Source organism: Hordeum vulgare, chromosome 4H (genome assembly GCF_904849725.1).
Source record: "Hordeum vulgare subsp. vulgare chromosome 4H, MorexV3_pseudomolecules_assembly, whole genome shotgun sequence".
In the NCBI taxonomy this organism is placed as follows: Eukaryota; Viridiplantae; Streptophyta; class Magnoliopsida; order Poales; family Poaceae; genus Hordeum; species Hordeum vulgare.
This window is the reverse complement of record NC_058521.1, coordinates 482,640,801-482,712,889: the sequence shown is the minus strand read 5'-3', so window position 1 is coordinate 482,712,889 and position 72,089 is coordinate 482,640,801. Positions and strand designations below refer to the sequence as shown.

At 44.0% G+C, this 72,089-nt stretch overlaps 2 protein-coding genes across 2 annotated transcripts; one reads left to right on the top strand and one right to left on the bottom strand.

Moving 5' to 3' along the window:
* The first annotated feature begins 24,023 nt into the window (after positions 1-24,023).
* LOC123449053 (mitochondrial substrate carrier family protein V-like) lies at positions 24,024-27,737 on the top strand. The gene is made up of 7 exons (XM_045126131.1): positions 24,024-24,433; positions 24,906-25,082; positions 25,171-25,317; positions 25,788-25,889; positions 25,978-26,048; positions 26,131-26,198; positions 27,120-27,737. The coding sequence occupies exons 1-7, from the start codon at positions 24,212-24,214 to the stop codon at positions 27,359-27,361; spliced, it is 1,029 nt and encodes a 342-aa protein (XP_044982066.1). The 5' UTR covers positions 24,024-24,211; the 3' UTR covers positions 27,362-27,737.
* An 846-nt stretch (positions 27,738-28,583) lies between these two features.
* LOC123449052 (protein DA1-related 2-like) lies at positions 28,584-33,030 on the bottom strand. The gene is given in 14 exon segments (XM_045126130.1): positions 28,584-29,175; positions 29,258-29,316; positions 29,424-29,539; positions 29,631-29,693; positions 29,771-29,925; positions 29,928-29,983; positions 30,154-30,194; positions 30,196-30,273; positions 30,371-30,454; positions 30,548-30,668; positions 30,753-30,891; positions 30,984-31,068; positions 31,253-31,392; positions 32,591-33,030. Coding segments are annotated over 14 exon segments (1,524 nt in total). The 5' UTR covers positions 32,637-33,030; the 3' UTR covers positions 28,584-28,834.
* Between the last annotated feature and the right edge of the window lie 39,059 nt (positions 33,031-72,089).

Here is a 72,089-nt window from a genome sequence, read left to right as displayed (position 1 = left end):
ATAACTACAGCGTCCGGGTCTTCTGCTGTTGTCAATGGACTCGGCGGGTTAGGCGCTTCCATGGTTTCCTTAGGCGAGCTGGGGAGATCCACTTGATCTTCAGGTTTGTCTTGGTCTGGGTTATCCTGGATCGGCGCCGATTTTTTGATAGGCTCCGAAATTGTAATGGGAGTTGACCTGCCAATTTTTCTTTTCTTCGCGTGTGCCCTAAAAGGAGAAGGGGGTGCGTTTAAAGGAATGGATATTATCACCATCAGACTAAAGGTAAATATTATCAAAGGCTTACCCAGGGACACGGATCATTGGTGGAAGTGCCGACATCACTAAGTCGCCAGATGTGGGAGGAGAACTCTGCAAAAAAAATATACTTCGAAGATATGAGCGAGTTACAAACGCGATCCGAAAGGACCTCAAGAAGTGTTATTAAAAGATACCTCATTTTGCCTTTTCTTGCTTCTTGTTGGTAATCCGGACACCAGGTCTCCAGAATGACTTCGAGTTTTCCGATTTGAGGCGTGTTGTGCTTTCTTTAGAAGAAAATTTGGATCCAAACAAGCATTCAGGTGTGAGAAGGGAACTTTCCCACAAATTCGCCTGGACGACTTAGGTGGATAAGGAGATGAGTCGGAGGAAACAGAAATTACCTCTATAGAATCCTCCTGGCTTTCATTGTCTTCATTCTACACAAGAGATACAGAGGTGTAAACACAAAATTATCAGTAATGGATGGCGAGTTAAAAAGGATGGATTTTTTACCTCTGAAGGTACGTCGCCGACTTGGGATTCATCGGCTTCAGATGGCTCGGTAACGGCAGCTTTGCCCTTGCCCTTGGATTTCTTCTTTGGAGGCGGCCTAGCTTGCTTCATGGCTGACCTTTTTGGCCTCTTGGACCAAAATTTATCACCTTTCTGAAATGACATATTTTATAAGAGGTCATAGTTCAAGTAAGACGTAAGGAATAAAAAACAAAAGGCGGGTTAAGTTATTTACCTTTGGTGTCGGGTTAATCTTGCAGAAAGGTTTAAGACCTATTTGGCCGCATTTTGCCGCGGGTTCGCCTGTCAGCTTCTTGATGATGGTTACAATATCATTTTCCGTCAGAGCTGTGTGGAAGTAGCACTGAGGATGGTCTAGGGTGTCGTCGAATTCACACATTAACCCAGCGACTTAAAGGGAGGATACACCATTCGACCCAGCAGCGGATCAAGTCAACTCCAGTAAGGCCGTTGTTTGTCAAAGATATTAACTCGGACAATACTCAGATAAAGTCTGACTCCTCCTCTTCAGTGAGCTTGTCTGGGAGTTTGAAATTTGTTGGAAGGCGATCTTCCCTATAACCTAGAAGCTTGTTCTCGCCTTCAGGCGAAGTCTCCTGGTAGTAAAACCAAGACTCGCCCCAGCCTTTGGGATGGCTTGGCATGGCGAGTGACGGGAATGAGCTATGCCTGCGGCGCTGAACATTGACACCACCATGCTCGAGGCTGGGGCCATTGTGAAATTTTGTTTGGCGATTCAAGTGGAAGAAGTACCAGAATAAGGGAACTGAGGGTTCCATCCGCAAGTAAGCCTCACAAAATACCTGGAACTGGCATAGATTGCTTATCGAGTTGGGCCCTAGATCTTGGAGGCGGACATTCATAAAAGTCATGGCGTCTCTGAGGAATTTCGATCCGGGCGGCTTAAAGCCCCGCTCAAGGTGTTCAACGAAAACAACTATCTCCCCTTCCTTGGGATTGGGGACTTCTTCTCCTAACCCGGTGCGCCAACCAATAACCTCTTGAGGGTCCAGATTCCCCGTTTTCACATAATCATTAAGTATAGCGTCATTAACCTTGGTTGGGAGCCAGTCACTTTTGAAAACAGCGCCCATGCTACAAAGGGATAAAATTACGGGTGAATTGACATGCCAAGCATCTACTGAAAATGGTGAAACAAGTTCATTTGACTCGCCAAACAATTTGCCTGATGGCTGAGGGAGTTTTTTGACTGGCCAACGAAGGTCCGGGTCAGGTTGCCAGGGCGACTTATGAAACTCTTGCTACTTAAAGGAGAGGTGTTTCAGAGCATTAGTGGTATTTGTCAAAATGGTGAAGTATGAGACTACAAACAGATTTCACTTGACAAGCGATAGATTATGGATCTACCAGGCAGACGGAAATGAATTTAAAAAAATGTCTGGATAGAACAAACTGCGACTAAGGTGGGGACAATACTGTTGATCTTGGTGAAGCCCTTTTCTAAGTATACAAGTCAAGGCCGAACAAATAAAGGTATGAAAAACGTTGTTGTACTCGCTATAATCACCGCCGACTAATCAGGAACAAATAAAGCCATTCGGGAGATGCCAAGAACACAGTAGGTATGAACCTTGAAAAAACTTGGATTTGCCCTTAAATGGCGGGAAGCTAACTTGGTGGATACGGCTGGAGACGTCCGAAGAAGGGTTCGCCGCGAGCGTTGCGCGGACGGCGACGAAGGTCTCGGAAGGATGCGAAAACCTCGGGTGGCGATGAGGTGTTCGACGGCGACAAGGTGCTCGACGGCGGCAAGGCGTTCGGCGGCGACGAACTGCTCGGCCACGATGAGGTGTTCGGCAACGACGAAGTGTTCGGGCGGCACCGAAGCTTTCAGCTGGCGACGAGGTCTTCGGGTGGCGGCGGAGCTCTCGGGTGGCGATGAGATTTTCGCTGCGATAGTGGGGAAGGGAAAGGCAACAAGACAGGTAGGTGAAATGCGCCCAGTCCCTTCCTCCCGCCTATTTATCAGGTCGGGCGCTAGGATCGAGGCGCCGCGAGCGGGAACTGCCAAAAGATAAAGATTCGCCATGATGGCGCCCCGAAATTTTTGGGATAACGATATCGAAGGATCCATTGGGGATTATGTCATTATACTTTCCAGGATTCAAGGGATGAGGAGGTGCCAACAAGAAATGGTTTGGCGACTCAAAGATTTTCCGCAACAGATGGCGGTTTAAGTGCATGGTGCATAAGAGGAGTGAAGATGAATCGCCCCTAATTGAGTAAGGATTTTGGCATGAAGGAAATTCAAGTCAATCTGGGGCCTAATGTTGGGGATATTATCTGTTGATAACCTGCCCTAGTTGGGTCGGGTCACCAAAGCTGGCGACTCATCTAAAATGTGTTTCGGGTCTTGGCCTGGTAAGGCCGAAAGTTGTATGGCGGTTTACGACTTTCAGAAGGAGTCCATAATAGAGAAGGTCTCCAAGCCTTGGAAAGATGGCGACTTAGAGATCGCAAGAGTCACGATTTGTGTAAAGGAAAGGATCCTTGTAAACCCTAAGGACTTGACCTGTATATAAAGGCGAGTCCCAGGGAAGAAGAGGGCTGGTTAGAAATCATCGAGTGCTAGGTCAGGCGAGTTACACCCTCCTTGTAATCGAAACTCCATCAATACAACACAAAGCAGGACGTAGGCTTTTACCTCCTCACGAGGGGCCGAACCTGGGTAAATCTCTGTCTCGCTCCCGTTCAACCCCTTTGAGTCGCCACCAAGGTGTGATGGCTCCAACACTAAGTCCTTTCACGAGGACATCTGACGTGACAAAACCACGACACCTTTGAAGATCGCTAAGCGGAAGCGTTACTAGAACGCGGTTGATGGAGTCGTACTCGCAACAATTCAGATCGCGGCGTGATTCCGATCTATGTGCCGAATCACGGCACCTCCGCGTTCAACACACGTGCAACCCGGTGACGTCTCCAACACCTTGAACCAGCAAGGATGGAGGAGAGGTTGAGGGAAAGCTCCGGCAGGACGACGACGTGGTGGCGGTGGAGCTACGTGGAACTCCGGCAGGGCTTCGCCAAGCACCGCGAAGGACGAGGAAGGAGAGAGGTAGGGCTGCGCCGAGAGAGAAAGAGAGATTCGTGTGTCTCAAAACAGCCCCAAACCTCAACTATATATAGGGGGAGGGAGGGGACGCAACCCTTAGGGTTCCCACCCCCAAGGGCGCATGAGCCCCTCTGCGCCAGGAGGTGGCGGTGAGGAGGGGTGTGGTCCACCCGTGGTGGGCCTTAGGCCCACCTGGCTTAGGGTTTGCCCCCCTTCCCTCTCCCTGCGCCTTGGGCCCCTGGTGGGAGGTGCACCAGCCCATTTTGGGCTGGTTCCCTTCCACCTTTTGGCCCATGTCACCTTTTGGGGCTGGTGACCCCTCCCGGTGGACCTCCGGAACCCTTTCCGATGGTCCCGGTACGCTACCGATGACACCCGAAACATTTCGGGTGTCCAAAACCTTTCATCCTACATATAAATCTTTACCTCCAAACCATTCCGGAACTCCTCATGATGTCCGAGATCTGATCCGGGACTCCAGACAACCTTCGGTAACCACGTACACTATTTCCCCATAACCCTAGCGTCATCAACCTTAAGTGTGTAGACCCTACGGGTTCGGGAGGCATGCACACATGACCGAGACACCTCTCCGGCCAATAACAAACATCGGGGTCTGGATATCCATGTTGGCTCCCACACGTTCCACGATGATCTCATCGGATGAACCACGATTAAAAGGATTCAATCAATCCCGTATACAATTCCCTTTGTCTATCGGTATGATACTTGCCCGAGATTCGATCGTCGGTATCCCTATACCTGGTTCAATCTCGTTACCGGCAAGTCTCTTTACTCATTCCGTAGCACATCATCCCGTGATTAACTCCTTAGTCACATTGAGCTCATTATGATGATGTTCTATCGAGTGGACCCAGAGATACATCTCCGTCACACGGAGTGACAAATCCCGGTCTCTATTCGTACCAACTCAGCAGACACTTTCGGAGATACCCGTAGTGCATCTTTATAGTCACCCAGTTACGCTGTGACGTTTGATACACCCAAAGCACTTCTACGGTATCCGGGAGTTGCACAATCTCACGGTCCAAGGAAATGATACTTGACATTAGAAAAGCTTTAGTAGACGAACAACACGATCTCGTGCTATGCTTAGGATTGGGTCTTGTCCATCACATCATTCTCCTAATGATGTGATTCCATTATCAACGACATCCAATGTCCATGATCAGGAAACCATGATCATATGTTGATCAACGAGCTAGCCAACTAGAGGCTTAATAGGGACATATTGTGATCTATATATTCACACATGTATTAATGTTTCCGGTTAATACAATTATAGCATGAACAATAGACAATTATCATGAAGAAGGAAATATAATAATAACCACTTTATTATTGCCTCTAGGGCATATTACCATGTATTGCATGCCAATTAGGTCGACAGCCTCGCCTCTCCTTCCCCTCCTCTACTAGCCGAACCTATTCACCGTTTGAGTTAATCCATTTTGATCTTTGGACATCTCCCGTTGTAAGTTTTTCGGGCTACAAATACTACTTGATTGTATTGGATGATTACTCTCATTTCTCCTGGTCGTTTCCCCTACGCAACAAATCTGACACCTCTCTCACCCTCGAACGCTTCTTCTCGTTCACACGCACTCAATACAATGTGATCATCAAGGCTCTCCAATGTGACAATGGCACGGAGTTCATCAGCACCCACCTTCGATCATTCTTCTCCCTCAATGGCATTGCCTACCGGTTCTCCTGCCCTCACACCTCCCCCCAAAACGGCAAGGACGAACGCCTTCTCCGCACCACGAACGATGTCATCCGCACTCTCCTCATCCAAGCCAACCTCCCTCCTCCGTTTTGGGTCGAGGCTCTACACACCGTGACATACCTCCTCAACCGGCGACCATCCCGTGCCATCGATGGCACACACCTTACCTACGTCTTCACGACATCCCTCCTACATAGGATCACCTCCGCGTATTCGGTTGCATAGGATTTCCCAATCTTTACACCACAGCAGATCACAAGCCCTCCCCTCGCTCCACACATTGTGTGTTCCTCGGCTACCATCTGGAGCACAAGGGCTACCGTTGCTACGATCTCTCCTCGCGTCGAGTCATTGTCTCCCATCACGTAATCTTTGATGAATAAATGTTCCCGTATTCTCCAGCCACACCCTCGGCCACACCGATACCAGCCACACCCCATCCACCACACCATATCCGCTACCTGCCACCACTACCAACCCACTCGCCCCACCTACCTTGTACCGCAACGAACCGACTGGTTTTGTCGCTCCCATCCAATCCCACCCACCCAACACAATCATCGCACCAACAGTTCCCTCTCCGAGCCCCACACCTGGTACCCCCACGACGGCATCTTCTTCGACCGCCGTGCCCCACTCACCTGCTCTCGTCGAACCCACCGGATCCCCCTTCTGACGCGCCACTACCCGCCTTTGTCGCACTTGCCACACCATCTTCCTCGGATCCCGCACCTGCCTCGCCTGCCGCGCACATTCCCTCCACCAGATCCTCCTTAGTTTCCGCGCCGGCCAATCGAACACCTCCACGCGTCCCTCCACATGCAATACCGACCGCACCACCCCTGAACTCCCATCCCATGCGGACCCGATCCAAAGCTGGTTTTTGCCAACCCAAGCGCCTCTTCCTGACTACCACGTCTACCACCACCACTTCTCCCATTCCACCTACCTATCGTTCCGCTCTAAAGGATCCCCATTGGCTTACCGCAATGCAAGATGAATATAATGCTTTAATTCAGAATTCGACTTGGTCTTTGGTTCCCAAACCTGCAGGTGTCAATGTGGTGATTGGCAAGTGGATATTTCGCCACAAATTCAATCCCGATGGGTCCTCGGCAAGGTACAAAGCACGGTGGGTCGTCCGTGGTTTTACACAACAAGAAGGGGTCGATTACAACAAGACGTTCAGCCCTGTGGTGAAGCCAGCCACCATTCGCGTCGTCTTGAGCATTGCCACCTCCAGCAGCTGGCCGATACACTACCTCGACGTCAAGAACGCTTTTCTCAATGGTGATCTAAAGGAGACAATCTACTGTGCCCAACCATCAGGTTTCATTGACCCAACTTCTCCAAACCACGTATGTCTCCTTCGAAAATCCCTTACCGGTCTCAAACAGGCACCACACACCTGATTCCACCGCTTCCGCTCCTTTCTTATTTCCCTTGGTTTCACCGCGTCCAAAAGAGACACCTCCCTCTTCATTCCTCGTCGAGGATCCTCCATCGCCTACCTACTGGTCTATGTCGATGATATAATCCTCACAGCCAGCTCCACTCATACCTTACACCACATCATCCATTCCCTCAAACAGGAATTCTCCATGACTGATCTCGGGGAACTTCATCACTTCCTCGGCATCAATGTCACACCAAACCCCTCCGGCCTGTTCTTGTGCCAACAACAATATGCACTTGAGATCCTTGATCGCGCTGACATGCTGAACTGTAAACCAGTTCCCACACCCGTCGACACCTCCTCTAAGCTATCTGCTACCGCTGGTCGCCCACTGTCCAACCCCACGCATTACAGAAGTCTTGCTGGCGCTCTCCAATACCTAACCCTCATGCGCCCAAACATCTCATATGCAGTCCAACAGATCTGCTTGTTTATGCATCAACCTCGCGACACTCACATGCAGCTCATCAAACGAGTTCTCCGCTATATCAAGGGCACCACTCACTTCGTCATACAGTTCTAAAAAGCCTCTTCACCGCATCTCCTCTCCTACACAGACGCTGATTGGGTTGGGTGCCCGGATACAAGTCGATCCACTTTTGGCTTTTGCGTCTTCCTTGGACAGAACCTGGTTTCCTGGTCGTCGAAGGGACATGTCACGGTCATTCGATCGAGTGCAGAGGTTGAATACAGAGGCATCGCCAACTGCGTCGCCGAAACATGCTGGGTTCGTCAGCTTCTTCACGAGCTCATGTGTCCACCGACTCGAGCAACAATTGTATACCGTAACAATGTCAGCGCCTCCTACCTTGCCAGCAATTCGGTGCAACACCAACGAACTAAACACATCGAGATTGATCTACATTTTGTTCGTGACAAGGTAGCTCTCGGCGACACTCGCGTTCTCCATGTTCCATCAAGCTCGCAATTCACCGATCTGTTCACAAAGGGCTTACCAACACCGGTGTTCACCGAGTTTCGATCCAGCCTCAACGTCCATCCCAATGGTGTCCCGGCTGAGGGGGGTGTTAACATACATGTACTTAGTCCTCCTTGTATATAGGATCTGGACCGGCTCCATGGCATGTGTGCCACCTCTTTCGGATGCCACTCTCCCTCTCTGTAACGCCCAAGATGCAATCCTATTCTCAATTTGGCATGAGGGCCTCGTCAGGGATAGAAGCGCATCTCTTCGTTTCGCAAGAATGGATAGCGTTACAAGTACATGTACTGAAAAGATGAGATATATAGAATTGGCTTACACTCGCCACAAGCTACATCAGAGTCACATCAGTACAATACATAAATAACATGAAGAAGAGCAGGGTCCGACTACGGACGAAAACAAACGAGAAAAGAAAACGACGTCCATCCTTGCTATCCCAGGCTGCCGGCCTGGAACCCATCCTAGATCGATGAAGAAGAGGAAGAAGAAGCAACTCCAAATGAACAATCAAGGCGCTCGCGTCAAGTGACCTTTACCTGTACCTGCAACTAGTGTTGTAGTAATCTGTGAGCCACATGGGACTCAACAATCTCATTTCCAAAGGTATCAAGACTAGCAAAGCTTATTAGGTGAGGTATGGTTAAGTGGCGAGGCTGTAGCAAGCGACTAAGCAATATATGATGTGGCTAACTTACGTGTACAAGAAATAAGAGGGGGAAATCTACGCATAACGGACGTGAACTACTGATGATCAAATGAATGATCCTGAACACCTACTTACGTCAAACATAACCCCACCGTGTCCTCGATCGGATAAGGAGCTCACGAAAGAGACAACCACGGTTATGCACTCAGTTGGCATATTTTAATTAAGTTAACTTCAATTTGTCTAGAACCAGTGTTAAACAAAGTTTCCATGTTACCACATAACCGCGGGCATGACTTTCCGAAAAGATTTAACCATGCAGGGGTGCTCCAACTAGTGAAAAGACCTCGATGACGCCTAGAGGGGGGGGGGTGAATAGGCTATTTAAAAACTTCTTCGGATTTGGCTTAAACCTAATGCGGAAATAAACTAAGAGGATACTTTTCAAGCACAAATCCTAAATTCAATAGGCACTGCAACATGTATCAACAACACGATCTACCAAGATGGACACGATACAGTTACTAACAAGCACAAGCAAGTTACACAAACTTACTTGAGCTATATCACCTGACAAGTAGGTGAACAACACAAAATACTAGATCACACTATAGCACACGATATATCAAAAGCTGCAAGTGTGAACATGTGGATATAGAGGGTATGCTTGAACGATTAATCTTGTACAAAGAAATAGCCAACACAATATAATGAGCATAAACAATATGCAATGTATGTATGCTCAAGTAACACAAGTAAACCACAAGTAAGGAGTTAGGGTTAAGGATAACCAAGGTCACTAAGAGAAAGATGTATCCCGATGTTCACTTCCTTGGAGGAAAGCTAGTCGCCGTTAGAGAGGTGGATGTTACCACGAAGGCACACCAACGCCACGAAGGCTCGCCCTATTCTCCCTTTTAGATAACACCACAAAGGCGTTTCTCAACCACTAGTGGTAAGCCTTTGAGGTGGCTTGCAAACCCTCACAAACTTTTCCGGGGGAAATCACACGAATTGATTCCTCTCCGAAGAACTCCTACCGCCTAGGAGTCTCCAACCTCCAAGAGTAACAAGATCACAAGGAATGCTCAAAACTTGCTCAAATCTCAAATAGCTTGGGTTGAGAGGAGGAGAGGGAGACGATCTATCTTTTGATTGGAACAACTCTCAAAGGGGCTCCCAAATGCTCTTGGGATCTAAGATTTGGTGTGAGCAAATGTGTGTGAGGTAGAAATGTGTTCTTATGAGGATATGGCTGTGTTGGGCACCCTCTCACGAAGTGGGAGGGGGTATTTATAGTGGAGAAGGGAAAGTGACCGTTGGGGTCACTTAAGTCCGACAATGGTCGGACATCCGGCAGTTCTCGAATGTCCGGACTCCCACAAGGGGTCGGACGTCCGACAGGGGTCGGTCGTCCGAGGGATGTATATATATCAGGAACCACTGTGTAGTCGAACAGGGACCGGACGTCCGGAGGAAGCCGGACGTCCGGCCCTCGGACGTCCGAAGAGAGCCGAACGTCCGACCCTCGGACGTCAGGAGGAGGCCGGAAGTCTGAGTTATTTGACTCAAATTTCTCTGGTGCAAGGTTCCGGTTTTCTGAAGGGGGCGGACGTCCGGGCCTAGGACATCCAGATAGAGCCGGACGTCCGAGATATTTGACTCTGGATTTCTCTGGTATAAGGTTCCGGATTTCCGAAGTGGTCGGGCGTCCGTCCCTCGGGCGTCCGGAGGAAGCCGGATGTCCGAGGCATTGGTTTTGTTTTCAGATAACAGCAGAGCAGTGGAGATGTGGTTTGAGCAGAAAAGTAGAGATGTAGTTTGAGCAAGTTCATCGCAAAACTTGTGATCCCCTCTTAATAGTGCGGGATCCCTAAAGACTCAAGAATCATAAAAGGGGTACTGATGATCCATACTTGAGTGTATACTTTTATTTGCTGATCATCACTCCGCACCACTAACGTCAAAGGAACTGATACCTTTGAGTTAGCCCTTTCACTTGAGCTTGATGTTGTTGTTCCTTCTTGGCTCAAGTTGAAAGCAAGACATGATGAAGTCCTCAAGCAGCTCTCCCATACACAATGTGGAAAGCCTAGCTTATGTATTCATCTTCATTTGTCCACCATGTGAACATCCACAAGAATCAAGCATGTAGTGTTGAGGAATGCTTATCTTGATCTTGTCCTTGTTAGCACATGAGCTTGTCCTTATCAACACATGATCATTAACAATAGTTTCAATGATATATTCGTGCTGATCCACTTGAACTTGCCCACCACAATCTTGATGACGATCACCACTTGACGTCATCCTTCATGGGTTGTATGAGATCTTCCTTTTGACGCAAGCCCATGGAAGCACACCTAACCCCCACATAGGACTCTCACAAAGACCATGAGTTAGTACACAAACATGTAATGGACAATGCTTACCATACCATGGGATCACTTGATCCCTCTCGGTACATCTTATACGCTTTGTGTATTGATCATCTTGATTTACTCTTTGTCTGAGATCTTGATCAACCTAGTGTATCTATGACCATTCTTTGGATAATACCTTGAATACCATCTTGGTCATCATATAAACTCCTTGAACCCAACAGATGGACTTCAAGAAGTGCCTATGGACAAATCCTATAAATATAACTTAAGGCAACCATTAGTCCATAGGAATTGTCATCAATTACCAAAACCACATATGGAGATATATGCTCTAACAATCTCCCCCATTTTGGTAATTGAAGACAACCACTTCAAGAGAGTTTATATAAGGAAATAAGCATAACCAAGCGCACACATACAAGGTAATAGTGCATGCGTGAAAGATGTAAATGCTTACGCAATAAAAGCAAAACCCTCTAAACATATCCAAAGTAAAACTCTCTAAACTTCTCCCCCATTGGCATCGATTGCCAAAATGGACGAAAAGTTTAGAAAGCCAATATAGTAGGTGGTCCTCCAAAAAGTATGTACTTCTCAGCAAATGAGTGCAGAGAAATACACAAATACAATGATAAGTAGTTGGAGGAAAACAAACTATATTGAGGACCCAAAGATTGCAAATAAAAGGATCGTATGCCACAAAGACATACAAAAATAGAGGCAAGCTATCAAAAGATTCCAGATGGGACAAACAATCATATGGTCCTTCGAACCACATGAATAAAAGATATTATGATAAAGGCAACAGAGTGTTTTATCAAAAACTAGAGAAGCTCCCCATGATTTGTGCACTAATATGAGATTTTTGTATTTGATACAGGTGCACAAAATAGGATGGTTGCTCCCCCAAAATTAATAAAAACACACAACGAGTGCAAAAGAGATAGATGAGACAATAAGCATATCAATTGCACAAAACAAATGGTTGAGCAACATGTAAAAGAAGCAACTTAAGAATAGGCTCAACCAAAGTAATGTGTGTGAGTCATGGCAAAGCACTTGAGAAGACTAAGACAAGGATGAGCATTACTCATCAACATAGTCTTGATGAAATGATATACAAAGTGCAAGACATATCATTCCCACACACACATACTAGAAAATGGGTTCACAAGCTTACTAATAAACAAAATAAGAACCAACGCTTGTGACAACCCATTGTGAAGATAGGAAGTAAGAACCTTGTCAAGAGGAGGAGGGATACTAATTGAAATGGCAAAACCCTCATCAAGACAAGCATGACGAAAAATAATCTTCACGGCCAAAGAGTGCATCAAGGTGTAGGAAAATAAGATACGCACTCAAAACAAATCCTTTCACGAAGCCACCAAAAACTGAAAAAGGAAATGCAACGATGGACGTGAGAGAAAAGAGGATATCAATTAGAGATGTAACTTCTCTCATGTGTAAAAGATTCTAAGTTGAAGACAATCATGATGATATATATCCACAAAGAAGGATGTACACACGAAATGGTTACAAGAAGGAACAAACTAGATATCCAAAAGGAAGTCATAAATATATCAATGAGATCTTTTGCTTGGAAACATAGCACATGGCCTAATATTTTCTTATTGTACAATATGAACTTCCAACATACGAACATCAAAGACATCCCAACTAGTAGTAAAACATCATCGTTTGGATGATTTGAGAAAGCAAACAAGTACTACAAGAACGAATCAAGAGATTCATGCCATGATGCAACATGGTCTCAACACCTTCCTTATAGGTGAGCCGAGCATCCAATGCATCTCCAGTTGTTCCTGAAACAGCAAAACAAATAAAATGGTGCCCAAACTCATTGGGACCAAAGAGTTAGAAAACCAGCAATACATAGGACAAACTCCACATACATATGTGCATATAGATATGAATTTGAATTTCATGCACACTTTAGCCAGTTTATGACAAGGTGGAGTTTCCCCTATATATTGGGTCAAAGAAGGAAAGCAAGCAAAAGAAGTTGTATATAGTAGATATGCATGCTCAAGACTCTCAAGAATCAACTCAACACAAAGTTGATAAGTCACCAAAAGACAAGGTATCAAGTGATAATAAGATCCGAAACAAAAAAGAACTATCACTTGAAGGAAAACAAACACGAGGTATCTAATTTCCAAAAGAGAGCTAGGTTCCAACAAACCAAGCCCTCGACAAATTTTCATGATGGCACAAAGCATCATAAAGATCAAGACTTGCCTCCCATCAACACACACTTGATGGGGATCAAAAGATTTTATGATGGGTGAATAAAGAGAGTGTTCTAAAGAAAATAGGATAGCTCCCCCAAGGGACGTGCATTATATAGAATTTGCATTTAAATACAAAATGCACACAATGGGATCATCACTTTCTCTATATCTATAAAAACACTAGACATGTTAAAATATATCCATAAGAGGCAAGGAAGACAAACGAAACACAAAATCCAATGTAAAGACGATTAGCAATTCCTATCACATGATGGGAATACCAATTGTCAAGGACAAGAAGTATTTTGGAAGTGATACTCATTGGTAGATCACAAATATATCCAATATCATCTTTACCCATAAAACGCAAGCAAATGACACTTGTAGAGCTAACATGCCACCTAGGAACAAGATAATTTACAATATCAACACTAAGTGGCAACACCTCAAATGTACACATTTTCTAGGTTTGTAATATGCACATAGCATATTACTCCCCCATAATGTGATAAACCAACAATATTAACAAGTGTCAAATTAAAACCAACAAGAGATACTTAATGGACCATATAGAATTTGAATTTCTCATGAGTAAGACATACCACATAGAAACTAGATAATCTTGAAATATCAAAACTAGGTGGTATTCCCCATGTATACACATTTATAGGATTGTGAGGTGTGCAAAGCACATCACTCCCCCACAATGGGATAATCCACTAATCTCTCACAAGAGCCAACAAAAATACAAACAAGATGCAAAAAGGCTCAATACAAGACTCACATGTACATGATATGCAAACCAACATACACATACTCGATTACTCAAGATAAGCAAGTTGGAAGCACAACATATACAAACGCATGCAAGGTACAAAACCACAACATGCAAAGGGGCAAGCACCTAACAATGTAAATAGTTTAAGTATAAGTTACCGTAAGGAGGCACATTGGATATAAGATAGAAACTCGATAATCCAAATGACTTGGCTTGAGATAATATGAATGATGAAGACCCCTTAATTCTTCATTATGTATCCAAGTCTCTAATGTCCTCCATAGTCACCTATTGATCAAGTTTGAGCTTGTTGGTCCCCAACTACGTTGGGTCCTAAGAGGTTAATCACAATAGGCTTGGCAACCCAAATGGTTCTTTTCTTGACACCATTTTGAGTACCAACAAACTTGGCAAACACATTGCCAACCTTATCCTTTCCAAGGGAATAGATATCATCAATAGTGATTGGGTTGGATAAGTTACCTCTTGTGCAAGACGAAGCGACGTGACCCTTCTCATGACATAAGTAGCAACATCTACCCTTTGCTTTCTTCCCAGTTGATTTCTCACCTCGGGGAGTGTTGGCTTGGGTCTTATTGGGAAGATGCCTTCCTTCAACTTGTAGCTGAATATGTGATTGAGTTTGTGGCCGCTTCCCTTGTTGCTTGTGACTTTGAGACTTCCTCTTCAGAGGGCAAGATCTAACATGGTGCCCTTTAACTTTGCACTTGAAGCAAATGATTTTGGCCGAATTCTTAACTTGTTCTAGGCCCCTCTTGTTCTTGTTTGAGTTTACTCCAACATCATTTTTGTCATTCGGAGATGTTTGCTCACACAGGACGTTGTTGAGTGTGGACATCCCTTCATGACACTGTTCCAAGTCTTTCTTCACTTGGGCCTTGAGCTCTTCGATTTCCTCTGCATGGTTAGTATCAATGCAAGTACTAGATGAAGTGTAAGCTTCAATGTTAGAGCAACAAGGCAAGGAAAGTAATTCATCACACGAGGTAGCAACATTATGAGTAGACGAATTACGAGGACTAGCACATGGAAATATAGTACTTTGACTAGAAGTAGTGCCATTGTCCATATGAGTATCACTTGATGTTACCTTGGTGATGATAGCCTCATGAGCTAACTTTTGCACATTATAGGATGTTAGAAGATCGGCATGAGAGCTTGTGAGCATTACATGGTTTTCTTCCAACTTCCCATAATTGCTAGTTAGTAAATCAAGTTGAGCACGTAGCTCAATATTCTCCTTCAATGTTGATACTTCAAATGAGGTAGAGTTAGATGTACAAGTATCATCAACAATATGAGAGGAGTAAGTAGCAAATAGAGACTTCTCATGAGTAGATTGAAGCTCCTCATAGATCTTAGAGGTTTTGATGAGCTCTCCCTTGACATTATTGCATTCAAGGAGAAGGACCTCAAAATCCTTTTTAAGTTTATCATGAGCAACTTCAATCTCTCCTTTTGAAGATCTTAAGTCTCTACATGCTTGATGACTCTTCTCAAGTTCATGTTCAAGTTGTTCACTTTTAGATTGTTCATGATTAAGTGAATCATTACAATTTTCAAAGTAAGCAAGAACATCTTGGAATCTTTGAAGAGCGTTATTTTTAGCTTTATGAAGAATTTTACCGATCACATAGATATTTTCAGTCAAGTCATCATCATCATCCTCATCGCAAATATCATCGTTATTGCACATGGAAGATGATACCTCATTATTACCTCTTGCCATGAGGCACATGTGAACTGGAGGAGTTGATGATGATTCTTTTGGTGAATCAGATTCTTCATTAGTAAAAAGTACTTCATATTTCTTGATTTCCCCTAAATGATTAGTCATAGAGCAACTAGGGAGAAATAAGATATTTTGATCAAGAGGCACGGGAAAGCAGGCATATCACCACAGACATTTGTCGAGGGATCTTTAGGTGAAATGCATGACCTATCAGCACAATAATTTACACTATGTGTGATGCTAGATATGCTCGTGTCCATAGAGGCTATGCCATTTTCATCAACATATATTTCTTCACTCACCATGTCATTACCTTGTGAGATTGAAGATGCTGAGGTGTGCAAGCAATCGGATATGGAAGTAGTGGTGGACTCTTTATGATCGAAAAGAGTGAAGAGCTCATGCACCAACTCCTTCATCATAATATCGTCTTCATCAAGATTGGACCCACCATATATATCTTCAAGTTTAGTACAAACTTCATGAGCTGACTTGCAAGTCGAGATAGACTTAAACACTTCAGGACTTATGGTTCGATGAATGGCAAGAAAAGCCTCACAATCAAGATACATTTCATTAGTAGATGAAGATGCATGATCCTTTTTGTCGGCAATCCCTACAAGAACAATTCGTAAAGTATTTGGGCCCATGGCCCGAAAGTGATGAAGCATACGAATTCTCCATAGGGTATAATTTGTGCCATCAAAGTCAAAGGTGTCATTGTGCACTAATCCAATAATCGACATCGATACTCTCTAGGTCGTGAAACCTAATTAAAGAGAGACCTTGCTCTGATACCAATTGAAAAGACCTCGATGACGCCTAGAGGGGGGGGGTTGAATAGGCTATTTAAAAACTTCTTCGGATTTGGCTTAAACCTAATGCGGAAATAAACTAAGAGGATACTTTTCAAGCACAAATCCTAAATGCAATAGGCACTGCAACGTGTATCAACAACACGATCTACCAAGATAGACACAATACAGTTACTAACAAGCACAAGCAAGTTACACAAACTTACTTGAGCTATATCACCCGACAAGTAGGTGAACGACACAAAATACTAGATCACACTATAGCACACGATATATCAAAAGCTGCAAGTGTGAATGTGTGGATATAGAGGGTATGCTTGAACGATTAATCTTGTACAAAGAAATAGCCAACACAATATAATGAGCATAAACAATATGCAATGTATGTATGCTCAAGTAACACAAGTAAACCACAAGTAAGGAGTTAGGGTTAAGGATAACCAAGGTCACTGAGAGAAAGATGTATCCCGGTGTTCACTTCCTTGGAGGGAAGCTAGTCACTATTAGAGAGGTGGATGTTACCACGAAGGCACACCAACGCCACGAAGGCTCACCCTATTCTCCCTTTTAGATAACACCACGAAGGCATTTCTCAACCACTAGTGGTAAGCCTTTGAGGTGGCTTCCAAACCCTCACAAACTTTTCCGGGGGAAATCACACAGATTGATTCCTCTCCGAAGAACTCCTACCGCCTAGGAGTCTCCAACCTCCAAGAGTAACAAGATCACAGGGAATGCTCAAAACTTGCTCAAATCTCAAATAGCTTGGATTGAGAGGAGGAGAGGGAGACGATCTATCTTTTGATTGGAACAACTCTCAAAGGGGCTCACAAATGCTCTTGGGATCTAAGATTTGGTGTGAGCAAATGTGTGTGAGGTAGAAATGTGTTCTTATGAGGATATGGCTGTGTTGGGCACCCTCTCACGAAGTGGGAGGGGGCTATTTATAGTGGAGAAGGGAAAGTGACCGTTGGGGTCACTTAAGTCTGACAGTAGTCGGACATCCGGGAGTTCTCGGATGTCCGGACTCCCACAAGGGGTCGGACGTCCGACAGGGGTCGGTCGTCCGAGGGATGTATATATATCAGAAACCACTGTGTAGTCGAACAGGGACCGGACGTCCGGAGGAAGCCGGACGTCCGGCCCTCGGACGTCTGGAGGAGGCCGGACGTCCGACCCTCGGACGTCAGGAGGAGGCCGGAAGTCCGAGTTATTTGACTCAAATTTCTCTGGTGCAAGGTTCCGGTTTTCCGAAGGGGGCGGACGTCTCGGCCTCGAACGTCCGGATAGAGCCGGACCTCCGGGCCTCGGACGTCCGGAGAGACCCGGACGTCTGGGCCACGGACGTCCGGAGAGAGCCGGACGTCCGAGTTATTTGACTCTGGATTTCTCTGGTATAAGGTTCCGGATTTCCGAAGTGGTCGGGCGTCCGTCCCTCGGACGTCCGGAGGAAGCCGGATGTCCGAGGCATTGGTTTTGTTTTCAGATAACAGCAGAGCAGTGGAGATGTGCTTTGAGCAGAAAAGTAGAGATGTAGTTTGAGCAAGTTCATCGCAAAACCTGTGATCCCCTCTTAATAGTGCGGGATCCCTAAAGACTCAAGAATCATAAAAGGGGTACTGATGATCCATACTTGAGTGTATACTTTTATTTGCTGATCATCACTCCGCACCACTAACGTCAAAGGAACTGATACCTTTGAGTTAGCCCTTTCACTTGAGCTTGATGTTGTTGTTCCTTCTTGGCTCAAGTTGAAAGCAAGACATGATGAAGTCCTCAAGCAGCTCTCCCATACACAATGTGGAAAGCCTAGCTTATGTATTCATCTTCATTTGTCCACCATGTGAACATCCACAAGAATCAAGCATGTAGTGCTGAGGAATGCTTATCTTGATCTTGTCCTTGTTAGCACATGAGCTTGTCCTTATCAACACATGATCATTAACAATAGTTTCAATGATATATTCATGCTGATCCACTTGAACTTGCACACCACAATCTTGATGACGATCACCACTTGACGTCATCCTTCATGGGTTGTATGAGATCTTCCTTTTGACGCAAGCCCATGGAAGCACACCTAACCCCCACATAGGACTCTCACAAAGACCATGGGTTAGTACACAAACACGTAATGGACAATGCTTACCATACCATGGGATCACTTGATCCCTCTCGGTACATCTTATACGCTTTGTGTGTTGATCATCTTGCTTTACTCTTTGTCTGAGATCTTGATCAACCTAGTGTCTCTATGACCATTCTTTGGATAATACCTTGAATACCATCTTGGTCATCATATAAACTCCTTGAACCCAACAGATGGACTTCAAGAAGTGCCTATGGACAAATCCTATAAATATAACTTAAGGCAACCATTAGTCCATAGGAATTGTCATCAATTACCAAAACCACATATGGAGATATATGTTCTAACAACTAGTCCATCACAAATTACCACAAGCCTCATAGAAATCCTCGATCACGAAGCTCGCGATCTCGCCGGACTCCTTAGTGGAAAACCTCAACTCTGAGATTACCCAAAGCATCACCGGAATCCCGATGCACAAGATATCTCGTAAAAGGTAAAACTAATCCAGCAAGTCCACCCGGTGTGTCGACGAACCCAATAGGAGCCGCGTATCTCGTTCTCAGGACACACCGTCTATGCATAGTGGATGGTAGCCAAACGCTCGACTTGCCTCGAGGTGGCACCGCCGACTGCTAGGTGGGTGGACCAACACTCATGTGGAGCACTGGCCCGGGGGTTGATTAATTATCCTGAGGGTCCGGAAAGTCCCTATGCAATTTTATTAGATTAGGCAAATGTAAAACCAATGTTGGGCCTTGCGAGACCAGCTTTAGTCTAAAACGAATTATCAAGGGGGTCCCTCTAACAACCCCGATCGTGTTAGGAGCGCTCAATTATGGAACATAACACCGGTAGCCGAAACTAAAGGGGGGGGCAAAGGTGGAACAAAACACCAGGCTAGAAAGGCCGAGCCTTCCACCTTTTACCAAGTATATATGTGCATTAAATTAATTAAAATTTAATAGGGTGATATAACAAAGAACCCATGTTGTCACATGGAAGCAATTGCACCTGCAACTAGCAACGCTAACACATGGTTAAGCAAGCGGTAACATAGCCAATCAGTGGTTTGCTAGGTGGTGATCAGGTTGAAGGTTTTCATGGCAATGTTGGGAGGCTGATATTTAACAGATGGTAGGCAATGAGACAATAACGATAGAATCGAAATAACTAGCATGGCAATGATAGTAATGGTATCTTGGTAAATGGTCATGTTGCCTGAGATCCCGCTTGGAAGAAGAATGACTCCGTGAAGCGGACGAACCGATGTAGTCGAACGGGTCCTCACGTTCCGACACGCTTGCGGAACTCTATCGAGACGAGGGAAATCGGAAACAAGCATCAACACAAATATTCACCACGACACATGCACGACAAGATGCAATCCACATATGATGCATGATCAGATAATATATGCAAGACAAGGCATGGCAATTCCGACTATCAAACACTACACATTAAGTGAAGTTCAATATGCAACGAGTTGCATATTGACGAAACTCCACATACGAGTTATTTAGTTCTATATCGATTAGGTACACGGCAATATTTAAATGTGGTTAAACATGGAAAGAGGTGAAGCGTAATTAATCTACCTATCTAGGCATATTAAATGAGGTCGGAAATGACATATAGCATCTCCGAGATGACCTCATGCGTTAATTTACAATTCTGTCCAGATCTGAATTAACACGTTTAAATGTTTGTTAACCGCAAAATAAATAGGTTCACTTGGTTCTACGCGTCGTTACAATCAATTTACACATAGAGAACATCTGCAACGGAGCTACGGTTCAAAAGTTACGAACACCGCAAGATATGATGGCATGAATGCAATATGTGTGCAACGACAGTCACAGGCATTTCAAAACACACAACCGGCAAGATAATATGAAACTACACGAGATTCTAAGCAAGTTTCATATAAGACACAATCAAAATGGAGCAATGGTTCAACAACTACGAGCTAAACAAGAAATCACTACAAACTGCCAAAATCAGCCACATAGCATTTTCTACACCCCACAACTACGAGGTACACAAATCCAAAAGGCTCAAACAAGGCATGAGACAGTAGAGGTCAAGATGCACTACAACATACAACTAATAACACCTAGCATGTAAGCATGGGTCACTAGGAAAAGAAGTCACAAAATGGCATCTCACACACTGTTTCAGACTTAGTGAAAACCACAGTTTATGAAAGTGCAGTTTTTGATCTGAAGGCATATTGACAGAAGCAAAACCATAAGCTATAGGACTCCAAATGGCATGAAAATTGACAGCATGCTAGAGAATCCTAAAGCCTACAACTAACTCCATTGCACCAACCTCAAAAGAGCTACAGATCACCACATAAACTCATGACAAGACAACAACAAAATATAACATATTTCAGACTTAGAAATATTTCAACATCTCCAAATCAGCACCATTGTCTAGCAACTTTAGGACAAGCAAACCACACCTAAACATGGATTTCTATTGCAACCAAAATTACCAGGGGCTAGTCTACACATCCAAGAACAAATCTCTAGTTGACAACTCATTCAAATCATGCATGGATTAAATCCCACAAAATAAACAAAAGGGCAACATGGCAAAATGGCAAAATATCACGTGCACTAACTTGCTCAAAAGCTAAAACTAAATGCACAGTTAAATTCTATGGATTTTTCTATCCGAAAACATATATAACATGTGGGGTTGCACAACAATAATATCGCCACACATATATGCGCGATTATGTCCTAAACGTGATATAATAAACTAGCTACGGAATTCTACATGCAAAAATACCAATAACTACTCTAAAATACATGGCAAAAGGTTCCTAAAAACATGAGCATTTTATCTACGGGGTTTGAGCAATCCGGACACGCACGAAAAATAAATACGGAACAATCCCCTATTGGGACAACACGCAAATCTAGGCATATATATATATATATATATATATATATATATATATATATATATATATATATACTACCGGGCCTAATCTGTTGCGCAATTTAACTATACAACGCCTCGGTGAAGGATAGGGGTGATTCTCACCTTGGGCTTCGACCCAAAAGAGGAGGAGCTGGGGGGCCGGCGGACCTGGGGGAGGCCGACCTGGCCTGGGATGCTGCGGCGCTAACGTGGGCCGGCTGGAGGCGCTCTGGGCCTGCTGGCACTGTAGCTGGCCGACCTGGAACGCGGCGCAGAGGGGAGGCCTGCTGGGCGCGGCGACGCGTTGGGCCTGGCTAGCTGGCCGAGCTGTTGGTGAGCGCTGGCGCCCACGCGCGATGCGGCACTGGTCAACGCGAGCGGTTGCCTCGTCCAGATCGGGACCGATGGGAAAAAGGCAGCGGCGATGGGAACTCACGCAACGACCTGCCACCGACGGCACGATGCGGGCCAAGGGCGGCGAGCACTGCGGGGGGAGAGGCGAGGCACATCGCATGCGACCGGATCCGGCGGCGGCTGGCCGGATATGGCCTCGGGGCACGGGGCCGGCAGCGAAGGTGCCCGGTGGCGGGGAGAGGCGGCGCTAGGGGTGCGGGAGGCAGGCGGCCTGGAGAGGATGCGGGAGCAGAGGAGCTCGGGACTCCTCCCTTTGCCCTGTGGACGCCGGACGTGTCCGGTTTGACCACGAAAATGTCCGGTAGGTGGGAAAACTGGCGAATCTGGGTTTGTGGATGGAAATCCAATGGTCCAGATCTGACTTGGGGTGAGATTTCGGGGGAGAGAGGAGATGGGGCTAGCAGGTGGTTTTTTTAGGGTGGGTGGGTGCAAAAATGACTAGGGGAAACCCTAGTGAAGTGAGAGGGGTCTCTCCATGGGGTGGTTCTTATATAGGGTTGGTCTCTGGTGGGGTGGACCTCGTCCGCCCGATCGGGATCCGACGACCACGAATGGAGGAAGTGGCTAGATGTGTTTGATGGGCTGTGTAGAGTAGGTTAGCCGGAGATGAGAGGGAAAATGGGCACCCGACAACTAATTTAAAACATCGATAAAACGTCCGACGATAGACCGAATACGGTGCCGCTACGGTTGATCGTTCGGGTACCAGACGGACTCCGATTGCGACGAAATTTGACAGGCGGCCTAGCTACAACTAATTAAGACCGCACGTCATGTTTAACCCAATCAGAGAAAGTTTTATACACAATTTTAAAAACAGGTTTTGACGATGCCGCGGGCGCGTGCGAGTGTGATCGGGCTAAGAACAGGCAACAACGAATACGAAGAGAACCGACAACTAATAACAGATGCAAGTTTTGAAAACTAGCGGCAACGGGATGCCGATGCAATGCAGATGTTGCGAATGATGCGATGATGATGTGACAGATAAAATAAATCACACGACGAAAAGGGAATAAAAGGAAAATCTTCTTGAACATCGGCGTCGGACTGTCACACTCTCTGTGCTATATATATGTAACACACATGTACATGATGATTTAGTGAAGGAAATCAATCTCTATCTCTAAGAAGGCTGTAGCGATTTCGTTAAATTTAAAATAATGTGTTGATTCAGTTTTTTGGAATGCTCATAGAACGTAATTATATGCGTTTATAAAAATAAGTATATGCTCATGTACAACAATTTTAATTGTATTCTGTTCAATGCTTTTTCATAAACAAAAAATATAAAACACGGAATATTCATGGTTACCAGTAAAAAATATATATTCATGTTTTTTATTTAACATATATTGATATAATTATTCAATGCCCCAAAAAGAGATATTTATTTCATTAAAAAGGACATTATCATCATCATCCTAAGACTGCCCGTAACGGGAATATCATAGATAGTATCATGCATGCCAACTAAGCAATTTCGATGAGATGACATAGAATTAAATGAAGAAAGGGAGGGTTGAGTATCATATTAAATGATGTTTTACTATGTGTCTTGCATGACAATAAATAACTTACACTATAGTACTAACATATGATACTATGCATTACGGATGTGGTATCGTACACAGTATTATACTCCCTCCGTTCCTAAATATAAGTCTTTCTAAGAGTTTCACTAATGGACTACATACTGATGTATATAGACATATTTTAGAATATAGATTCACTCATTTTGCTCCGTATATAGACACCTAGTGAAATATCTTAAAAGACTTATATTTAGGTACGGAGGGAGTATGATACTACCCATTACAACCAGCCAAAAAAAGATCTTATCAACCAGATGCTAAGTATATACCGTTACTGGTGGGAGCGTCTCTTTCTCTCCAAGTCGGTCTCGGCTTTCACCACGCCGCTCCCTCCCCTGCGTCTTTATTCGCGCCCGCCGACCCACGCCGGAAACGGAAAATTAAAAAAACACCCCCAAACCCTAAAGCCCTGCGCCCACAGTCCGCCCCAAACTCTAGGGTTTAGTGACGACCGCCTTCTCTTCGCGCGATCCGGTCACCCGCGTTAGTGTCCACGCCCCAGAGGCGGCGGTGGGCTGGCGACGAGGGAGGGGGCGGCGGATGCAGACGGAGGCGAGCGTGGGGATGGCCGCCGCGACCGTGGACGGCGCCGCCGCCGTCGCCGCGCGGAGGTACTCGACGCAACAGCCGCAGCCGCAGCCGCAGCAGCACCACAACCAGCCCAAGCTTGGGACGACGCTCCACCTCCTCGCCGGCGGCGTCGCCGGCGCCGTCAGCAAGACCTGCACTGCGCCGCTCGCCCGCCTCACCATCCTATTTCAGGTGCGCCTCTTATCCAGAGTGCCCAATCGTCCTTACCCCAGAGTGCCCGTATCAATTTTTTTTCACCAGATTGCTCTAGCCTCTAGTGCTAACTGTTGGCCTGTATATTAGTATAAGCAACCGAGTGACATCTTTTACTTAATTGAGCTTCTTGGGAATGACTCTGCTTTGGGATACCGGAGAAATGGGAATTTTGATGCATTTTTGGACCAATTCTAGCACTAAGGCAAAAGAAAAAACAAACTGTAAAGACAAACCAAATCCTAATGCACATATATATATATATGACTTGTGCTGCGGTACGATGGCGTGTATGCACGGCACACTCCATGCCGTACACCTCAGCCGGATGTTATCATGACCTTGTGTGCACATGGACGTGGCTCCGGACAGTGCTGAACCCCGTTTGCGCTCATGCCAGAGTTAGTGATAGTATGCTTGCCATTGAGATTTGTATCATTTCTATGCGCAGGTACAAGGAATGCACTCAGATGTGGCTACCATGCGCAACACTAGTATATGGCGTGAAGCGTCGCGCATTGTCTATGAAGAAGGGCTACGAGCCTTCTGGAAAGGAAATCTTGTAACTATTGCACATCGGTTACCTTACTCCTCAATTAGTTTCTATACTTATGAGAGATATAAGAATGTAAGTACAAGTGTTTTTGTATAAAATTCACATGCAATTCTTTGTCACTTATGATATGTGCTTAATTTGATTAATGTTGAGTGTGCAGTGGCTTCAGATGATACCTGGTCTCGACAACAGTGGTGGATTAGGTGCCGATGTTGGTGTCAGAATGGTAGGCGGTGGCTTGTCTGGGATAACTGCAGCTTCTTTGACATATCCACTGGACTTGGTACGGACACGTCTGGCTGCTCAGGTAAGCTGCTATCACTAACTGTAGAAATTCAAAGAAACTGTTTTGAAATTTTCACTCGAAACATGAAATGCATGTGATCAAATTAATATCTGTTTGGAGAAGACTACAGTTCCAATAACATGGTTGATGATTCTCATTTTTTATTGGAGAGAAGTAACACTTTGGTCACCTCTTGTCATGCCCTGCAAAAATTATTAGTAAACAAACTGTTTGATGTTAGCGTTCTTGACATACTGCTGGATGAGGACAGATAACTGCCAGCAATAAAACCTGGTGATGCCCATGCCAAACGCTAACATACACATCCTGCATATTCTTCCCCCTCCCCCCTCATCTTCCCTTTTATTGCCTTGCGGTCTGGATAGGAAGTTATTTGCTTTGAGCATACTTGAAGACTGTTTCCAACATTGTCTTACAGTGTTCAGCTAGGCATCTGAACCAATTTTTCTTTTTCAATTGAATGATTGCAGACGAACACAGCCTACTACAGGGGCATATCTCATGCTCTTTTTGCGATCTGCAGAGATGAGGGTCCCAGAGGGTTGTACAAGGGTCTTGGTCCCACTTTACTGGTATGAACATTTGGCACTTATTTGATTTTCCAGTTTATTGAGCTTTTCTATTGTAAAATCTCATTTTTGGTGATTCTTTGAAATACAGGGAGTAGGCCCCAGTATAGCAATAAGCTTCTCAGTTTATGAAACTCTACGTTCGCATTGGCTACTAGAGAGGTAAGTTGTACAGGATACGTGTTGGGTCATATTCATGCAACTTCGTATCAATTTAATTTGTGTTACCTGGAATTCTTTTCAGGCCATATGATTCCCCTATCTTTATCAGTTTGGCTTGTGGAAGTCTTTCAGGAGTTGCATCATCAACTAGTAAGTGATCTATAAATAAACTGCCCTTGTTACCATAAACTCATTGATAATCTAGTGGGCTCGATCAGATTCTCAGAAACTGACTGGGCCAGTTCCATGCTGGAAAATACTTAGTTTTCAAAGAAAAGGCTAAATGCCTATATTTCTGTATGTAAAAATTCCCACCAAGTCTCTAGATCGTCAATGGTATGTGTACCTTGTAATGTTGTTAAACTAGAAATGAGGAATAATATCATCTGTATTGCTAAGACTGAGTTTGTGGTTGCTAAACTGTGATGTGCTCAACATATTTTATGGTCTGCTGTGGGATTGTAACCGTGGAGATAGGAAAAAGCTTGTTAGCCAAACGATAGATAGGACAAAGCTTGTTAGCCAAAAGGGATTATCATAATTGTATGCAAATGTTAAACAATAAACATAGCCTATCAATGCAAATTTTCTGAAAAAGAGTTGACACGATTAAAATGTTTACCTGCATATGAAATTATATGCAAGTGAGACAGATACTTGTCTTGTTAACAAATTGTCATGTAGTCCCTCTGTCCCATAATATAAAAACGACCTGCATATGAAATTATATGCAAGTGAGACAGATACTTGTCTTGTTAACAAATTGTCATGTAGTCCCTCCGTCCCATAATATAAAAACGTTTTGCAAAGCTAAAACAGCTTGCAAAACGTTCTTATATTATGGGACGGAGAGAGTAAATGATATTAGTATTTTTTGTTTGTTACTTGACAATTGCCTATTCCTTTTAATTTGGTCTCAAGTAATTTTGTATGTAAACTTCAAACAAGAAAGGCGTTCTTATTTGAATTACCATAGAAACAGTACCTTATTCTTTGTTATTATTATACTGAACATGGTCCTGTCAAACTTAATGAACATTGTTTTGATCATTTACGTTTATTATATTCCAGTTACCTTTCCATTGGATCTTGTAAGACGCCGCAAGCAGTTGGAAGGTGCAGCTGGGAGGGCCAATGTTTACAAGACAGGACTTGTTGGAACGTTTGGGCATATTATTCAGACAGAAGGTTATAGAGGGTTGTATAGAGGGATCTTGCCTGAGTACTGCAAAGTGGTTCCAAGCGTTGGCCTCATTTTTATGACATACGAGACACTGAAGTCCATGTTCGCAGGAGGGGCATCAGATGAATAGATCTCCAAAGTCCGATCATGCTTGACAGTTTTGACACCTGGGCCAGAGTAGCATTGGAGGTTATTAGGGAGGGAGGGGGAGGAAGAGATGTGTTTGTAGCATATGGTAGGATTTAGGTGGTGCTAAATTTTGGAGTTCATTACGTAGCAGTATCATCAGACAATATTTATATGGCTATAGGTTTTCTTGTAGTGCACCCAAGAAGATCAGTAAGTGCCATAGGTCTACCAAAATTTTGCTGTCCACCCTTGTTTTGTGTATGTTCACGTTTTCAGTTGGTAATGTACTGGCTACCATCTTCAGCCTGACAATTTCATACCTCTGGAGCACGGCCTCTGATATAATTTATGTTGTTATACAGTGAGGTTATGACTTATGACCCGTGATTTTGGTTGTAACATTGCAATTAGTCTTGTCATTCAGTCATCTTGATATGGATCTTGGATCTGTTTGGTTTATGCCTGTAATGTACCTCAATTGTACAATGCCAATGCTCATTTGATTTATATATGTTGGGTTATCTTCTCTTTTGTTAAACTTTTTGATGTATGGATCCTCTTCTCTTATGTTAAATTGTCTGGTGTACCAATGTTCCAAATTACTGGGTCGGCATTGTAAAAGAGTTCAACTTCCTCGTACCTCATCCTCGCATGGTCATTATGTACTTGTACCAGAGTATTGGAAATTCTAGAATTACTTTAGCTGTTCATACACCAGGACTGATTTATTGCATTTCTGTTTCTTATCCTGAATGAGCTGGTGGCCCTTTACATAAAACAACAACCAAGCAACTCATGGTGATGACAAAATCGAGACTTTGTTGAAATATATGCTAATGTGTTATATGCTGCAGAGGCAGCCCAGCATCAGTCCTGGTGTGTGAACTGCAAGAACTGATCCACAGAAGACGGTAACTGTCTCCTCTTCTCAAAAGGTAAACTTAGTTTGATGTTTCATTCTCCCTATGAATGATGTCATTTGGTTCCATTTCTGACTTACACTTAGTTAAGAACTGTCTAACTAATGTGAAGCCACTGATTGGGGCTAATGGATAGGTTAGTTAAGTCTTCTTAAGATGTGTTGGATTCGAGGTTAATGTTTTTTCTATAGGTAAGCTTATTAATTAGGTTACTTCAGATTTTTTTTCCATTGCACTTCGCCTTATTGGTGCTCATGCTTATGTGCACATCAATAATAGACAACTTGACTTTACACATATACATACATAAATACCTCAATACATTAGCATTGGCAATGCTGCTAGTTACATTGGTGTTTCTTATCTCATCTTATTACACCTTCCATCCTGTTACTTCGAGTAAATGCAGTTCCTTTCCTGATTCACTCTGAATGACCCCTCTGAAAAGGCAAGGTCACTGAAATCTGAACCCTTCTTCTGTAGCACATCCATCTCCTTATGTATGTGCATATGATCTCTGCATTTCTCCGATATGGACATGGTGTTTCCTTGTGTTACACAGGAAAACCTCCAGTTAAACGTATATGGTTCAGTGTTTGGCGAAGGCCATACTTGTTGACAGCTTTATAGGCAGTTCTGAATCCGTCACCATATGCTGTTGAGGTGTCATTGGCAATCTGATGCATGAAGAACTCGCCGAGCTTCTTCTCAGTGTGAGATATGCCACCCTTCTTGGATGATGGTGGTCGATACGAGGAAGACGACGACGATGAAGCGTAAGAGGTTGAAGGTTGGGCGTGTCTTGTAGAAGCTGGAAGAATCTCTGACTCTAGCCACAAGTAAGACATGACTTGGCATATACCCTCCTCAACCTCTGGGCTTAGGTTTCGGTAACCTGAAGGTGCCATGTATTCAGATCAAATTATAGAAATACGGCCATGGAATGTTCAGTCAGCACAGGTTGTTCATACACGTACCTTTGAGGCGCAACCACCCGTGCATCAATTCATGGGCAAGGATGGAGCCAGTTAGTAGCCTGCAATCATGTGGGGAATATTTTGATTTTATACGAATGACGCACCAGTCATAGAATGACAAAGAACTCCAGCATTTGGTTCTCATCTCAGTGAAGAATGAACTGACCTGGGGAGTCCATACAAGACAAGAATTGCAGTGACTTCACATCGCCGAGTCAGCTTTTGTGGCTGGGTTCTCATATCTAGTAACCTATGTCCACCAATCCTGGGTCTTCTAAGTATCTGAGTAGCCAAGCCGCAGAGGGTCAAAAAGAATCATCTACTGGATAATTTGACCCCTAAAAGTCAATTTGGGCTGAGAGGTTGTACTCACACTGCTCACAGTCTGCTCCTCCGACAGACACAAGCCTCTTGTTTCAGGCATGTGGTGAGGACCCTGCAGAAGTGAATATGATCATTAACATTTGCAACGCTTCGATTTGCTTCGACGATCAAAGGAACATAAGAACTCACTTTGCACTCTCCTTCCATTGCCTCGTTGAGGGCTTGCCGTTCAACCAGGAGCATGGGTATCTGCTGGTCGAGTTTCATGTTCATCCCTTCGTAGTAGTCTCTGATGGAATGGTACAGGGGCTGGCATTCACCGGTGTCCATGACCGCAGAATCCAGGCATTCCATGCACAAACTGCGGCCGTCTCCCAGCGACATATACTTTGTGTTCCTTGGCTGTAGCATTTGCAAAAGAAAGTTTCGTGGTTGGAGAGGCGATTCGAGGAATTAAAATGCAGGACTATCACCCTAAAGGTTGTGGATGTTTGGCAACGCACTTATATAACTGGCAGTTCAAGCATTCATCTCCTGAAAATTGAAGGAAAAGCAGAAGGGAAGATTTTTACCTCCATTTTCTCACAGCTACAGCAACGAGGTGTGCGGTCAAGCTCATGTGAGGGGCAATACTTCTGGCCCCAGAATGGATGGGCTCTGTACTCTATCAAGCCTGTCCTGTTCGTTGCGATCTGCAGAAATGCACGCACAAAGAAATCAAGTTACATGCTAATCCAAACATCAGCTCTAGCTCTTGTCAAACGGAGTTCATTCATAGAAGAGTCTTACAAATTGAAGGCAGACATCACATTTCGGGTGGTGTAGCTCCTTGTAGCACAACTTGTGGTATGGCTCTGCGCCTAGCAAGGTGAACTGGAAACACAAAGATAGAGAAAACGGGTGACGGTCACTTTCTATTTCAATGGATCTGTAGCTCAAGGCTTAAAGGGAGTGTAGGATGGTCACCTCAGTCTCACGGATAGGGTGGGTGCAGGAAGAGCAACGGAAGCACTGAGGATGCCAGTACATCCCCATGCAGCTCAAGTAATGGCCATGTCCAACCTCATGCTTGCAGCCACCACAGACCCTGCAGGATGTACATAGCTTCTTCACACACTAGCTCTTTCAAGGACAGTGGAGGAAAGGCAACGAATAAAGTTATGCAGCTAACCTTTGCCCTCTAGGCAAGGCCTGGGAGGGGGCGGGGGCGGGGGCATAGGGGTTGTGTGGCATGTAAGGATTCATGTTCAGACTATCCTGCATTGCCTTGGCGAGGTCTTCATCGTTCTCTCCCTTGTTATGGTTTCGCTCTGTATCGGAATTCAACCGAAATCACACACTCTTACGAGATTGTTAACCAGAAATGCGTGACGGACAGGGTTACATTGCTGTATATGTGTACCTTTAGGACGTTTGGCTTCCTCTGCAAGAGAGAGTGCAATCTGACGGTCCAATTCTTCATTGTCATGTCTAGGTGGATCTTCCCTCTGGAAACAGTGAAAAAAAAAGGTTTAAGCAGCCAGTTGTTCCATGATCGCACAAAATAGGTTAATATGAAGTGCTTGAATAAATGTGGGGGTGAATTGAATGTGACTCATGCATTGTAATTTCAGGAAGATATGGGCAACTGAAGAAAAATGGCAGACTCTGGCAAGGAGAGGGTATCAGCACCTTTGGCCTGACTGGTTCATGTTGCCAGAGCGAGCTCTCTTCTCCCGCCGTCACCCGAGGCCGCCGCCGGTGGTTTGACTCCACGGGCTTCGTTCCCTTGAGGAAATTGCAGAGCCACTTCATGAAGCTGGATCTCCTTTCTGTGTACAGCAACGTTACATTAACATCAAATAGGCCCAAGCGAAATGTCAGCAGGATTTCAAGCAAGTGGCTCAACTGAATAGTGGAGAGCAACGCCCTACCAACTAATCCCTGTAAGGCGAAAGTTTGGAGTGACTATTGTCAGATAGAAGCTTTAGAACTCTCATGAGCAGCTCTGAACCTTCACGAGCCGACACTCTGACAGTTATATGTATATTGAATTTCAGTCACTACTATATGCCATGCGCAGACTACAGGAACTGTTCTTGTTTGCATCATGGAAATCCACTCGAATGAAATCAGCTCTTAACTACAGTTTTTTCTACTTTTTATTATTGTTTTTTATATGGGGCGTTTAATGGGAACATTATTGAAAAAAGGCCAGATGACGAATACGGAATACCTGCATTGAACAGGATCAAGTAACACATACGGAAATTGCTTGGGTTGCTAACATGGCCGCCTCTACGCCGTGCTAATCACAGTTATATATCTTCCTTTTCTTTTCAGTGCTACCACCGATTCATCCACCGACAGCAACGCAGGCGCGGCCAGGGTCAGGGTCAGTCACCATCTTGGTGGACCTTGGTTTATCCTGGATTGTAAGAGTCAGTTTCAGTCTAACTCCCCCTCTTGCATGACTGTCAGAAAATGTTGATTCAAAGCCTTTGCTACATTGATTGATTGCAACACAGTTTTCTCCACGCTATTAGCATGGGCTAGTGACTGTACATGATGTGACCGGCCTAATGGATATCAGTCTCAAAATACAGTAAGTGCATAAGAAAAAATGGTTCGTTAGCCCACACGTGGATCGACCGGTAAAATAATCGAAGTTTGCTATGAAAGGGATAGAGCAAAACACAGCAGACAGAGACTAAACTGATTGTCGTCTTACGTTTCACAGAAAAGATAGCTGAAAACTCATCTCGCCTTTTCTCAGCTCGCTTCCTTTTGTCCTGCACCTATGTATGTTGTTAAATGGATCGCCGACGGTTTACTCTGCGTTCTCTAATCTAAAAGTTGAAACGAACCCACGATTCAAATCGAAAGGCAGCAAACAGAAGCTCAACCTCTAGCGAGGGAAAACAAGGACAAGGAGAACGACGGCTGGTGGCGCCGAAGTACGTGCGTAAAATCTAGGAGCAACCATGCACGTACGGTAGTGAAAATAGAAGAGCAGAGAGTTGTGATTACCGTGGCCGCCGCACTGGTTATAAGCCCTGGAGGGGTGGTAGGCCATCTACTGAGGAAGCACCGGTGTCCGAACCCGGCATATATATACACGACGCACCGCGCTGACAGCCGTCGAGGAATAACAGCGGTGGCAAGAAGAACGGCGGCGATCACGATGTTTGCGGGGAGGATGCAGGGGAGGGGGGAGGAGGATCGAGAGGCAAGAGGAGCTGGAATGGACGGAGGAGGAGGAGGGAGGGGGAGAGGGGGGGCTTAAGTTCTTGGAGAATAAAGCTATGTGGTGGTGGAGTTGGCGGCGACAGAAAGGAAAGGATTGAGGGTGAAGCGAAGGGCGGCCGGCCGCCCACACCTCACGGACGGCATCTCGGCTTCCCGGCGTAAAAGCAACCAAGGGCGAGAGATTAGCGCGATCCCGGCCGTCGGCTTTAGGAAATTCTCTTCGCCGCTGGCTGGCTGGCGCCAGTTGATGGCGCATTAGCGGTGGGCGAACGCACGGCCCAGGCAGGGGGGGGGGGGGGCGAATAATTTGCTGGTCTCGTGCTGGGCGGAGGGGAAAGAGGAGGGAGGAGAGATTCGTTGTGTCAACGGGAATGTATGCCCCTCGTTGGCTTTTCGGTTTTGTTATGGTGTATGCATGTTTTTTTTTTCGTGGAGGATGATATGCTCCGGAGAGACGCGGGAACGGGGGAGAGAAGGAGGAGGACGATGCGGGAAGAGTACGCTTGCTTGGAATGAATTCTCGGGGGGAACCGAAAAGGGCCGCGCGCGCACCCCCGAAAGCTGCCGCTGGCTGGCGTCGCCGTACGTGCAAGTGCGGGGCCTTTTCGGCGGGCTGTGGCGCCTCGTTCCGGGCAGGAAACGATCTGAACGTTCTGCTGCCTCCTGGGTTGAACTTGGTGCTAGTAGTCCTGAGATTCTCCACCATTCATCACACAGTCAGACAACAGTATTAACATTCCTTATATTGCGGGAGGTGACTTTAACATCCGCAGAGCATCTCCAACAACGCGTTGCGTTAAAATTATTTTGTAGCGCCGAAATACCTTTTTTTAGCATGCAGCAACAGCCGCCGTAAAATGAGGCGTGCTGTTGCCGCTCCAGCAGGCTCAGCACACGCAAGAAGTCAGACGCGCGCGAGTAGCGAAACGCTATAAATATTTCAAACGTAAAATATTTTTGCATTCGAGCAACATAGCATAGTTCAATTACATGACATAGTTCAAAATTATCGAACAAAGATCATGACAAATATAAAGTTCACACACAAACAAATGATACATGGACAATCATGTCTCATCCTCTTCCTTCTCTGCTTCGTCCTCTTCTTCGTTTGAGGACGAAGACGATTCGTCGTTCTCGTTATGAGCCATGCGTCCATCCATGAGATCATCTCCAACGATATTATGCGAAGCTATGTACGACATACCGAAAGCCATGCTGTCACGATCTGTATTTCTTTGTCACATTATGTTTTTATAAAATTTAGAGTCATTTAAAACTTTTTTGCATGTTTGTGATGTTTGATCTAGTTATTACTTGCTTGTGTGGTTGATTGTGTTTTTAATCACTAAAATTATTCTCCTCTCAAGAACTCATCTCCTTGACCCCAAATCTTTGCCCAATGATCATGTCATGTGTATAGGACCAGAAAATATTTTTATAAATTATTATTTTAACTAAAAGGCATTTATTTATTTTAAGCTTTCAAAAACCTTTGAGTTGAGATTTGTACTACAAGTCCTCAATTTAGGAGTGCTTTACCCCAAAGGTTTTATTTGGATCCTATTATCAAAAATACTTGACGAAACCATAAAATAATTATTTTAAAGGTTATTTTACTATTTTATTTAAATACTTATTTTTGAGGCCAGAAATGGTATTTCATAGGGAAAAATTATTTTATTACGTCAAAAATATTTGAGAAAATTTATGGAAGCTGAGTGAACATATATTTTTCATATGTAAGAGTTTCAACACATGGTCGTGTTCAAAATATTGGACAAAACCCCTCAAAACCCTTTCTGCCTATTTCAAGCTTTTGAAATATTTTCATAGGAAATATTCTCAATAAATTCCAGGAAAATTCTAGCAAATCACGCATGATATATGTGGTGACCTTGCCAGGTTTCATATCAATCCAAGTTGATTTGGTCTACCAAAATATTCAAAAACCCTCTATGGTCAGAACCAAATTTGAGCAACTTTACATTGCCAGGTTTGTCCAATTGATCTCAAGCTTTGCAGGAGTGATCTAGACCCCAAATAAGGGTGCTACACCAAGTTGTGCATTTATGGGAATAGATTAGCCTAGCTTAGCCTTCAGAAATCTGGTTCTGCCCATTTTTAAGGGTTTTCAAGTTTGCATTGCCAACTTTGCTCAAATGAGCTCAAACCTTGTGATTCCTGTCATCATTACCCGTCAATTGATCGTGTTAAATCTCACTGCAAGTGGTAAATTTTACCTTGCTCAGAACATCATCAAATATCTTCTAGTGATTTGGTAAAACTACTACTTTCGCCCCTTCTTCTATTCCCCTTCACTCCAAATTATTACCACAAGCTCATATTCTTACCTTTTACCTCCATTAAGACTTGCACGACCACAAATCCATGATTGAGGGGGTGAAAAACCACATTTTAACCCCTTGGACACCTAGGACAACACTCATTTTGACCTCCCGAGCTTCTTACCTCCAGGTCCTTAGCCTCCCTAGCCCCGAGAGCATCTTTAGATCCACCACGAGCTAGTGGACAAACTGGGGCACGCCAGAGCGCTAACATGCCATGTCATGCCAAAAAGGTGCTCTCGAACGCGCTACAGTGCGCTCCCGCACTAAAGTCGTTGCCCAATGGCCAACCCCGACCGTCTCGAGTCCCACCCTGGTTTCTCCCGATGTGTCCTCGGCGTCCGGAACCCTGTGCTTTATCGGGCCCCTCCTCCCTCTTCCTCTCTCTCCCTCTCCCATCTAGAGCGCATGCCGCACTCGAGACCCACTAGGAGCCTGCCCCCGCTCCTCCTTGTCCTCTCCCCGACCCCAGACCGCATCCACAAAGGCCCAAGACGCGTTCCCGAGTGCTCTTTCTCCCTATAGTAGTGGCCTTGACATCGCCGGCGCACGAGCACGCAGTGGACCGCGGCTCGGCTATTTAAGCTACTCTCGGGCCTCCTTCCCCCTTGGTCGCTTCCTCCTTCTCCCAAGCGAGCCACTGCCGCACTCGCAGAGCCCCCCGAAGCCCTGTGCATGTGGGATCGACCGAGGCCCTACCTCGTCTTGCCGGAGTATGTGCGGTACGACCCTCCTCCGCCCCTGTTTTCTTCTGATCCGAAGTCCCTGGACGCCCCTGACCCCGTCCCACCTCCTCCTTCCTCTGATTGCATCCTGGAGAGAGCTACTTGACCTCGAGCCGGAGATCCATCGCTCGGGTCTGTCACTCTTGATGAAAGCGCCACCGCTGGCGACGAGTTCCACCTCCCCAATGATCCTCCGCGAGTGCATGATAGCTCCCATGCCTTCGAAGCCTCCCGTGTCCATGGATCTTTTTTGGGCCAAGACTTCATCACGGGAAAGATTGCTGAACTTCTTTTTCCTATAATCGAAGGTAGATGTGTCCATGAAGAACAAGTGCTTCTCCCATTCCAATAATCTAGCTCGCTCCTCCATGACCAATTTTTTCTCCTCCAATGCCACCTTCCTCTCCTCGGCCGCCACCCTCCTATCCTCGTCTACCACCCTCCTCTCCTCGGTCGTTGCATCTTGGCTCCTTGCCATCCTTTTCACCTTGGTTGCTTCCTTTCTTGCCTCCGAAAGAGCATTCACAGCGGTCGTTAACTCATCATCTCCTCTCCTCTTCTTCTTTTCTTTTGCATCTTTCTCTTCCATTTGGTCTTTTGGCTTGGAGTAGGCAACCGAGTTTGGTGTAGGGCTTCTCTTGCCATCATCAGTTGATGCCTCCTCCTCATCAAAATCCAAATCAATAGTTCCCTTGTTTTCTCTTGGTCATCGCGGGGCTTCCATTTCTCTACATCTTTCAAGACTTCGTAGCAATGGGCCAACACAAATGCTCTCCCTTTCTTGATCTTGCCTTTCTTGCCTTTCTTCTCCTCTCCTCAAAATAGGTTTTGTGCAATAGTGAGCTACAAACAAAAGACAAGTTAGCACTTGAAACACCAAACAAGCATGAACATGGAACATAAAGAAATTTCACTTACCCTATCTTTATCATTAGTGCCACTTGGGTTTATCGTATCAACCGACTTCATTGGCGCCGCCCACCTTTGACAATCTTTGTTGATTGTCAACCACCGGGAGCGAAGAGATCTATTGGTTCGCTCAATCCCACTCTTGTTTCGCTCATCAAAGTGATCCTTCATACGATAGCATAGGAGGGGTCGCGGGTGTAGGGAGGGGTAAGGGGGATTTCATTGGCACTCTTCATCAGGCGATTTCTCTGGCGGCGGCGAGGGGCGAGGCGCAGGCGGGGCAACGAGAGAGGGAGATATGTTGCACGCGTGATTTTGCTTTGTTGCGCGCACGAGAGCGGGCGCTCGAAATAACCAACGCGGGATGGTGTTTCCCTCCGCATGCATAATTGCTTTTCCAGCGCGCGCGACTTTAGCGCTTGCGCTGGACCGCCCGACACGGGTGCACGCATGCTAAAATCTCTATCTTTCCAACGCGTCGCTTAGATATCGCACGTGTTGGAGTTGCTCCCAGACACTGTGGGGAGAAAGATATCAAGATGCAAATTTGTGTATATCTGTAACTCTATTATCAAATTTCTAGGTCCGAGGTAAATCCACATTTGCAGAGGTCAAATAGACTTGGACTAACAACTAGGCTCACCCCGCATTGGAGAAACTCGATAGGATTTTGATGTATGACAACTAGGAGTCTGTTTTTCCATTGTTCTTTGTTAGGAAGTTGGTTTGAGAGATTTCGGATCACAACACTCTTCTCTTGGTTTAAGAGGGAGGACTTCCCAGCTCAGGTTGATAGAATCTGGTCTATAAGGGTGAATGCCACCGACCCAATTGATATTCCAAGTATCAAATTGAAAAGGATGAAATCCTATTTCAAAGGTTAGGGTTCTAGTAAATAAGGGCATGATAAAAATAGAAAGTAAGAGCTTAGGTTGGAGCTCTCTCTGCTCGAGGAATTAGAATAGGATGCCCCCTGTCTCTCCTGAACTTTACAATAGGACGATTGATGTGAACTTTCAATTACACGAAATGTTAGTAACTTAGGAAATCTTGTGGCTCCAACAATCTCATGTACGTTGGCTGCTGAAAGGTGATCTTAAGACTGACTACTTTCATAAGATTGCTAATGGGCATAAATAAAAAAACATTATTCATGCGCTGAGATGCGGTGAGGTGGAAACCAAGGGTACTCATAATTTGATTGCCCATGCCATCGAGTTTTATAAAAATCTGTTCGGCCCTGGCCCTGGCAATCAATTTCATATAAATCCTGACACCTGGAGTGATGAGGAAAAGTTAAATGAGAAACATAACGCTGACTTATGCAACAAATTCACTAAAAAAAGAGGTCAATGATGCTCTTTTTGATGGATTTAAACAGAGCACCCGACCCTGACAATATCCCAATCGAGTTTTACCAATGTTGCTGAGATCCTGTGAAGCATGACATCATGCAACTGTTTGTTCATTTCCTTAAAGAGATGTTAGATGTCCGGCGTCTCAACTATGGCATAATTACCATGTTACCAAAGGTATATGGGGTCGACATAATCCAAAAATTTCACCATACTTCTCTTCTTTGGTGTCCTTATAAACTTATTGATGGACCGTAGAGTTAGCATTTATCCTGATAAGTTTATTAGCCCTATATAAATTGCTTTTGTGAAAGGGAGGAACATTATGGAATTTTCTCGCTCCATGAATTGCTTAATTACACACATGTGAAGAAGAGGGGTGGGGTAGTGCTTAAGCTCTATTTTGAGAGGTCATACACAAAGCTAATTGGGAATTCCTATTGGAATGCCACAAGCTTGATTTTTTTAATGAAACTTGATGCAATTGGATTGGTCGCATCCTTTACAATGGTACAGTTGGTATCAAGCTTAACAACACCGTTGACCCCTATTTAGAAAGTGCCAAGGGAGTACGCCAGGGGTACCCCCTCTCCCCTTTTCTGTTTAACCTTGTTGCTGAATGCCTCACTAAGATGATTAATAACATCAAAAAGAATAATTCGCTCGTAGGGATGGCTCCTGATCTTATCCCTAATCGTGTGGGCGTCCTACAGTATGTGGACGACGGTATAATATGTCTTGAGCATGATCTCAACACAGCCATTAACGTGAAATCGTTACTTTACATGTTTGAGATGATATCTAGCCTCAAAGTTAATTTTTAGAAAAGTGAGATTCTTGAGCTTAACAACACCATTGACCCCTATTTTCAAAGTGCCAAGGGAGTACGGCAGGGGTATCCCCTCTCCCCTTTTCTGTTTAACCTTGTTGTTGAATGCCTCACTAAGATGATTAATAACGCTAAAAAGAATAACCCGCTCGTAGGGATGTCTCCTGATGTTATCCCTAATCGTGTGGTTGTCCCTGCAGTATGTGGATGATGGTATAATATGCATTGAGCATGGTCTCGACAGAGCCATTAACATGAAATAGTTACTTTACATGTTTGAGATGATATCTAGCCTCAAAGTTATTTTTTAGAGAAGTGATATTCTTGCTGCTGGAGGTGATGAGAACATAGTTAAAAAGTATATTGGGCTCTTTAATTGTGATATAGGGTTATTATATATATAATATTTAAGCATGCCTTTGAGTTTTACTACTCTCAAAGCCTCTGGTAATGATTTTCTTGAGGGAAAATATCTCAAATGATTTGATGCATAGGTGTGCAATGCTACTTCTATGGGAGGCAAACACTTCTAAATTTTGTCATGACCCAAATCTTCCTTTACCATATGTCCATCTGGCTTATGAATAAAACCTTTGTTGAGAAGCTAGATAAGCATAAAAGGAGATTCTTTTGGCACGGGTGTAACAAGAAAATGAGATATTATCTTGTCAAATGGAATAAGATAGTAGATCCAAAGATAAAGGGGATTTGGGTATGAAAGATCTTAGAAAGCATAATATCAGTCTTATGGTCAAATGGTGGTGGAAAATTGAGACTCAAAGTGGGGTGTGGCAAGAGATGGTCAAATCTAGATACATCGCTAGTAAGACCGTTGCCACTATTAGCCCGAGGTTCTCAGACTCCCCCTTTTTTAAAGATCTTTTTAAGATCAGGGAACTATACATGGCTGGGAGAAGAGCTAAAATTGAATGTTGGAACTTAGTCAAACCGTGGAAGGACTCTATTAGTGGACTGGCCCCACTTATTGTCTAATTTCCCAAACCTTCTGATATTTGCACTCATCGGGACTATATTGTTGATAAGTTCCATTCTATTGACACTACAACCTTCTTCCAAAGAAGTCTTAACCCAGATCTGATGGAGCAATGACATAGAGTATGTGTATATATCTCTAATATCCATGTTCAAGGAGAATGACAATGTTCATTGAGGATTGAATAACACTCATAACTATACTACCATGTCTCTGTATACACTGGTGCAGCGTTGTCCTATACATACAATTTTAATCCCTTTTGCGACATAGTATTAAACCGTCGCCTTTTCTGTGTGGGAGATAGGGGGTCCATCCCACACGACATAGAAATCATCTGCGATGGTGACCAATGATGCAGATGCTCTACCAAATATAATCATGGGCGATGAAATAACATATCGCACACACTATACTTTGGGCACACATGTTGGATTTGGGGACCAATCGCACATGTCTATCACGACTGAAACACGTGTAATTGTTCTTAAAAAATTAATGGTGTTTGACCTTTAACCTTTTGTGAAATATTAACTAAGCCACTTGGGCCATCATAGAAAACTCGTGTGTGATGTGTGCATCATCGCACACGAGTTTTCTTCAGCAAGCGTCTGCCATGCATGACATCATCGCGTAGGTTTCTTGACTAATTTACGCATGGGATTGCACTTTGCATCACACATGGTTTCATGTCGATTCACGTGTGAGATAATGTTCTATAAAAAACGATTGAGGAGCTCTTATGCGCACCCAGAAGTGGTGCAAATCGTGTGCGATTTGTTATGTATCACCAATGTTTAAGTTTATATCTCGCATACTTTTCATGTAGATCATAGACGATTGCGCTATGAGTTACATATGCTTATCATTCTGGATTGCACACATTTACTTGCTTGAACCACGTGCACTTAAATGGCCAAGTTATCATAAAAAATCACATTTGAATCACCCCGCGAAAAGCAAATTCGCCATAATGTGCAATTGAACAAATAGTGTCCACATGAAGAACATTCATCAAAAATTGCCACAATATGCAATTGAACAAATGGTATATAAATTCCACACGTGTATGTACATATGCAGTGCATAATCATTGTGTACGAAATGCGAAGACATGACCAAATGGAAAACAATGCATCCATGCATATATGTTTAGCTGATAACACTAATTGAATGCATACTTATTGTTCAATGAAAAGTAAGGCTGAAATCTTCATGGTCTTGAGTGGGCTTGATATAGCAGTTCACAGAGAAGTTAATGATAAATTTCCTAACAACCAGCAATTCAGTTGTGGCGAGCGGTTCAGGGGTCATCGGTTCAAAGATCAGTTGTATGATTTTTTTTAAATTGGAATGTGTCATACGTGTGGAGTAGAAGATAGTAATTAAGATACAGACTTACTGGTACTATGTTGTCAACATCAACACAACAATTAGGCGATCTACATAGGGACATCATGTGTGTGCAAACGTAGTATCCACAAAGGTTGGCCCCTTCTTATTGTTGAGGACACTAATTTTTCTATACATAATTAGTCATGTCTTTAGCCTGTTAGGAACAATCCAATCAATGTAGTTTATTTTTTTGTTCTTCTTTGGAGAGAAATCGAAAGAGGTTTACTTAGAAACTTGAACATCTGACTAGAATTTTGTGAAAATAGCAGATTTTGGTGTCTTACTGGAGAAAGAATATCGTGCTGCAGAGGTAGTTGGCGGTTAAACGTGAACCTCTTAAAGTTATGTACCTTGACAATACACTCAAATGAAGATGAATTTTACATACTCAGTTCTCGAACCAGATATTAATACATAATTTGAATATCAAAGAATTCAATACCTATCCATGAATTCCTGAAGATGCTCCCGATCCTGAGGCTTTTCTGACTCTCTGATAGAATCTAGGTAGTAAACAATGTTGCCTTTTGGAAAAACCCCACCGAGATCTAGTGATGGCTGCAGTTTAAGAAAACCATGAACTTACGAACTGTGTCGAAAACTAAAAGACGATCAATGTATGCGTGGTTGAATATTTAACTTACCCTTCATGCTATGGCCACATGAAGAATTGTGTTACATGTAACATATGGATGATGTTGGCAACATGTTTAATGGAATCCTTACGTGCAACATTCTCACATAACAAAGTGTCGTTTTCTAATTCAAGATCTATGAAAAAAGCATGCTGCCTTAATGATCTCCGCACCATCAATCCTGAAAGTATTGATACAATATAGTCAGCTTTATTTCGTTAACAACCTTCTATGGAGAAGTTTGATCAGATTTTGTGAAGTACTTAAAACATCAATCCTTTAAAAAGAGTGCCAATAAGAATATCTAATTTGAAGAAAATATGAAAGTCCTCGAATTCCACACAGATGGTACCTCGCAGGTGACAAAAATGCTTAGTCATAGTTGACTTACATATCATTATGACCTTCTCACATTTTCTTATGCAATATTTATGTAACTTGTGGCAACTGGAACTGCACTCCTCAAAGTATTCACCAACAAGAAATGGTTGGGCATACTTGTAGTTGCGTCGTTCAAGTGCATCTACTTTAGTCATAGATAGTGTCATGTCAATTTCTTCATCGAACATGCCATGGCCCTAGACAAAGGGTCTTTGTATATGATGCTCTAGTTCTCATCCATCCCCTATTTCTGTCATATGTAATAAAAAAATTCAATTTTACAAGGAAGCTAAATATAAATGCAACAATCTTTGTAGTACATAATGCATAGTGGTGGTATCTGAAAGTGCGTTATGTCGACTAGAGGGGGTAAATAGGCAATTTTTATGAATTCGTCACTGAGGAAATTCCTTGTGAGGAAAGTCCTTTGTCACGAACTACATGCAGCAGAATAAGTACTCAAACCGATGTGCACAACAACAATAGCATAGTCGTTAGAATGAAATTAAACGTTCAGATTGCACAAGTAGCTAGTTGTGGACATACATGTGAAGAATAAGTAAAGTGAAGAATTTGGGGTGAGGAAATTGAAAAAGTCTTCAGCCAAATTCTTCAAATAGTAAAGATCAAAGTCGTAAACATATAATCAAGTAAATATAAGGGTTGAGGAATTAGAACTCGGTGCTCGATGAAGACAATGATTTGATGACCCACTTCCAAGTTTTGAGACAGTCGTACATCTGGTTTGGAGCGGGTTGGTATTTAAATCAAAGGACACACAGTCCTAGGACACAAAGTCCTTACCGTATTCTCCTTGAGCTAAGGTCAAACAATCCTCGCCCAACACTCGTGGTAAGTCTTTAGGGAAGACTTCCAAACCCTCACAAACTTGGTCACTCGGTTATCCAAAATTCACTGGTGGATGCTCTAGACAATGACTCCTAACCGTCTGGAGGATGCATAGTCCTCAAAGGTAACAAGCGTCAGTTACACACATGAACAATCTCTTCAGTGATGCTTAATCACTTTGGGTTTTGTGTTTTGGTTTGGGTGTTTGAGGTTTTTCCTCACTGATGGATTTCTCTTGAAGTCTTCGAGGATTGGTTGCTCTCAAATGACAAGTGTTAGTTTCTCTCGCGGAGTAGCCAACCAATTAGTGGTTATGGGGGTGGCTATGTATAGTCGTGGAGCAATCCCGACATGAATTTACATAAATGCCCCAATGATATGACCATTAAGTGGATAAGGTTGGGGACAACTGGCGCACATCACAACCTCGGTCAGGATGTTTCAGCTATGAAAGTCCTCATGTCACTCATGTTCCTCATAGGTAGGTAATTCACACTGGCAAAGACCTAACTCCTCAGTTAGAGAAAATTCCTTAGAGACCAGAAGATTTTTATCTCTATTACTAAAGAATTTGACTAAGTTGTTGAAGATTTCCAAAGGCTTCATCCGAAGGGTTTGTATGTGTAGGCTTTGAGATGAGCATCACTTGGAAACTTTCCTTAGTTTTACCTTGAGCCCCTTTAACAATATGGTGGTCCTATGACACATAATACAGAAAATGAAACTATGAAAACAGAAGTGTTCACGCTTCAAAGTCTTCACATTGATTTCTTCACGGACACACCAATTTCCTCACTTTAAAAGTCTTCACCCGAAGACATACATTTTTAGGGGTCGATATTACTCGAATAAATCAAACTCCTCAATAAATTATAGTGTATGTGTACAGTCACAAACATATCAGTCTCTTAATTCATAAGTCTTCAATACACAAAAATGACTAAGGAACACTAGATGCACTTACAATCTCCCCCTTTTTGCTGATTGATGACAAAGAAGTTAAGTTTTCAGTGGGAATAATAATATGAAGTGTAAGTATAGAGTTTGAGCAATTTGAATGCAAGATATAGAGAGGCTCCCCACGAAGATGTGCATATTTGAGGAATTTTCTTTGAACTGCAAGTGCACATTGAGGATTTATACCATGGAGATCTCCCTCTATATCTTGTAATCCATGCATGCATTTGGCATATAACTTGAGAAAATTGAAATGCGCGATGGAAAGTGGAGTCTGATGAATTTCAGCATGCATGCATTAGGCAACATGAGGAATGAGCATGCAAAAAATGATTCAAAAGTGTCAGACCACCACCGTGCATAAGTTTACAGCTCATACAACCAAACACTTCAGAAGAACGGGAGTTGTAACTTAAAGAAAATATAGTTGAAAAGCTCGTAAACTAATAAAGAACACCCTCTTGAAGACTAACTCAGATTTCTCCCCCTTTGTCATCAAGTGACGAAAAAGGGACGAAACTGAGGACTAACACCCTTGAAGAATATCACTTTGTTGGTGGAGGAGGAGCATTGGGGTCGTTCATCGCAACAGTTTCGTTAAGATCTTCAGCATCATCAGTTGTGCGCGTTGAGGAAAATGAGTTGGCCACCAGTTGAGGAACTGGAATCTTCTTGAACTTCTTCTTAGGCGGCCAGGACTAGTCGAAGTCTTACTTGTCCATGTGCGGTCGAAGATCTCATGAAGATAATAGTGATTTTTCTTTACTCCATTCCGAGTGGCATTGAGGTCTTTCACAATGGTACCAAACTGATGCTTTACCCATTTGTGGTTGCGGTCAACCTTCTGATGAAGACTTAGCAAGATCTCACGGTCAGTTATCACACGCGGTACAGATGGACGAGGGGCTTTTCCTATGGCAGCTGAGTCTTGTGAGGCAGTGTTGTCATTGGTGGAGTATGACGCAACTTTGCGAAATTGTCCATCAAGGGATCGAGATCCTTCATCAATCATGGATTTACCTTTGCCTTCAATCATCTCAAAAGACTTCTTGATGACTTCAAGTGGAGGCAGATATGCGTGATGATTCAGAATGTCTACCTTGTAAGGAATTCCAGACCTGTTAGTGATGAATCTCATGATCCATGGTGCATAAGGCTTCAGATCAAAAGGTGACAGAGTTGTGTTGGCCAAAGTACTCATGAAGAAATCGTGAAGATTGATTGGAATCCCATGGATGATGTTGAAGAGCAAGTTCTGCATGATGCCCACAATTTCTTCATCGTTGGAGTCATGACCCTTGATTGGACAAAAAGTTTTGGACAAAATGCGGTACACTGTCCTGGGCACATAGATCAATTCCTTCATGAGAAATTTGGTTCTTGGCGGCTTTCTAGGAGCCAAATGCTTCATGAGCACTTGCATCATGTGATTGGGCAGTTCAGTTTCTTCATAGACGCATCTGGCTCCTTCCGAGGGAAGTGGAACTGGGAGTGCCCGAAGTAATTCCGTGGCACGGGCTATGTAGTGAGTATTTTGAGTCATCCAGTAGAGAACCCAAGTGTTGACATCCGAGATATCTCATGAGATGTGAAATGTAGCATAGAATTGAACGAAGTAATTATGTGGTAGGGGCTGTGTAGTGAGTATTTTGAGTCATCCAGTAGAGAACCCAAGTGTTGACATCCGAGATATCTCATGAGATGTGCAATGTAGCATAGAATTGAAGAATGATTTATTCATTCCAATCATAGATGTCCATGCAGAATTGTAGTAGTCCAGCTTCTTGAAGAACTTGAAGAAATGGAGTGTAGAAAGGAATATTCTCCATATCTGCATGAGGAATTTGCGAGTGAGGAAAAACCTTATACTTGTTGAAGAGTACAACACCATAGTAGTTCATCTCACCGTGGGTCCAGAATCTATTGCGCGTGATCCTTGGAGAGCCGAAAGGATTTGCGCCAATGAAATAGTGATGTTCATCAAACATTTTTTCCTTGTTAAACTTTGGCCTTTTTGTTCTAGTGAAAGGCTGAATACTCTTCGGTTGAAGATTTCGCTTGAAGCGGCCCACAAGTCTTCGAAGATCTTCAGTTTGAGGAGTTTCAACCACGACAATTGCTGACCGAGGATTATCAACATGAGTTCAGAGGCAATGTCTTCACTGTGAGGAACATGTTCTTCAGTGGCACTCTTCTCAGTTTGATGAATATGGTGTGCAGATTCATCAATTTCTGGCGTAGTAGTTTCCTTAGTAGTCGTTTGATTTGTAGTTTCTTTAGTGGATGCAGCTAATTTGGTTTCCGGGATAGACTTCGTTGGAGTGCTCTTTTCTTTAGACCCTGTCTGAATTTCAGTTGCTGTAGGGGATAGAGGCACTTGAGGAATTGGAGTGGTCAATGGTTTGTTGGGATGAGCCTGTTCCCAGTAGTCGTCATTGATCACCGGTGCTGTGCAGCCAATGTACACATCTTCATCCTTGTCTTCATCTGCCACATCTGTGGTCTGGTGTGGCTGAGGAGATGAGGCTTGAGGAATTGAAGGATTTGGATTAGATTCAATTTCCTCGTCAATTGGTGTGGAAGTAGCAGAGTGAGTGTCTTCCATTTCTTCATCCTCTTGTTGGATGGCCTTGGTCGGCACCAAATGGTACCATCACATAGGCAGGTGCAACATTGATAGGGGTGGCATCAATTGGAGCAGTTGAGGGGGTTGTCAAAGTCCTCAAGCGTTTTTCTTCTAAGGACTTTGAGCTCGTTGACACCTTTCTCTTCTTTGTTGCTTCCTTCTCAGCATCCTTTGTTTTCTTCACTTCCGTTGCAGAAGAAAGCTTCACTTTCTTCACTTGTGAAGATTTTGGAGCAGGAGAAGTTTCCTCAGGCACACCTGTTGCAGTCCTTCTGGCAGTAACAAGTTCTTCACGCGCATCTATTACTTCGGCTACCCTGGCAGGTTCGTTAGTTGGAGGAGTTTCATAACCTCGTGAGCGAGCTTAACTATGTAGTTTGCGTGAGGAATTTGAGGCTGCATTTTGGCTGCAACATGCTTGTTGTGTTCAGTGATGACTTTGTTGGCAACGTTGACGAATCTGGCTTTTGCACCCTTCTAGTCAGCATTGAAGCAACTGTATTCTTCACTGAGATTTTTGATCTTAGTTTGACCAGTAAGGAGTTGATCAGGGGTCATAGTTAGAATGTTGTTCTTCAGAAAGATCTCTTTCTGATTCTGAGCCTTACTGCCTTGTTTGGCCTTCTGCACCTTCCACTTTTCTTCATTGATGAAAGTTGTTAATAGGTGACTTGGTCGAGGTGGAAGCTTCAACCCATCAATTAGTGTTTGAGGATCGTCATACGAGATGTCAATGAAGTCTAAGATCACCTTTGGGTCCATCATGAGGGGAATGGTGGTGCCCTTGGCCTGTGCGACCCTTTGTTGCTTGTTTCTGATGTTTGCTGCAAGAACTTCATCATCAACTTCATCTTCTTCTTCTGGTGCAGAAGGAACATTGAGAACTTTGCTAGGGCTCCGCCTTCTTCCTTGCCCATCGATCATTTTCTTCTTCACATTAGCACTTGAAGAAGTATGTGTAGAGCCTGAAGCACATGGCCCTGAGGGATTCTGAGTGGTCGTCACCTTCACTGGTGGTGAAGACTCTGTGGCAGCAGTTGAGGACTTTGTTGCCACCTTAGCAGTTGTGTGAGGATTTTGCTGTGAAGTTTGAGATGTTGAGGACTTTGGTTTGACAGTAGACTTCTTCAGAATGGTTCACTCCGGAGTGGTCTCGGTACTAGAGGCCTCAACAACAGAGGAGGACGCAGCAGCAGCTGCACCTGCAGGATCCTCATTGAATTTCTTCACGGCCACGTGTGCAACTTTCTGCACTTTGGCCTACTGCTTTGCATACTCTTCAGGATAGTCTTGAGTAGTTGCAAGACTTGTTGGATTAGCTACCCGTTGAGTGCCCAGAAGAGGCCTTTTGCATGGAGACTTTAGGGCAAATTTCTTCATGTATTTGGGAGTCACATACGTGTACTCCCTCCATTCTTTGGCCCATATCCTCTGAATTTTATGCAAGCGTGTTTTGCGATTTTCCTTTGTTTCCTTTCCATAGACAGCTTCATCGGGGTTGCAGTATTCATCATAGATGTCATCAAGAATCTCAAAGGTAGTGTTGGTATCGACCTTCTTTCCACCCTTCTGTTTCCTCTCATCAGCCATTTTCTTCACTTGAGGAATATGAACTTTTGAGGACTATGATGAGGTATGCAATTTTTTAACCAACGCGAATAGAGTGCCTAGAGATTCATCAACAAACATTTTGTATGTGTGAATAGAGTATAGGTGCGAAGAATTTGAAGAGGTCATATGCGTTCTGAGAAGATTTTCAAAAATGACTCAAGTTGAGGAAATTGGCCAATACTGTTTTTGAGGAATTTCGCTAAGTGTCCTTGACTTGGGTTGCAGAGTTGTGCAGATCCGAAAATTCACACAATTGAGGAATCTCTTGAGGAATTGAGTGGCTTAGTCAAATCTATCAAGGGTTCTTAGGCATGGAAGTGTTCATCTGATGAATTTGCTGAGGAAAAACACATTTCAAAGATTCTATGAAAACATAAAGATCTACAAGGGCAGTAAAATTATATTTTAATTACCCTGGATGAAGAACACGAAGAACACGACGAACTGTAGATGGTGGAAAGAGAAGCTCGTCGGTTCAGATCTTCAGCGCCCTAACTCGGTGGCTGAAAACAGCTACGGCGGCAGCGGAGAAAGAAGATCCGCGGCCGACATGAGTATGACGATGATGAGGTCGAGGTAGTGAAGCTTTTCGTCACCAACGGTGATGATTTCCCTCGGTGGCACTAGGTATGGCTTCGAGCGGTAAGAAGTGGGAACGAGAGGAAGAAGTAACCTTGGGGGTGAGAGTGGAGTATTTATAGCCGAGGTGAGAAATGGTCCGGCCCAAAAATTTTGGACCCGATTGCCCCTAGCCTTCCTCTCCGCTCGACAGGTGGCACACACATATTAAGCAGTGGACTTAGTGGAGATCGTGCTTATCCAATCATGGATAGTGGGTGCGGTTTGAGCGGTAACGGCTGGAAAATTTTTGAAATAAATTTTTGAGGACTTTCTTCACAAATTCTTCAGATCAGAAGGATCTAGTGAAGACTTTGAACGAGTTTCAAATAGAATGCATATGAAGAATTTGAGAATAAACTGGGTTGGGCTTAGCATAGAGGGGGATCGGGTCCGATCACATTCACTTAGAAGAAAAAAACCGCATGAAGACTTGGCTATAAGTGAATGTTGTTGCGGACTTTGAAAGATCATAAATTAGTATATAGACAACGAAGACCATATTTTGAGAAGTTTGAAGAATTTGAAATTTTGAGAAATTTGTAATCTTGAGGATTTTGAAAATCTGAAGACTTTGAATATTTGAAGAATTTGCAAAAATCTGAACTTTGAAGAATTTCAACTTGAAGAATTTCAAATTGGGTTGGTGGCGTGACCCACCGTATAAGAATAATGATTTCAAGCACCACGTACAATTGTCGTAGGGTCCTGAGAATCAAATTCTTCACTAATTTCTTCACACTTCGAGTGTTAGTCTTCATTGATTGAAGAAAAAACTTACTTCGTGTGTTGCACATCTAAGTCATCAATTTTGCATAAAAGTTAGGATGTGTGTCCTTTCACAAAACATTCGAAGATTCTTAGATATTTAGCTCACACCGCAACTTGCAAAATCTCTTTTCATCCAAGGGCTTAGTGTAGATATCCGTTAGTTGTCCTTCAGTCTTCACGTGGTTGATGACGATGTTGCCCTTGAGTACATGATCTCGAAGAAAATGATGATGAATCTGGATGTGCTTGGTCTTCGAGTGTTGTACTGGGTTGTATGCAATCTTGATTGCACTCTCATTGTCGCAGTAGAGTGGCACATTCTTCATGTTGATGTCCTAGTCCTTGAGGGTTTACTTCATCCACGACAATTGAGCACAGCAAGAACCAACATCAATGTACTCAGCTTCAGCACTGGAAAGTGACACGTAGTTCTGCTTCTTTGAGGACCAAGAGACTAAGGATCGTCCGAGGAAATGGCACGTGCCTGATGTTGACTTGCGATCCACACGGTTACCAGCATAGTCAGAGTCAGAATATCCAACGAGGTGAAGATTTGAGCCCTTGGGGTACCATAATACAAGTGTTGGTGTGTGAGCTAGATATCGAAGAATATGTTTCATAACCTTGTGGTGTGATTCTTTCGGTGTTTCTTAGAAACGGGAACACATGCAAAGACTAAGCATAATGTCTCGAATAGATGCACATAGGTACAATAAAGAGCTAATCATAGAGCGATATACCCGCTGATCGAAATCTTTACCATTTTTGTCAGTGCAGAGGTGGCCGTTGGTAGGCATGGTAATTTTGACGCCTTTGCATTCATGCATGCCGAATTTCTTCAAGAAATTCTTGAGGTATTTCTCTTGAGAAATGAAGATGCTGTTGCATTGTTGACGAATTTGAAGCCCTAGGAATTTTTTTAGCTCCCCCATCATGGACATTTGATATTCTTCACCCATTATGTTGGCAAATTCTTCACTGTAACATTTGTCAGTACAAGAAAAGATGATATCGTCCACATATATTTGGCATACAAATATTTCATTATCATAGGGTTTTGTGAAAAGAGTAGGGTCGAGTGAACCAGGTTTGAATCCTTTCTTCACTAGGAATTTCTTCAATGTATCATACCACACCCAAGGGGCTTGCTTGAGGCCATAGAGTGCTTTGTTGAGTCTGAAGATTTTGTCAGGATGCTTCGGGTCTTCAAAACCTCGGGGTTGAGCAACATATACTTCCTCCTCAAGATTACCATTGCGGAATGCACTTTTCACATCCATTTGATACAATGCAATATTGTGATGATTAGCATCAGAAAGCAATATATGAATAGGTTCAAGTCTAGCAAGAGGTGCCAAAGTTTCATCAAAGTCAATTCCTTCAACCTGTGTGTAGCCTTGGGCTACAAATCATGCCTTGTTCCTCACTAACTCACCATCCTCATCTTGCTTGTTCTTGTAGATCCACCTGGTATCGATGACATTATGGTTGCGAGGATCAGGCTGTTTGACGAGTTCACACACATTGTTAAGCTTGAATTGATGAAGTTCATCTTGCATAGCTTGAATCCACTCAGGTTCCATGAAGGCTTCATCAACTTTTGAGGGTTCTGTGATAGACACAAAGGAATTATGCCCACAAAAGTTAATCAAATATGAAGCTTTTGCGCATGTGAGGGGCCCTGGCGCATTGATGTCATCGAGGATTTTGTCAATTTCCACTTCATTTGCAATCCTCGGGTGCGTGGGTTGAAGACTTTGATTGGGTTAAGGAATTTGATCTAGAGCGATTTCCTTAGGTGCACCAGCTATTGGAAATATGCCCTAGAGGCAATAATAAATTAGTTATTATTATATTTCCTTGTTCATTATAATCGTTTATTATCCATGCTAGAATTGTATTGATTGAAAACTCAAATACATGTGTGGATACAGAGACAACACACTGTCCCTAGTGAGCCTCTAGTTGACTAGTTCGTTGATCAAAGATGGTCAAGGTTTCCTGGCCATAGGCAAGTGTTGTCACTTGATAACGGGATCACATCATTAGGAGAATCATGTGATGGACAAGACCCAAACTATGAATGTAGCATATTGATCGTGTCGTTTTATTGCTATTGTTTTCTGCGTGTCAAGTATTTGTTCCTATGACCATGAGATCATATAACTCACTGGCACCGGAGGAATACCATGTGTGCATCAAACGTCGCAACGTAACTGGATGACTATAAAGGTGCTCTACATGTATCTCCGAAGGTGTCCGTTGAGTTAGTATGGATCAAGACATCAAGACTGGGATTTGTCACTCCGTGTGACGGAGAGGTATCTCGGGGCCCACTCGGTAATACAACATCACACAGAAGCCTTGCAAGCAATGTGACTAAGTGTAAGTCACGGGATCTTGTACTACGGAACGAGTAAAGAGACTTTCCGGTAACGAGATTGAAATAGGTATGCGGATACCAACGATCAAATCTCAGGCAAGTGACATACCGAAGGACAAAGGGAATGACATACGGGATTATATGAATCCTTGACACTGAGGTTCAACCGATAAGATCTTCAGAGAATATGTAGGATCCAATATGGGCATCCAGGTCCCGCTATTGGATATTGACCGAGGAGTGTCTCGGGTCATGTCTACATAGTTCTCGAACCCGCAGGGTGTGCACACTTAAGGTTCGGTGATGTTTCGGTATGGTTGAGTTATAGGTGTTGGTAACCGAAAGTTGTTCGGAGTCCCAGAGGAGATCCAGGACATCACGAGGAGCTATGGAATGGCCGGAGGTAAAGATTGATATATATGAAGTCCTGTTTTGGTCACTGGAAAAGTTTCGGGCTCATCGGTAGTGTACCGGGAGTGCCGGGAGGGATGCCGGGGACTATCGGGAGGGGTGTAACGCCCCAAGAGGTCTCATGGGCTATGGGAAGACATAAACCAGACCGTAGTGGGCTGGAATAAGTTCCCACTAAGGCCCATAAGGTTTGAGAAGGAAAAAACACAAGGTGGAAAGAGTTTCCAAGTGGGAAGGTGGAATCCTACTCCAAGTAGGATTGGAGTAGGACTCCTCCACCTCCAATTTCAGCCAAACCTTGAGGGTTTGAGGCTGCCTCCTCCCCTCCCTCCCTCCTATATATACTAGAGGTATTGAGGGTTTTTGAGACACAACTTTGCCACGTGCTTCTCGAACCTATACCGCGCGGTTTTTCCTCTAGATCGTATTTCTGCGGAGCTTAGGCGAAGCCCTGCCGGAGTAGATCATCACCACCACCGACGCGCCGTCACGCTGCCGGAGAAATCTTCTACCTCTCCGCTGCCTCTTGCTCGATCAAGAAGGTGGAGATCGTCATCGAGCTGTACGTGTGCTGAACGCGGAGGTGATGTCCGTTCGGCACTAGATCAGAGCGGACCGTGGGACGGATCGCAGACGGTTCGTGGGACGGTTCGCGGGGTGGATCGAGGGACGTGAGGACGTTCCACTACATCAACTGCGTTTCTTATCGCTTCCTGCTGTGCGATCTACAAGGGTACGTAGATCCAAATATCCTCTCGTAGATGGACATCACCATAATAGGTCTTCGTGTGCGTAGGAAATTTTTTGTTTCCCATGCGACGTTCCCCAACAGTGGCATCATGAGCTAGGTTCATGCGTAGATGTTATCTCGAGTAGAACACAAAGGGTTTTGTGGACGGTGATGTTCGATCTGCTCCCCTCCTTAGTCTTTTCTCGATTCGGCGGTATTGTTGGATTGAAGCGGCTCGGATTGACATTATTCGTACGCTTACGAAAGACTGGTTTCATCGATTGACATGCAACCTCGTTGCATAAAGATGACTGGCGGGTGTCGGTTTCTTCAACTTTAGTTGAATTGGTTTTGACCGAGGAGGTCCTTGGAGACGTTAAATAGCAATTTGCACATCTCCATTGTGGTTTTTGCGTAAGTAAGATGCGATTATACTAGATACCCATATCAACCACGTAAAACACGCAACAACAAATTAGAGGACGTCTAACTTGTTTTTGCAGGGTATGCTTGTGATGTGATATGGCCAACGACGTGATGTGATATATTGGATGTATGAAATGATCATGTTGTAATAGTTAATATCGACTTGCACGTCGATGGTACGGCAACCGGCAGGAGCCATAGGGTTGTCTTTAAACTAACGTTTTTGCTTGCAGATGCGTTTACTATATTGCTAGGATGTAGCTTTAGTAGTAATAGCATGAGTAGCACGACAACACCGATGGCGACACGTTGATGGAGATCATGATGATGGAGATCATGGTGTGACGCCGGTGACAAGAAGATCATGCAGGTGCTTTGGTGATGGAGATCAAGAAGCACATGATGATGGCCATATCATGTCACTTATGAATTGCATGTGATGTTAATCCTTTATGCACCTTATCTTGCTTAGAACGACGGTAGCATTATGAGGTGATCTCTCACTAAAATTTCAAGACGAAATTGTGTTCTCCCCGACTGTGCACCGTTGCGACAGTTCGTTGTTTCGAGACACCACGTGATGATCGGGTGTGATAGATTCAACATTCACATACAACGGGTGCAAAACAGTTGCACACGCGGAACACTCGGGTTAAACATGACGAGCCTAGCATGTGCAGACATGGCCTCGGAACACAAGAGACCGAAAGGTCGAGCATGAATCGTATAGTTGATATGATTAGCATAGAGATGCTTACGAGTGAAACTATTCTCGACTCACGTGATGACCGGACTTGAGATAGTGGATTTGGATCATGTACCACTCAAATGACTAGAGAGATGTACTTTTTGAGTGGGAGTTCTTAAGTAATATGATTAATTGAACTAATTATCATGAACATAGTCTAAATGGTCTTTGCGAATTACGATGTAGCTTGCGCTATAGCTCTACTATTTTATATGTTCCTAGAGAAAATTTAGTTGAAAGTTGATAGTAGCAAACTTTGCGGACTGAGTGTGTAAAACTGAGGATTGTCCTCGTTGCTGCGCAGAAGGCTTATGTCCTTAATGCACCACTCGGTGTGCTGCACCTCGAGCGTTGTCTGTGGATGTTGTGAACATCCGACATACACGTTTCTAATGACTACGCGATAGTTCAGTGCAAAATACTTAATGGCTTAGAAGCAAGGCGCCCAAGACGTTTTGAAAACGTCACGGAACATAAGAGATGTTCTAAAGAGATGAAATTGTGATTTCATACTCATGCCCTTGTTAAGAGGTATGAGACCTCCGACATGATTCTTTGTCCATGAAGTAAAGGAGAAAAGCTCAATCGTTGAGCGTGTGCTCAGATTGTCTGAGTACGACAATCGCTTGAATCAAGTGGGAGTTAATCTTCCAGATGAGATAGTGATGGTTCTCCAAAGTCACTGCCACCAAGCTGTGAGAGCTTCGTGATGAACTACAACATATCAAGGATAGATACAATGATCCTTGAGCGATTCGCGATGTTTGACACTGCGAAAGTAGAAATCAAAAAGGAGCATCAATAGTTGATGGTTAGTAAAACCACTAAGTTTCAAGAAAGGCAAGGGCTAGAAGGGATACTTCGTGAAACGACAAAACAATTGCTGCACTAATGAAGAGACCCAAGATTAAACCCAAACCCGAGACTAAATGCTTCTATTATGAGGGGAACGGTCACTGAGGCGGAGCTACCCTAGATTTTGGTAGATAAGAAGGCTGGCTAAGTCGACAGAAGTATATTTGATATACATGATATTGATGTGTACTTTACTAGTACTCCTAGTAGCGCGAGGGTATTGGATAACGGTTTGGTTGCTAAGTGATTAGTAACACGAAATGAAAGCTACGGAATAAATAGAGACTAGCTAAAGGCGAGGTGACGATACGTGTTGGAAGTGTTTCCAAGGTTGATATGATCAAACGTCGCACGCTCCCTCTACCATCGGAATTGGTGCTGAACCTAAATAATTGTTATTTGGTGCTTGCGTAAAGCATGAAGATGATTGGATCGTGTTTATTGCAATACGATTATTCATTTAAAGAGAATAATGGTTACTCTATTTGCTTGAATAATCACGTTCAATGGTTTATTGAATCTCGATCGTAGTGTTACACATGTTCATGATATTGGTTCCAAAAGATACAAGGTAATGATGATAGTACCACTTACTTGTGGCACTCCGCTTGAGTCATGTTGGTATAAATTGCATGAAGAGGCTCCATACTGATGGATCTTTATACTCACTTGATTTTGAATCACTTGTGTCATGCAAATCATACCGCATGAGCAAGGCCTTGTTTTCATTGAGATTAAACAAGATAGTAACTTGTTGGAAGTAATACATTTTGATGTATGCAGTCCAATGGGTGCTGAGGCACGCAGTGGATATCATTATTTTCTTACTTCAATGAAGATTTGAGTAGATAGAGGAGTATTTACTTAATGAATCACAAGTCTGAAATATTGAAAAAGTTCAATTCTGTTTCAGAGTGAAGTTCGTTGTAACAAGAGGATAAACTGTCTACGATATGATCATAGAGATGAATATTTGAGTTACGAGTTTTTGGTACGCAGTTAAGACAATGTGAAAATTGTTTCGCAATTCATGCCACCTGGAACACCATAGTGTGATGATGTGTCCGAACGTCATAGGTACACCCTATTTTGATATGGCACATACTATGATATCTCTTATCGAATTTCCACTATCGTTTATGGGTCATGCATTAGAGACAATCGCATTCACTTTAAATAGGGCACCGCGTATTTCCGTTGAGATGACACAGTGTAGACTATGGTTTGGAGAAACCTAAGCTATCGTTTCTTAAAAGTTTGGGGCTGCGATGCTTATGTGAAAAAGTTTCAGTCTGATAAGCTCGAACCCAAAGCGGATAAATGCATCTTCATAGGATATCCAAAACAGGTGGATACATCTCCTATCTCAGATTCGGAAGCAAAGTGTTTGTTTCTAGAAACGGGTCCTTTCTCGAGGAAAGGTTTCTCTCGAAAGAATTGAGTGGGAGGGTAGTGGAACTTGATGAGGTTAGTGAACCGTCACTTCAACCAGTGTGTAGCAGGGCGCAAGAAGATGTTCCTGTGGCGCCTACACCAATTGAAGTGGAAACTGATGATGGTGATCATTGAGCTTCAGATCAAGTTACTACAAACCTCATAGGTCGACAAGGTCGCGTACTGCTGCAGAGTGGTGTGGTAACCCTGTCTTGGAGGTCATGTTGTTGAACAACAATGAACTTACAAGCAATGAAGAAGCGATGGTGGGCCTGGATTCCGACAAATGGCTGGAGGCCATGAAATTCGAGAGAGGATCCATGTATATAACAAAGTGTAGACTTTGGAAGAACTACTTGATGGTACTAAGACTATTGAGTAAAGATGGATCTTTAAAAGGAAGACAGACAATGATGGTGATAAGTCACTATTAAGAAAAGCTCGACTTGTCGCAAAGATGTTTCCGACAAGATCAAACAGTTGACTATGGTGAGACTTTCTGACTCGTAGCGATGCTAAAAGTCTGTTAGAATTATGTTAGTAGTTGCTGCATTATTTATGAAATATTGCACATAGGATGTCAAAACATTGTTTCCTCGACGGTTTCCTTGAGGAAAGATTGTATGTGATACAACCAGAAGGTTTTGTCAATCCTAAAGATACTAACAAGTATGCAAGCTCCAGCGATCCTTCAATGGACTTGTGCAAGCATCTCGGAGTTGGAATATACACTTCGATGAGATGATCAAAGATTTTGGGTTTCTACAAGGTTTATGAGAGACTTGTATTTCCAAAGAAGTGAGTGGGAGTACTATAGAATTACTGATAAGTATATGTGGTTGACATATTGGTGATCAGAAGTAATGTAGAATTTCTGTAAAGCATAAAGGTTGTTTGAAAGGTATTTTTTCAAAGGAAAACCTGGATTGAGCTGCTTGAACATTGAGCATCAAGATCTATGGATATAGATCAAAAATGCTAAACAGAACTTTCAAATGAAATGCATGCCTTGAAAAGTTTTTGAAGGAGTTCAAAATAGATCGGCAAAGAAGGAGTTCTTGGCTGTGTTGTAAGGTGTGAATATGAGTAAGACTCAAAATCCCGAGCACTGTAGAAGAAAGAGAAAGGACGAAGGTCGTCCCCTATGCCTTAGCCATAGACTCTACAGTATGCCATGTTATGTACCGCACCTGATGTGTGCCTTGCCACAAGTCTGTTAAGAGGTATAGAGAGTGACCCAGGATTGAATCACTGAACAGCGGTCAAACTTATCCTTAGTAACTAATAGACTAAGGAATTTTTCTCGATTATGGAGGTGGTTGAAGAGTTCGTCGTAAAGGGTTACGTTGATGCAAGCTTTGACACTAATCCGAATAACTATAAGTAGTAAAACGGATTCATATAGTAGAGTGGATATTTGGAGTATTTCCGAATAGCACGTAGTAGCAGCATCCATAAGATGACATAAAATTTGTAAAGCACACACGGATCTGAAATATTCAGAACCGTTGACTAAAACCTCTCTCACGAGCAAGACGTGATCAGACCCCAGAACTATATGGGTGTTGGATTCATTAAAATCACATGGTGATGTGAACTAGATTATTGACTCTAGTGCAAGTGGGAGACTGTTGGAAATATGCCCTAGGGGCAATAATAAATTAGTTATTATTATATTTTCTTGTACATAATAATCGTTTATTATCCATGCTAGAATTGTATTGATCGGAAACTCAAATACATGTGTGGATACATAGACAACACACTGTCCCTAGTGAGCCTCTAGTTGACTAGTTCGTTGATCAAAGATGGTCAAGGTTTCCTGGCCATAGGCAAGTGTTGTCACTTGATGACGGGATCACATCATTAGGAGAATCATGTGATGGACAAGACCCAAACTATGAACGTAGCATATTGATCGTGTCGTTTTATTGCTATTGTTTTCTACGTGTCAAGTATTTGTTCCTATGACCATGAGATCATATAACTCATTGGCACCGGAGGAATACCTTGTGTGCATCAAACGTCGCAACGTAACTAGGTGACTATAAAGGTGCTCTACAGGTATCTCCAAAGGTGTCCGTTGAGTTAGTATAGATCAAGACTGGGATTTGTCACTCCGTGTGACGGAGAGGTATCTCGGGGCCCACTCGGTAATACAACATCACACACAAGACTTGCAAGCAATGTGACTAAGTGTAAATCACGGGATCTTGTACTACGGAACGAGTAAAGAGACTTTCCGGTAACGAGATTGAAATAGGTATGCGGATACCGACGATCAAATCTCGGGCAAGTAACATACCGAAGGACAAAGGGAATGACATACTAGACTATATGAAGCCTTGACACTGAGGTTCAACCAATAAGATCTTCGGAGAATATGTAGGATCCAATATGGGCATCCAGGTCCCGCTATTGGATATTGACTGAGGAGTGTCTTGGGTCATGTCTACATAGTTCTTGAACCCGCAGGGTCTGCACACTTAAGGTTCGGTGACGTTTCGGTATGGTTGAGTTATAGGTGTTGGTAACTGAAAGTTGTTCGGAGTCCCAGATGAGATCCAGGACATCACGAGGAGCTCCGAAATGGTCCGGAGGTAAAGATTGATATATAGGAAGTCCTGTTTTGGTCACCGGAAAAGTTTCGGGCTCATCGGTAGTGTACCGGGAGTGCCGGGAGGGGTGCCGGGGACCATCGGGAGGGGTGTCATGGGCTATGGGAAGACATAAACCAGCCCCTAGTGGGCTGGAATAAGTTCCCACTAAGGCCCATAAGGTTTGAGAAGGAAAAAACACAAGGTGGAACGAGTTTCCAAGTGGGAAGGTGGAATCCTACTCCAAGTAGGATTGGAGTAGGACTCCTCCATCTCCAATTTCGGCCAAACCTTGAGGGTTTGAGGCTGCCTCCTCCCCTCCCTCCCTCCTATATATACTAGAGGTATTGAGGGTTTTTCAGACACAACTTTGCCACGTGCTGCTCGACCCTATACCACGCAGTTTTTCCTCTAGATCGTATTTCTGCGGAGCTTAGGCGAAGCCTTGCCGGAGTAGATCATCACCACAACCGGCGCGCCGTCACGCTACCGAAGAACTCTTCTACCTCTCCGCCCTCTTGCTAGATCAAGAAGGTGGAGATCGTCATCGAGTTGTACGTGTGCTGAACGCGGAGGTGCCGTTCGTTCGGCACTAGATCGGAGTGGACCGTGGGACGGTTCGTGGGGCGGATCGAGGGATGTGAGGATGTTCCACTACATCAACCGCGTTTCTTAATGCTTCCTGCTGTGCGATCTACAAGGGTACGTAGATCCAAATCTCCTCTCGTAGATGGACATCACCATGATAGGTCTTCGTGTGCGTAGGAAATTTTTTGTTTCCCATGCGACGTTCCTCAACACCAGCTTAGATTTATTCGTTTGTCGGGACCCCGATCCTAAGCCATAGGAATCCAGCCTGTAACACATCGCATCCCTTTGTGGTCTCACGCACGGTTAACTCCACGGCTGCAGCCTTACCTTAGCCGGGACCATTTGCGTCTTTTGACTCACGTATGCGATAGTGTCGCTAGCATTCCAATGTCAAAGAACCCGGATCGACATGTCTAGTCATAAACCAAAGTGGCAGTTCTGCACAAGGACAGACATACATGACCCAACAAAGCAGGTGTCGGTCATCAACGAACGTAGACGAGTTGTAGCAAGCTACAAGGACTCCATTACGTCGCGTGACATTTCCCCAAAGGGGACAGACACAGCAGCTAAGAAGGACACATGCCGGTCAACCAATGTGTCCGGAGCAGTAGCGAACTACCAAGGCTCGTTGGTTCACAAAGGGGCATTTCCTTGTAAGGAGTGCTACTAAAGTTCACGACTAGGTATTCGAACCCCATACATATCAAGTAAGACACACGTACGCATGGCATACCGATATGTATAGATACATCGATGGCATCACAACATAACCATAAACACACAAGCTTTATTTAAGAGGCTCGGAAGAGCCACACACATATTATTACACATTAAGGGTCTCACGACCCATAATATCAGTCACACAATACAAGCCAGCGGTAGAGTTATAAACTGTCTGGGTACAGACAGAGCAACTAGAAGGCACATGGCCTGACTATACTACAGAGCCGACGTAGGGCCAGATCGTAGCTAGGACACCAGCTACTCGTCGTCGTAGATGTCTACGAAGAACCCTCCATTAGGGTCATTAGCAACCTCTGCAACATTATTAAGCAGACATGAGTACGAAGGTACTCAGCAAGACTTTAGGATGGCTAACTACTCATGCAAGGTATCAAGAAGGTATTGTGGGGTTTCATGCGGGAAGCCAGCATTTGACTCGTGGCTAGACAACTTGCTTTTGAAATTAATTTTGACAACTTGATTTCTCGCACACGAGTCCACTAACACCACAACAATACACTATCGTGGAATCATTCCGTCTCCATACGGAAATGCCGTCCACGACACTCATGCTTATCTTGACAATTTTAGGAGTAGCCATTGAAGTTATCTATGAACAACATATGTCTCCAAGTAGTCCATATCCGCGGACGCGGCTATTCGAATAGTTCATAACCCTGCAGGGGTGTACTTCATCACACACGCTCCCGCCACTTATCGCCATGTGCACGTCATGCACCTCGGCAACCTTCAAGCGGAAGCCCAGCGAGGGAGTCGGCCACGACCGTTAACCACACTAGTACCTAGTCCAGGTTTATCGCCTATCTGAGAGTAACCCGTACGGAAGTCCGGCCGAGGTTTCCGCCACGGCCTCAAACGATGTGCGCATGGTTCCCAAGCCCACCATCCGGGTGCCACTTGGTACACCGTGCCACTACCTACCGCATCACGGTCCACCTCTCAGGTCAGCACCATGCACGGCCTCCAGCATTACTATAAACACCAGAAACTACTTGCAACTCCTGGACCGAGTACTATGCGATTAATAGGCCGAGCGGGGTCATATTTCAGGGCCCAGCATGTGGTAGTATCTAGTCTTGGATTACATACACGGAACTCAGTTCCTAAGGACGGTTCCAATGAAACAACCCGCCATGTACTCCTACACAGCCTTTCACCGGTACCTTTACCAAATCAAGTTCAACACACGACCTTTGCTTACCGAACACATTCCACATTTCTGTTCATCTCCCAGATGACAGACCATACACAACTCTAAGCATAGCATGCATAGCAGGATAAGGCACATCATAGCTCAAGCAACTACCAGGTATGCTAGGTTGAAAGGTTCGGCTATTTACTGTGACAAGGTTAAGTCATGTAAAGGAAGTGGGTCCAACTATCGTGGCAAAAGCAGTTGAAGCATTTGATCCTAATGCATTAAATAGGTGCAGGAGCAAGAACATAGGTGTTATCGGGATGATCAAAAGGGGTGCTTGCCTTGTTGCTCAGAGGAGGAACGATATCCGTCGGACGGATATTCGGTGGAATCCGGGGGTGCGGAGCCTACCGAAATGAACGGCAACATTCAATAACAATCATATGCAATCAAAATGATGCATGAGCATGGCATGAGAATGCAAAGTGATAAGTTATTATAATCAAGATGTTTTAGGGTTAGAGTTGATTTGAATCACATTCGAATAGCAATTCAAACGGATATTCCCGGATACCGGTTTAATTGATTCGACCTGATGCTCAGATCAACCTAATGTTAACATGCATGAAATGTCATGTTATGGTACTGATTTACATCTAGGGCAGTGTGTGATCATTGCATTTATAATGAAATTTGGATATTTTTGCAAATTCCATTTATAAAGTGATTAAAAGAATTGAATTATTCCTTATTTCACAATTTAGGGTTCTGTAACTTTTTCAAACATAGTTGAAAATAGCATAATCAGAATCCTTGAATTTTTCTGATACTTTTTCATATATAAATTATTTTCATTGGAGTTACAGATTAATTTCTATGATTTTTGCAATTTTTAGCAATTTCCTGAATTATTTTTATACTGGAAATTCCATTTATTGCATCAGGCTGACGTCAGCAGGTCAGCCGACCTGTGCAGGTCAAACCTGACAGGGGGGCCCCACTGGTCAGCCTCTCTGGGACTAATCCCGCGCTGACCAGCCCCTAATTGGGGTTTGACCAGGCGTGGGGCCCTCTGTCAGCGACTCAGAGGAGGGCGATTAGGCCCTAATGGCCGGCCACGTCGACGGCCACCGGAGGGTGGTCGCCGGCGACCAAACCCGCGGCGGAGGGCTCGCCGGAGTCGACCTAGACGGCGCTGCACCGCACGAAAACGCACGCGGTTGGCAGCTAAAGCAAGCTCGCGAAGTGGCCGATCTGGCAGGACCAACTGGGGAGGCTAGGGTCACCGGAAGAGGCGTCGGCGACGAGCCGGAGCAGCGGCCGAAGCTCGGGCGTCGTCGGGGGCTTTGAATCAGAGGGATCCACGCTTAGATCTTAGCTGCTACGGCATCTACGCGTCGTCCTGGAGCTTCTGGTGCTCACGGGAGGACGAGCTGGACATCGGAGGGCTACCGGCGACGAGCGGCAGCGGCGGTGCTCGTCGGGCTCCGGTGAAACTAGGGCTAGAGGAGGGGATCGACGGGGAAAGCTTAGGGAAAACCACCGCATGCTCACAGGGAGTGCAGAGAAGAGCTCAGACGGCTCGGGGAAGGCCTAGGGGCGACGAATCGACGGGAGAGGTCCGGCGACCGGAGGAAGAAGACGACGGCGTTGCGGGCGTTGCAGGGCTTGAGGGGACTTCGGCTTCTGTAGAGACGACCAGGGCGACGAGGCGGAGCTAATGGCGTGCTCGCGGAGGAGATCCTATGGCCAGGGGCACGGCCAGCTCGAGCTCGAGCTCGGCTCTAATGGCGGCAGCAGGGAGAAGGAGGGGATCCGGGCGGAGGGGAAGAACCGAGGCTGGGAATGGATAGGGGAGGCTCTGGGGAGCTTATCCCCGTCGTTGCCAGCGCGAACCGGCGGCCAGGCAGGCACGCAGGTGCGTGGCCGCGCCGGAGGAGGCAGCGGCCACCTCGTGCTGCCTACTGGCGCGGGGAAGGGGACGAGCGGCGAGATGGGCTGGGCCTGGCTTGGGCGTCAGGTAAGTATTTTCCTTTTTCTTCTGCTTTTGTTTTTCTGTTTTGCTATTTATTGCTTTGCTAATTATTTCAGTTCCAAAACAAAAAGTAAAAACTAATTTTCACCTCATGAAATATTTGTTATAATATCCCCACTCATTTCCAAGACTTTCAACATTTTTGGAAAATTATAGTTTCTGATTTCAAATTTTAAAATTTGAAACCAGTGGCTTTTGCATTTATTTAAAATGCTTAAAGTGTCAAGAAAATAGTTTTCTCTAATGCTCATTTACTTTCATGATTTATCAGAAAGTTTGAACATTTCTTGAGGCCATTTTGGGTTCATTGATTTTGAACTAGTTGAATTTTCCTTTAATTGAAATGGTGGCTAGGGTTTAGAGTTTTTCCTTTGCCACTTTGTTGTTTTTGTTGGAACTTCTTGGATGCAAATGCAAAGAAGACATGAGCACAATGCTATCTAGCTTAAGGTTTAGGGATGTAACATCGTTGTTTGGGACGGCTTCTTCAACATGTGGTTGTTGCTCAGTAGGAATTATATCTTCAGTGGCCTTGAGCTTAATGGCTTACTTTAGAGGCATTTCATCTAGCACATGAGGCAGGTGCTCTCTTTGTGAGCCGTTAGTTTCATCAAACCACACATCTACAGTTTCAACAACCTTGTTGTGGTAGTTGTTGAAGACTCTCTAGGTGTGCGTGTCCTTTCCGTAACCAAGCATAAAACCCTGATGTGCTTTTGGTGCAAATTCTGAACTATGATGAGGATCTCTAATCCAGCTTCTTGCACCGAAGACTTTGAAATAACTTACATTGGGTTTCTTGTCAGTGAGGAGTTCGTATGAAGTATTCTTGAGGAATTTGTGAAGATATACCATCTTGATGATGTGGTAGGCAATATTGATTGCCTCAGGCCACAAGCGACGAGGAGTCTAATATTCTTGAAGCATAGTCCGTGCCTCTCAACCAGAGTCCTGTTGTGGCACTAGACGAGCCATTCTGTTGAGGAGTATAAGGAGCAGACAATTCATGAGTAACACCAAGTTCATCAAGATAGTCATGACGACCGGTGTTCTTGAATTCTATCCGATTGTCACCCCTGATGTTATTGATCTTGATGCCAAATTTTGTCGAGGCCCTTGAGGAAAATCGTTTGAAGACTTTCTGCACTTCAGTTTTGTAAAGAATGATATGCACCCAAGTATAACGAGAATAGTCGTCAATGATGACAAAGCCATATAGAGATGCTGCATTGATCATAGTAGAATAATGAGTAGGTCCAAAGAGATCCATGTGAAGCAATCCGAAAGGACAAGTAGTGGTCATGATGTCTTCGAGGGGTGCTTGGATCTGGCCATCTTTCCAGACTCACACGCCCCGCAAAGATGATCCTTGAGGAATTTGACGCTTTCAATGCCAATGACATGCTTCTTCTCTGCGAGTGTGTGCAAATTCCTCATGCCTGCATGAGCAAGTCGTCGATGCCATAGCCAGCCCTTTCAGGCTTTTGCAAGAAGACGACTGACAGAGGACCTCTAGAGAAATCAACAATGTACAAGTCTCCTCTCCTAAAGCCTTCGAAGACTTTGGATTTGTCAGATTCCATGATGACTACGCATCGATATTTGCCAAAGATGACAATCATATCAACATCACAAAGCATTGAGACTGACATGAGGCTAAACCCAAGGTATTCGACAAGCATGACTTTGTCCATGTGTCGGTCATTGGAAATAGCCACCTTACCAAGTCCCAATACCTTGATTTTACCTTTGTCTGTGTGGGTGATATGCTTCAGTGGTGATGGAGTCAGTGGGATATTCGTCAGTAAACTCTTGTCACCAGTCATGTGATTAGTACACACACTGTCAAGAACCCACTCTGTGGTTTTGGGTTTGTCATCATGCACATGAATTAGTAGTGCTTACCATCTCATATGCTTCAGAGTGAAGAATATAATATCAAATTCATCAGACTTGAATTTAATCACATAAAGTATATTTAATACATAATGAGGACATTCCATCAGGATTAGCTTGTGTCCTATCAAGCAATTTCCTCAGGTCTCCGACAAATTCTTCAGATGATGACTTTCATCTGGAGACCTGACGTGCATAAGTGATTAGTTCAATTTCTTCACCACCCACATCTGGAGGGGTGGCAAAGAGTTCATTATCCTATGAGCACCATAAGAGAATTGAGGCATTTAGGCCAATCCACTTCGTGTCACGGGAGGGGTTAGAGTACTCAAATGAATAGGTAGAGAAATTCTTCGTGGACTTATGAATATAGTGATTTTAGGAATAGTGCACATATTCATGCCCCTTGTAGTTTCCTTGCATATCAGAAGCATTAGTGCGAGTACAAGCATAGTTTTGACCATATGAGGTATTTGTTCCTTGTGAAGACTTTGGTCCACTTGAGGAATTTGATCCGGGGTTCCTATTCTTCACTCGTGGTGTCGTGAGGACTTTCACGTGAAGACTTTCCAAGCTGCTTTTGGGAACCCAGATTTTCCTCAAGGGTGGTCACTCCTGCACTTAGTTCTAACATATCGAGCAAATACTTCACCATTCTGATTTTTGAAGCGTTTATAGTTTGAGTCAAATGACTCATCAGAGGAATATGAAATTTCATGTGCAAAGCCTGTTAGAGATGATGGATCAATAGGAGGTCCTTTTGCAGCAACCCATGAGGTTCTGGGATACTGCTCAGGTTTCTAGTATGACCCATCAACATTCAATTTCCTCTCAAAGGCAATACCCTCTTTCCTAAGGTTTCTGTTTAGAGTCTGCTTTTTGAGCACATCACAAAGGGTTTGATGCCCTTTGAGACTTTTGTATATGTGTGTCACATAGAATTCCTTCAACCCTGCATTTTATTCAGTGACATTTGTGGTTACCTCAAGAGAGGAATTTGTAACCAGAGACACAGTTGAAGAATTTTTAGCAATAGAAGCATTTGAAGTTTCAGGTGAAGAATTAGTAGATTCGCGTTCGATGCATTTCAAGCTTGGTGGAATGAATTCTTCGTGAGCGGTACTTATCTGTTGAGCAAGAAAATAATCATTTTCAACTCCAAGATCATCATGAGACGCCCTTAACTTTTCAAGATCTTGCTTTCTTTGAAGGAATTCAAAAGAAAGCTTCTCATGATCGGCTAAGAGAGTAACACGATGATCCTGAAGACTATCAAACCTAGACTGGAGACTTTTGACATCATCAGTCAAGATTTGGGTCCGATCCATTTCCTCATTCAACAGGTCATCGCTTTTGTCTAGCAGTTTCTGAAGCTTTTCAATAGCAGTTTGTTGCTTAGTGGCAATATTAGCAAGCTTGTAGTAACTGACTTTTCTGTAACTTAGTCATCAGGTTCACAATCACTAGAATCAAAAGAGGAAGTGTGGCTAGGTACCTTTGAACCTTTTTCCATGAAGCAATAAGTCGGAGAAAAGTTGTCATCATAGTCGTCATTGTTGTTGACATTGTCATTTTGTTCTAGGTCGAAGATGGACTTGCTGACGAATGTGGTAGCAAGGTCTAGGCTTGCCACACCAGACTCTGACTCCTCTTCAGAACCTTCCTCTTCATCACATTCTTCAGATTCTTCCTCAGAATACATTTCTTTGCCAATAAGTGCCCGAGCCTGTCTGAAGATGATCTTCTTGTGCGACGAGGACTTTGAGGATGAGGAATTTGAAGATTTCTTTTTTTTCTTCGAGTCATCGGAACATTCATCCTTATACTTCTTCTTCTTTGATTCCTTCATCCAGCATGGACAGTGAGCAATATAGTTACCAGATATCTTGCATTTAAGGGAGGTCCTCTTATTGTAGTCCTCACGTGAAGATTCTGATTTCCTCACATCTCTTCTTGAAGACTTTCGGAACTGGCCTTGTTTTGAGAACTTTTGGAATTTCCTCATGAGCATTGCAAGTTCCTGATCAAGTTCTTCAGCGTCACCAAGGCTACAAACAGAGTCTTCTTCTTAAGATGAGGAAACAACCTTTGCCTTCAGCGCACGAGGTCTTCCGTAGCTTGATCCATAAAGGTCTCGTTTCTCAGCTTGTTGGAGTTCATGAGTATTGAGTCTCTCAAGAATATCAGCAGAATCTAGTGCCTTGTAGTATCTTCGTTCTTGAATCATCAAAACCAGTGTATCGAATGAAGAATTAAGAGATCTCATCAGTTTTTCACAACTTCATGATCAATGATGTCTCTGGCTCCAGGAGTCTGTAGTTCATTGGAGATGTCAGTGAGGCGATCGAAGGTTTCTTGGTAGCTCTTGTTGTCAAGTCTCTTAAAGTGGTTGAATAGATTGCGAAGAACATCCACTAGAGAGTCACGTTGAGTGGAAAATCCTCCATTGACCTTTTACAACCTTTCCCAGATTTGCTTTGCAGTACCCAAAGCAATCATTCTTCCATACCGACCTTTGCTCAGATGGCCACAGATGATAATCTTCACTTGAGAGTCGAGTTGCTTGCATTTCTTCACATCAACAACATTGACAGTTTCACACACGGTGGGAACTCCTCTTTCCACAATAAACTAGAGATCGTTGTCAATATCTTGTTCTTCCAATAGGGGAAGTCCTTTCCTTCAAAGGTAGGACAACCCGCGGTGACCTTGATCATACCTACGGTCGACATAACTAAAACTCCACGTGGTTAAACCAAAATCACACAGAACAAGGGAGTACCTAGCTATAATACCAATTGAAAGTGTGTTATATCGACTAGAGGGGGGGTGAATAGGTGATTTTTATGATTTTGTCACTAAGGAAATTCCTTGTAAGAAAGTCCTCAGTCAGGAACTATGCACAACGGAATAAGAACTCAAACCGGTGTGTAAAACAACGATAGCGTAGTCGTCAGAATGAAATTAAACGTTGTGATTGCACAAGTAGAGTATTGAGGACATACAGATGAAGAATAAGTAAAGTGAAGAATTTGGGGTGAGAAAAATTGAGAAAGTCTTCAACCAAATTCTTAAAATAGTAAAGATCAAAGTCGTCAACATACAATCGAGGAAATAAGAGGGTTGAGGAATTAGAACCTGATGCTCGATGAAGACAATGATTTGATGAGCCAGTTCCAAATGATGTGAAAGTCGTACGTCTGGTTTGGAGCGGCTTGTTATTTGAACCAAAGGACACACAGTCCCAGGGCAGAAGTCCCTTACCGTATTCTCCTTGAGCTAAGGACACACAATCCTCACTCAACACTCGTGGTTAGTCTTTAGGGTAAACTTCCAAAACCTCACAAACTTGGTAACTCACAATCCACAATTCACCGTTGGATGCTCTAGACCATGATCCCTAACCTTCTGGAGGATGCATACTCCTCAAAGGTAACAAGCGTCGGTTCCACACAGGAACAATCTCTTCAGTGATGCTCAATCACTTTGGGTTGTGGGTTTTGGTTTAGGTATTCGGGATTTTCCTCCCTGATGAATTTCTCTCGAAGTCTTTGATGATTGGGTTGCTCTCAAATGACAACTGTTAGTTTCTCTCGCGGAGCAGCCAGCCTACTAGTGGTCATGGGGGCGACTATTTATAGCCGGGGAGCAATCCGAACATGAATTGACATAAATGCCCCAATGATATGACCGTTAGGTGGATAAGGTTGGGAACAACTAGCACGCAACACAGCCTAGGTCGGAACGTTTCAGCTATGAAAGTCCTCACTTGACTCATGTTCCTCACATGTAGGTAATTCACACTAGCGAATACCTAACTCCTCGGTTAGAGCAAATTCCTCAGAGACGAGAAGATCTTCCTCTTTGTCACTGAAGAATTTGACTAAGCTCTTGAAGATTTCCAAAGGCTTCATCCGAAGGGTTTGTATTAGTAGGCTTTGAGATGAGCACCACTTGGAAACTTTTCCTTAGTTTGACCTCGGCCCCTTTAACAGTATGGTGGTGCTATGACACAAAATATAGAAAATGGAACTATGAAAATGAAAGTCTTCATGCTTCAAAGTCTTCACATTGATTTCTTCACGGACACACCAATTTACTCACTTTCAAAGTCTTCACAGGAAATACCAAAGTCTTCAGCCGAAGCATACATTTTTAGGGATTGATATTACTCCAATAATTCAAACTCCTCAATGACTTATAGAGCCTGTGTACACTCACAAACATATCAATCTCTTAACCTATAAGTCTTCAATACACCAAAATCACTTCTTAACCTATAAGTCTTCTTCGAACATGCCATGGCCCTAGACGAAGAGTCTTTGCATATGATGCTCTATTTCTCATCCATCCCCTATTTCTGTCATGTGTAATAAAAAAATTCAGTTTTACGAGGAACCTAAATATAAATGCCACAATCTTTGTAGTAGAGGATGCATGGCGACATTATTTGAATAAGATCAAATTAACAATGACAGGTTTCTACATGCACAAATTTATAACACATTACTTATGATATCAATTAGAATAGTACTCACATACGTAGAACTATGACAATGTCTTAATCACATACGGAATCAAATTGCACACGAAAAGTGTCTGAATCAAATTGAATACAACAAATGATTTCTAACAATGATAGTTGGGATAAGCTTCTTTGCATGTCCCAGAACCTTTCTTCCACCATCCCCAGATTCAAAAGCACCTAACTTCATGTATGGAGATTTATGTTGACCATGATCAGGCATGTCTTCAGCTACACCGCTCCATTTCTTGGAAGTGATTGCCCTAGGGAGCTACAAGAGGAAGAAATGGCTCAAATGACCGCCGCTTTGAAATCCCCATTTCCAAAACAAAACCCTAAGCCTAGGTGAGGAAGAGAGAGGAGATAGGAATACCTGGCTGCTGAGGGATTCGTCATCAGAGGAGATACTGTTGAAGGGGTCATTCAAGGAGACCATAGCATCTGCGGTGGTGAGATGCGCGAAGGAGAGATGTGGTGGCGGGAGGAAGGGGGAAACAGGGGAAATGTGGCCCTTGTTGGGCGAGAAGGGAGGGGACATGCATATATTTTTGGCGGTCGGCAATCTTTTTTGCTAGGTGCACGAAAAAACTTGGGACGCAAAGATTCATCACACATGTTTTTTGTTGTTGGGGAACGTTGCATGGGAAACAAAAAAATTCCTATGCACATACAAGATCTATCCATGTTGTCGTGGTTTTGTCACGTCGGATGTCCTCCAGAGAGGACTTAGTGATGAGGGCATCGCAACCATGTGTCGACTCAAAGGGGTTAGCACGGAACAAGAGACAATTTTACCCACGTTGGGCCCCTTGGATCGAGGTAAAATCCTATGTCCTGCTCTGTGTATATTGCTGTGGAAACCGATTACAAGGGTGCAGATTCGCCTGACCTAGCTCTCGATTGATGGTAACTTAAGTCTATCAGCCCTAGAGACTCGCCTTTATATACAGGTCAAGGCTCTAGGGTTACAAGAGTCTGAGTCACGTGTTATCCGTGACCGGACATATCTCTAACTCGCCTTACTTTCTTCGAAGGAAAACTTCTCGAGACCCCTTCTCCTATATGGGCCACAAGTCACCATCTTTATGTCTTGGGCTACAGCCGGCTCTTCTGACTTCACCTTATGCCTTCTTCTCGATAAGTCATCACCCATCTTGAACAGGAAATGCTTGAGCCGCCATCACCTTGACCCGGCCTCTCAGGGCGGGTCTCATGGTGGGATAATATCCCCAACATTAGGCCCCACATTGACTTGAACTCGTTCACGTCAATAAACCTTCCTCGCACTTTGGGCGGCTCACACATAACCCCAACTTGTCTCTTAATGGAAGAAAAGCCGGCTTGTAATATCCTTCTGGTTTTCTGCTTCATTTGTTAATGATATCGGCTATCCCGAGATTCCAGGGGATCTTTATGACATCACTCAAGTGGCTCCTTTGGCTTATCCGTTTGGCCCAACAATCGAGGCGCCATCAACTCCAAAATTTACTCTACCTCCTAGATTCCCGCGCCTGCCGTTTCCATTTCCGCTCCGGCCTTTAAATACTGACAAGAATATCTCTTTCACCTTTACCCTGCTCCTTTTCTTCATCTTCTACCTCGGGTTCAAGTCTACATAGTGCCGTCGCTGCGCCTCGCGTCATCTAGAACTCCGGTACGAGGGCTCCGTCGCCGCGCGTCTTCTGTGCCGAAACGCAAGCCTCATCCACCTCCCTCAACGCCATCAGGTAAGGCTTCGTTTCTTGTACTGGATCTGGCTAG

Bases quoted from the DNA above. Each gene is read 5' to 3' on its own strand.
- LOC123449053 (XM_045126131.1), top strand. From the start codon at position 24,212: ATGCAGACGGAGGCGAGCGTGGGGATGGCCGCCGCGACCGTGGACGGC. The intron at 25,890-25,977 runs GTATGAACATTT...TTTGAAATACAG, and splicing joins GTCTTGGTCCCACTTTACTG to GGAGTAGGCCCCAGTATAGC. The intron at 26,049-26,130 runs GTAAGTTGTACA...AATTCTTTTCAG, and splicing joins TCGCATTGGCTACTAGAGAG to GCCATATGATTCCCCTATCT.